General features: G+C 43.3%; 1 protein-coding gene across 2 annotated transcripts; it reads right to left on the bottom strand.

Moving 5' to 3' along the window:
• Positions 1–45,703: 45,703 nt before the first annotated feature.
• On the bottom strand, positions 45,704–70,601 carry LOC109879463 (guanine nucleotide-binding protein G(i) subunit alpha-1). Of its 2 annotated transcripts, none has more exons than XM_031797905.1 (9): positions 69,981–70,601; positions 57,287–57,329; positions 55,208–55,349; positions 54,825–54,982; positions 53,502–53,630; positions 51,732–51,861; positions 49,947–50,100; positions 47,454–47,674; positions 45,704–46,584 (listed from the first exon to the last, which is right to left on the bottom strand). In XM_031797905.1, the coding sequence occupies exons 1-8, from the start codon at positions 70,096–70,098 to the stop codon at positions 47,484–47,486; spliced, it is 1,065 nt and encodes a 354-aa protein (XP_031653765.1). In that variant the 5' UTR covers positions 70,099–70,601; the 3' UTR covers positions 45,704–46,584; positions 47,454–47,483. The 2 variants fall into 2 exon arrangements, with proteins under 2 accessions (XP_031653765.1, XP_031653766.1); XM_031797906.1 differs by lacking the exon at positions 69,981–70,601 and adding an exon at positions 65,720–65,817 and having other exon boundaries at positions 46,288–46,584.
• Positions 70,602–72,089: the final 1,488 nt, after the last annotated feature.

The following is a 72,089-nucleotide window of genomic DNA, read 5'->3' as shown; positions in this document are numbered from 1 at the left end:
TGTTTTTGTCACTGACTGCACTGTAGGGCACAGTGGGGAATGTTGAGCCAAACGGGTAAGTTGAGCCACTCTTGTTTCTAGGAAACCATACACAAAATGTATAATTCGACCAAATATTTAGGAAATGATCATTTAATTGCGTCCGTGAAGGAAGAAACCACATAGAAAAAGTGGTAAGCAAGTTAGGTTCACCAAGTCAAAATAATGTATTGTGTTAGACGTTTCACTATCTAACTGCAAGATTGTTCTATTCATCAGTTGGGGTCTCTGTAAGCTTCAATATGGGGTCCTAAACCTAGCATGAAAGAGCATTCTTGTAGCTGTGTGGGCTAATATAGTCAAAATGTTTGCCTTGCGGTAAGTTGAGCCAATGGCCAAGGGGTACGTTGAGCAAATGGCCAAGGGGTACGTTGAGCCAATGGCCAAGGGGTACGTTGAGCCAATGGCCAAGGGGTACGTTGAGCCAATGGCCAAGGGGTACGTTGAGCCAATGGCCAAGGGGTACGTTGAGCCAATGGCCAAGGGGTACGTTGAGCCAATGGCCAAGGGGTACGTTGAGCCAATGGCCAAGGGGTACGTTGAGCCAATGGCCAAGGGGTACGTTGAGCCAATGGCCAAGGGGTACGTTGAGCCAATGGCCAAGGGGTACGTTGAGTCAATGGCCAAGGGGTACGTTGAGCCAATGGCCAAGGGGTACGTTGAGCCAATGGCCAAGGGGTACGTTGAGTCAATGGCCAAGGGGTACGTTGAGCCAATGGCCAAGGGGTACGTTGAGCCAATGGCCAAGGGGTACGTTGAGCCAATGGCCAAGGGGTACGTTGAGCCAATGGCAAGTTGAGCAAATTGAAGTGTTTTCTTCCCAGGCTTAATGCAAGGCATTCACCAAGGTCAGGGGCCACCGTCTCATTTCTACCCGGTGGTGACAGTATGATATTCTATGTGACTTTACTGATCCTCTCCTGCATGTGTGACCGCTCCATGTGTTTTATGTGGTTGGCCAGAGGTAAAGAATAATCACAGATTCCCTGACGCCAGAAAATAGTTAAGGCTCTCGCGTCAGCCCTAACCGCCAGACACTCAGAGAGGAGCAGCTGCCCTGGGCTTCCAAAGAACTTATACTGAACATCATCCGCCTGTCAAAGGCCTCCTCCTGTCCCACACAGTTGTTACCCACCCACATGCACTACGAGTCAGCCTGTCAACCTCATTTATTCATGAATGCAATGAAAATAACTAACTTATACACAGCCAAAACACTAGGCACTTACCATCACCACTAATATTTATCATCGCGGTATTGGAAGAAGGCTTTTGAAAAGGCTTTTTCAGTGTAAGGCAGTGTGTGTAAAATAGTTTATTAAATGATGTTGATTTAGACAGGCACCAGGAGGTTGTGGGTAGCCCAGAGCAAGAAGGCTTGAGTGCTGGTGTAAGAGGAGGTGCTTATCAGATCTCTCTAGCTCCCTAAAAGCTCCCAAAGAAATTGGGAGAAATTTCTTACAATGAAGGAAAGTGCTTCTGTGTTTGAATAAGATGAAAATAGGGGGAAACCTCGGGTCCATTTCAAATATTTCATAGAAGCGATATGCGACATGGGTTGCTACACTACAGAACACCTAAAGCATAACTGACAGCTCAGTGAGGCAGACTGCTCGTTTACATTCAGGTCAAATCATACCATCAGCTTTCAGACTGAATGAGCTCTAAAGGCCTCTAGCGTTGTCTGAGCCACTGATGTCAACCACTTAAGATTCCGCTCAGACAATAAGGTAAAGATGAAACTTTCTCTACAGGGCCAGATAAAACTAAGCAAACGGATGTCAGACAAGGACATAGGAAAGTGGTCGATACTGTGGCGGTGCCCACAAGCGAGCAAGTTTGAGGATGACTTTCCATGTCACATGCAGGCAGGGGAAAGAGAGAGGGATGACTTGGACAGTCATTACTTTAGTCCCTTCTCCTTCCTCTCAGGTAACCATCGGCTTTCTTATCTGGACGGCCTGATGTGAGGGCCCAGATACCCTCCTCTACCCTCGCCACATAGCCAAAAAATAGCGTCACATAACGTCATTCAGGTTGACAGGTAAGGTTATGGAGTCAGGGAGGTTTGCGTCATTCAGGGTGACAGGTAATGTTATGGAGTCAGGACGGTCAATCTATGTCCTGACTTTGCCCTCTCCTCTGAAACATTTATCACTCTCTATAAACTCAGAAGAGAAGCTGAGTACCTCAGAGGCAGAGGATCCTAAAAGGGAGAGACAGACTGTTGAATAAAATGGCCACCTCAAAAGGTTCACAAACTCACTAGGTTATTAAAGATGAATATCCAGACTATCCATCAATATACAAGTTTTGCATTTTTACTGTGGAAATGTCAAAATTCACTGTAACACAAATTGTATTTCCATTTGGGGAGTCTTTTACTGGGGTGAGCTACAGATGTAGAATCTTAATTTGAACAAGTTTTCTACAGCGGGAAAATAATCCTTCAGCAACAGTAAATGTGAATTATTATGTGGATTCTAATTAATTTATGTAGGGGTTGATACATTTTTTTGCAAGGATTAATCAAATGAAAATGTCAAACTTCATAGGCCTTCTTAAACCTAAAATAAAATGTTCTGCATTGTAGGAAGGTTCTCCTGCAACAGGGTGATCAAATTAAGACCAGACATCTGCAATGGACTGTAATGACCCACAAGTAATGAAACTATAGGACCACTGCTAACAAACCATTTACAGGGTCAGTGCACTTTCTAGATCATGTCACCTGAGCTGACCATAGACAATGCTGCAGTATGAACCTTTTGGGGCATTTCCACCCTCCTGATTTGCCCACTAACAAGCCGGAGCACAGCTTCAGTATTATATGTATTAGTTGCAGAGATAAGAACAGCGGTTGGTTTGTCTCTTATCTCAGGTCGAGACACAGCCGTTCAGAGATAGAGACAAATTGTTTGGGGAAATAAAAAAAGGAATTATGGGTCTGAATGCAGCAGACCCAATCTCTTATCAGAGTAGCCCAGGGCAGTAGGCTTACCTCAGAGACACAGTGTGGGCTGAGGCTGGCCTGGCACTAACTATGCCTAGTTAAAAGTGCCAACCTGGCACTGGAAGAGAGACAGATATTCAGCTCAATAGTAACATCATGTCAGTGCTTTGATTCTACATTCACTACAGAAGATAAGACAGTGATAAGATAGTGTTTTGAAAATCACTTGATTCCTTGTCTTTGAGGCCAGGCTGGATTGCTGCAAGCTAGAGATTGACTGAATAAGCATCTCTGTATAGCTCTCTTTCTCTGTCATTCTGTCTCTTTTTCCCCCCTCTCTCTTTCCCTCCATTTGCTATGACTGTTTTTTCATGTAGGCGTTCCGATCTCTGCTATGGGAGAAATATCCGTCCCTAATACCATGCTGACAGATGGCTTTCTGCTCGGAGAACGATAGCCCTCAAAGCTCCATTGCTAATTCCCCTGACATCACACACGCTCGTGGAAGAACTGCTCCACTTGATTCCCTCTTTCCTCAAAGAGAAAACAACTCTAATATCAGAGGTAAAACCCCAAAGGCTAGTAGCAACGCCCCATCCCAATAACCAGCCTCGTCCAAAAGCAGAGAGGATACCCAAATGAAAGACACATGTTGAACAGAGAGGATGGAGATTATGATGGAGACACACATCACACGCCAAGAACGAGGAAGTCGTGTGAGATTACAGTTGTTGACTGTTAAACTAACCACACATACCCTCAGCAGTACTGAGTAGACTAACATCTATCATTTGTTGATGGATGTGTAGTGTGTCATTTTAGTGCTCATAGCGAGTGCCCACTGGGCACAGACGTCAGTTCGACCTCGAGTTTTGATTTACATTTGGTTCAGTTGTCAACTAACGTGAATTCAACTTGAAATCAACAAAACATTTCACCATGTCCTTGGATTTTGGTTAAACGTTGGCTAAAAAAATACTAAATGCCCTGACGTTGATGACTTTTTGCAAATCCAATCAGTTTTCCACATTGATTCAACGTCATGGCATAGATTTTTACCATTGAAATGACTTAGAAACAACGTTGATTCAACTACTGGGTGTGTTCTCAATGCTATGTGAGAGGCTGAACAGGGAGAATAGACATGAGCAGCTCTCCCCCTATGGGCTTCATTAGATGGTTGGATATATCATTAGGAAAGTGGTCGTCTCTCAGTGCGCTGAGCGGGACTGCACCTTTTATTGAAAAACAGGTAGAATGTAATCACGACAAGGAAGAGACGCAGCGACAGAGAGACAGAGGAAGATCATTTCCATATTGCACTGTAATGATGTGCAGCGCTAGCCCGGTAATACACACAAGCTCACTCACTCACTCACTCACACAAACACACTCAAGGATGCGTTCTTAACTCCGTCTCTTCCACTCCGTTCAGCTCATGCTGTCATTTTGTAAAATGAAGGGGGAGAAATGTGTCAGGGAATGATAGAACTGTGCTTGGCTCATTACAGACCTATTTGAAGTAGCCTATTTGGAGAGAATGCTGTCAGGGAATTTTTTAAATATTTTTTTTATGGGAGTCAGTGGGTAAATGGCATCTGCTATCTGTGCCACCCATTGTCATGCCTTTGGGAATGCCATGGGACAGGGTCAATGATACTGATAGCCATAGGGCGTGGCGTGTATTCATGGATGCCACGGGAAGCCAAGCTTCCCCAAATATTTTACAAATAAATTAAGATTTCTCTTTCGTCTCTCTCTGTGTTTCCATAATCTCCTGTAAATTAGCTTATTCCAAATCAGCATCACAGCCCATGGACTTTGGAGGAGTTCATGTGAAGAATTTGCTAAGATCAGAGTGAAGGTCAGTGCATATGTGCATGCGCACGAACGTACAGGGACACACACTGATGATACGCACTAGAGAGCAGTCGTTCATGGGTGCTTCTTGAATTACGTTGGCATTTGGGCATAGCATTTGCTGAATTTTTCTAGATTGTTTTTATTTAAATGAATTTGAGTACTGTACGTCTACATGACTTTAAATAATTGTTACCATTATGATAACATTGTGCTACCATTAGGAATAGTAACACCAATGATGGTAACACCAATTAGATATTTGAGGTAAATTAGGATTTTCGAAAATGGCCACCACATATGCTCAAATCTAAGGTCATCAACCCTTTCCAAATAATTGAGTTTAAAGTTCTGCCAGGCCATACTTGCGAACATTAGAAAAAGATTAAGTGAAAACTTTCTCTGACGCAAAATGCACATCAGCCAATTAAAATCGTTGATGTAAGTTGCACGTGATCAAACGCTACATGTTAACTGTTTCCATTAGATAAAATGCACATTTAGCCCTATGCTGACCTGCACAGCTGGCCGTGCTTATGTGTAGGTACAAATTCTGTATCAGCCAATTATATTTGTAAAAACAGTTGAACGCGATCCAACACTTGTTCATGAAAGTGTCCTTAACAGAAGTCCAACGGCAAGTTCAAATAGCTTACAGTGTAGAGCGGCTAGTTATTGTCTCAGATTGGGGCAAGGATTGGAATCCCACATGAGTTGCAGCCAACATCTTGAAAATGAAGATTGGGAATATATTGAATGAGGAGTTGCATAATTCTTATGAAAAAAAGACACGTCGTGGCACACACCTTCATTGTCGTGCATTATTTCCATATAACGCATACCACCTCGTTGATAATCCTTCATATATATTACATAGAACTTTGTGATATATGCATTATTTGAATCGAGCATTGAGGACCAGCAGTGCACAGTGTTTTCCTTAACAAAGATGCTTACCTCAAGGGGGGCTCGTGCCCACGGTTAATTTGCACTATCATTTTAGAGTCAACAGCTTTAGCAGTGTGTGCCACCTAGACGCAATGACAATAATGATACATGACGGTTCTTTGCTAAGTCCATAAGGCTCTTCGACTTTTTACAATGTACGATACACTTAAATGTTGTCTAGACCTCTATTATTTTATTTATCGTAAAAGCACATGGATGTGTGTGATATGGATGAGCAAAACGTGGGATTTAGTCATACATGCGAAAATGTGCCTTTTTACTTTAGTCTAATGTGAGCAGCTAGTAAGGATGCATCATGCAATATTGGCACTCTACACGAGACAGACGAATTGGAACAAAAGCAAACCTTAGGAGATTTAAAACATCCCTCTGGTGGCCAAGTTGACCTACTTTAAGAAATGCCTTTGGTTGCTGGATTCAATCTAATATCTTTGATAAGCTGATACAGAATTTGTTACTGGAAATAATCAATGCCACCTGGTCGGGTTAGCGTTGGGATACATGTACCAGGTTACGTAATGGGAACAGCTAACACAAGGAAATAATCAATGCCACCTGGTCGGGTTAGCGTTGGGATACATGTACCAGGTTACGTAATGGGAACAGCTAACACAAGGAAATAATCAGTGCCACCTGGTCGGGTTAGCGTTGGGATACATGTACCAGGTTACGTAATGGGAACAGCTAACACAAGGTGTTTGATCACATGTAACTACCTCAACTATTTGAATTGGCTGCATTTTGAGACAGAGAGAAAATGTAAACTTGTTATCATGTTTGCAAGTATAGCCCCATAGTATCCACGACTTGTACTCACCACCAGATGGTTGAGGGTTAATTTTGATTTGTTGAATGTTTATGTGATATTATGTCCTGAGATATTGAAATGTATTGGCCATTAGTATTTAAACTATTGACAAGGGGGTGTTTATTTGGGAGTGACATGTTAATGGATTAAATACCTGTTTAGGTACATTTTGGATTAGTTGCTACTGTTAGGGTCTGGATCCACTATTTTACACAAACACACGCACACGCACACACACACACGCACGCACGCACAAACACACGCACACACGCACGCACAAACACACGCACACACACACACGCGCACACACACAAGCACACGCACACACACAAGCACACGCGCACGCACACACACACACACACTTTGATATACAGTGCATTTGAATACTTATAACGTATTTCTGTTTCCTTTTTTTTTATACATTTGAAAACATTTCTAAAAACCTGTTATTGCTTTGTCATGGGGGTGTATTGTGTGTAGATTGATGAGGGACATTTTAGAATAAGGCTGTAACTTAACCAAATGTGGAAAAAGTCAAGGGGTCTGAATAGTTTCTGAATGCACTCTTAAGGAATTGTCCGTAGAGCTCCGAGACAGGATTGGGTTGAGGCACAGATCTGAGGAAGGGTACCAAAAAATGTCTGCAGGATTTTTTATTTAACCAGGCAAGTCAGTTAAGAACAAATTCTTATTTTCAATGACGGCCTAGGAACAGTGGGTTAACTGCCTGTTCAGGGGCAGAACGACAGATTTGTACCTTGTCAGCTCGGGGGTTTGAACTTACAACCTTCCGGTTACTAGACCATCGCTCTAACCACTAGGCTACCCTGCCGCCACAGTGACCTATATCATTCTTAAATGGAAGAAGTCTGGAACCACCAAGACTCTTCTTGGAGCTGGCCGTCTGGCCAAAGTGATCAATTGGGGGGGGAGGGCCTTGGTCAGAGAGGTGGCCAAGATCCCGATGGTCACTCTGACAGAGCTCCAGAGTTCCTCTGTGGAGATGGGAGAACCTTCCAGAAGGACAACCCTCTCTGCAGCACTCCACCAATCAGGCCTTTATGGTAGAGTGGTCAGAAGGAAGCCCCTCCTCAGTAAATGGCCTGCTGTCGCTCTCAGACCATGAGAAACAAGATTCTCTGGTCTGATGAAACCAAGATTGAACTCTTTGGCCTGAATGCCAAGTTTCACGTCTGGAGGAAACTTGGCACCATACATACGGTGAAGCATGGTGGTGGCAGCATCATGTTGTGGGGATGTTTTTCAGCGGCAGGGACTGGGAGATTAGTCAGGATCGACGGAAAGATGAATGGAGCAAAGTACAGAGAGATCCTTGATGAAAACCTGCTCCAGAGCGCTCAGGACCTCAGACTAGGGCAAAGGTTCACCTTCCAACAGGATAACAACCCTAAGCACACAGCCTAGACAACACAGGAGTGACTTCGAGACAAGTCTCTGAATGTCCTTGAGTGGTCCAGCCAGAGCCCTGACTTGAACCCAATTGAACATCTCTGGAGACACCTGAAAATAGCTTTAGAGGATCTGCGGAGAAGAATGGGATAAATTCCCCAATACCGGTGTGCCAAGTTTGCAGCGTCATACCCAAGAAGACTCAAGGTTGTAATTGCTGCCAAAGGTGCTTCAACAAAGTACTGAGTAAAGGGTCTGAATATTTATGTGATATTTCAGTTTTTATTTTTAATACATTTTTATTTTTAATAACATTTCTAAAAACCTGTTTTTGCTTTGTCATTATGGGTTATTGTGTGTAGATTGATGTGTAGATTGATTTTAGAATAAGGTTGCAATGTAACAAAATGTGGAATAGGTCAAGGGATCTGAAAACTTTCCTAATGCACTGTAGGCACATCAGTTAAGAACAAATTCTTATTTTCAATGACATCCTAGGAACAGCGGGTTAACTGCCTGTTCAGGGGCAGAACAACAGATTTGTAACTTGTCAGCTCGAGATTTGAACTTGCAACCTTCCAGTTACTAGTCCAAGCTCTAACCACTAGGCTACCCTGCCGCCTCAATAAGGTAAGGACCGTGGGACTAAACACATCCATCTGCAACTGGATCCTGGACTTCCTGACGGGCCGCCCCCAGGTGGTAAGGGTAGGTAATGACACATCAGCCACACTGATCCTCAACACGAGGGCCCCTCAGGGGTGCGTGCTCAGTCCCCTCCTGTACTCCCTGTTCACTCATGACTGCACGGCCAGGCACAACTCCAACACCATCATTAAATTTGCTGGTGACACAACAACGACAATGATGAGACAGCCTATAGGGAGGAGGTCAGAGAGCTGACCATGTGGTGCAAGGACAACAACCTCTCCCTCAACGTGATCAAGAGAAAGGAGATGATTGTAGACTACAGGAAAAGGAGGACAGAGCACGCCCCCATTCTCATCGACGGGGCTGTAGTGTAGGAGGTTGAGAGCTTAAAGTTCATTGGCATCCAACAAATGGACACCAACAAACTAACATGGTCCAAGCACACCAAGACAGTCGTGAAGAGGGCACAACATAACCTATTCCCCCTCAGGAGACTAAAAAGGTTTGGCATGGGTCCTCAGATCCTCAAAAGGTTTTACAGCTGCACCATCGAGAGCATCCTAACGGGTTGTATCACTGCCTGGTACGGTAACTGCTCGGCCTCCGACCACAAGGCACGACAGAGGGTTGTACGTACGGCCCAGTACATCACTGGGGCCAAGCTTCCTGCCATCCAGGACCTCTATACCGGAGCACGAAGTCTAGGTCCAAGAGGCTTCTAAACAGCTTCTACCACCAAGCCAGAAGACTCCTGAACAGCTAATCAAATGGCTAACCAGACTATCTATGCAGTCACTTTAATAACTGTGCATACATTTACATATTACCTCAATTACCTCAATGCCGGTGCCCCCGCACATTGACTCTGTACCGGTAGCCCCTGTATATAGCCCCGCTATTGTTATTTACTGCTGCTCTTTAATTATTTGTTATTCTCATCTCTTGCTTTTTTATGGTTTTCTTAAAGCTGCATTATTGGTTAAGGGCTTGTATGTAAGTAAGCATTTCACCCTAAGGTGTTGTTTTCACCCTAATACCTGTTGTATTCGGCGCATGTGACAAATAACATTTTATTTGATTTGGATGTGATTTTATTCATCTGGTCAGTCTATATCATGGAAGGATTTGATTTGGATGTGATTTTATTCATCTGGTCAGTCTATATCATGGAAGGATTTGATTTGGATGTGATTTTATTCATCTGGTCAGTCTATATCATGGAAGGATTTGATTTGGATGTGATTTTATTCATCTGGTCAGTCTATATCATGGAAGGATTTGATTTGGATGTGATTTTATTCATCTGGTCAGTCTATATCATGGAAGGATTTGATTTGGATGTGATTTTATTTATCTGGTCAGTCTATATCATGGAAGGATTTGATTTGGATGTGATTTTATTCATCTGGTCAGTCTATATCATGGAAGGATTTGATTTGGATGTGATTTTATTCATCTGGTCAGTCTATATCATGGAAGGATTTGATTTGGATGTGATTTTATTCATCTGGTCAGTCTATATCATGGAAGGATTTGATTTGGATGTGATTTTATTCATCTGGTCAGTCTATATCATGGAAGGATTTGATTTGGATGTGATTTTATTCATCTGGTCAGTCTATATCATGGAAGGATTTGATTTGGATGTGATTTTATTCATCTGGTCAGTCTATATCATGGAAGAGCATGTTTTGGATGTGATTTTATTCATCTGGTCAGTCTATATCATGGAAGGATTTGATTTGGATGTGATTTTATTCATCTGGTCAGTCTATATCATGGAAGAGCATGTTTTGGATGTGATTTTATTCATCTGGTCAGTCTATATCATGGAAGAGCATGTTTTGGATGTGATTTTATTCATCTGGTCAGTCTATATCATGGAAGAGCATGTTTTGGATGTGATTTTATTCATCTGGTCAGTCTATATCATGGAAGAGCATGTTTTGGATGTGATTTTATTCATCTGGTCAGTCTATATCATGGAAGAGCATGTTTTGGATGTGATTTTATTCATCTGGTCAGTCTATATCATGGAAGAGCATGTTTTGGATGTGATTTTATTCATCTGGTCAGTCTATATCATGGAAGAGCATGTTTTGGATGTGATTTTTATTCATCTGGTCAGTCTATATCATGGAAGAGCATGTTTTGGATGTGATTTTATTCATCTGGTCAGTCTATATCATGGAAGAGCATGTTTTGGATGTGATTTTATTCATCTGGTCAGTCTATATCATGGAAGAGCATGTTTTGGATGTGATTTTATTCATCTGGTCAGTCTATATCATGGAAGAGCATGTTTTGGATGTGATTTTATTCATCTGGTCAGTCTATATCATGGAAGAGCATGTTTTGGATGTGATTTTATTCATCTGGTCAGTCTATATCATGGAAGAGCATGTTTTGGATGTGATTTTATTCATCTGGTCAGTCTATATCATGGAAGAGCATGTTTTGGATGTGATTTTATTCATCTGGTCAGTCTATATCATGGAAGAGCATGTTTTGGATGTGATTGTAATATTGTAATATTTCATCATGTGGTCCAGTTGGCAAGCAGATCTGCAGACAGTTCCACCCCATCCTCCAGTTTGCAGGCATCTTAAATCATAAACTAACTATTAAACTGCCGGAGACACGTTGAAAAGCAAATATACTGGATAATTGAAATAGCTTCCGACAAAACCCTACAATCTTTAATTAATAACACACTGTGATAACGTTGACAAAGAGGTAAACACTAATCAACACACACAGAGTAATGAGGAGATGGACATGTAATTGGAGGCAAACAGCAGCAGACCTGGGTTCAAATACTGTTTGAAATGCTCTTGGAGCGTGTGCTTTAGCCTGCGTGGAGCGCCAGATGGGTGTGGTCTACACTTATGAGACCATTTTTTCATGGTTCCATTTCACCAGGCAAGCTCAATCAACAAGAGCTTATGTTTTTGAAATGATTTCAAATACTATCTGAACCCAGCTCTGAACAGCATAGGCTTCCAAGAGACCGCCCTAATTTCAGCTACGAAGTGAATTTAAGTATATATAACATAGCAGTGGCTTGAGGTAATAGGGAGAGCCCCCCCACTGTTTGCTTGCAAGAATACAGGAGAGGCAGGCACTCAGTGGTGAAGTGGTTTTCTCTTCAGTCAACAACAACAACTGCAGAGCAGGAATACCAATGAGAAATTCATAACTAGGAATGCTGCCAAAAAAAAGAGCTCTCAAAGTGTTGTCTAAATGGGTTCTGAAGTCCTCTCTCTCTCTGTGTTGTACAAAAGCAGCCAGGATTAAGTGTCGAGCTATGTGGTATTCATTTTGAAAAAAGAATCCTCTTTTTTTTTGTAACCATATACGTCTGGATGTGAGGGTTAAGTACACATTAGTCTGGGATCAAAGGGAAGATGAGGCTGGGAAGTTACTCTAAATGCTAGCAAGCTGTAAATGTGTACGACACTTGTTGTAAATCCAGATGATAGAGTCTGGCTGCTGCAGCAGGGTAGTACAAAACACAGGACATCCAATATCAAGATGGGTGTTCCAATGCATTCAACTGGCCATGCAAGTTCCCTGTCATCTTGTAATCCACACATGAGTCATACTGCCAAGGGGCCTTGTTGAAAAGATGATGGTGTGTATGATGCTGGTGACCCCAGCTGCAGTGAGTCTTCCCACCCTGCGGAGGGCAGTGTCTCAGCGACGGGCTTTTTTCACCACCATAGTGTAACCTTACAATCATGAATCTGTCACAGCCCCTGAATTCTGTTATTTTCCCTTCTTTGTCACAAGCATTATGTTGTGGTGTGTTGACTGTCACAAAGCCAGACATGTGAGTGTTTTAACGTGGAGAACAGCAGCACTTTGCAGGTGAGTCCAGTCGAGCCAGTGAGTATGTGTTAGCTCCAGCTCCAGACGAACAGCACTCAGACAGGGCGTAACTGGCATTTCAGAAGGATAAAGAGAGAGCATGATGGAGACCGAGAGAGGGAGAGCGAGAGGAGGAGAGGGAACGCATGGTATGGGGTACTGAGCAGTGAGCACTCAACTGGCTGCTTCTTACTTGAGTGGAGTTTCATGGCCCCCTCTCTAAGTACCACCACTCTCCCACCTGAGTTCACGCCTCACATATTCCTCTCCCTCTCTCACCTCTCTCTAGCTTGCTGTGTTCGTTCCCACCATTTCTCACATCGCTCTTCTTGCGTTTCTTCCTCCTATTCATTGTGTAGCGGTGTTTATCAGAGAGAGGCTAAGATAAGAACTGACCAGCATGAATGTTTTGGGTTGTTGTCGGTCCTGAGGTATGCTCTCAAAATACTGTTTATGTTTCTGTCCCTGATGAACTCAATTCACCATCATCTGAGCTTATCCCCCTGAACTATTGACAGGAAGAGAGAGGGAGAGAGAGAGCATGTCAAGGGGTTCTGAGCAGTGCACTCGCCTCACCTGCCTCTCACTTGAGTGGCCTTTCATGGGCTCCTCTCTGAGTGCCACCTCTCGCCCACCTGCTTCCATGCCTCAATCTCTCTCTCTCTCTCTATTTCTCTCTCTTCAGAGGTTGTTGTGTTTATCCCCACCATTGATCACGTCTCTCCTCCTCTGTTTCTCCATGAAGAAGGGTAAGAGCAGAGCAGAACGAGTGTTGTGGGTTGCTGTCCTCGCTTTCAGAATAGTATTGATGTTTCTATCTGTGATGAACTCTCGGTCTCTCTCACCTCAGCTGCTATGGATGTGCTTTATATCAATATCCCTAACCTCAGTGAAAGTGATAGCTCCAAATTGCTCAGAAAGAGCTACGGCTATCAGTCTCTTTCTATCGGAAGTGGTTCATTCAAACGGGCCCCCTCGCGAGGCTGATGATGATCTAGCCCCGGCAGAAGGTCAGACTAACAATTTCAGCTCGATGGGTGGAAATGTCATGATATTATCCACACAGCCTGCAAAGGTCACTGGGATCTGTGACTCTAAAACACAGCTGGGAAACACAGAGAAAGAAGAGGAGAGGTTGGTCTATAGGCCGTCTGCTTGAGTGCCTGTCGCCACTTCAGTCCACTTCTAAGAGCTCTCTTAGAGCAAAGTGTGCCATCGCCATAACTTCTCCCTCCTCCGCCCTCATTCAGAGCCATTTCATGCTCATAGACACCAAGGGGCGAGAGTGACGGTCGAGACTGGTCTAGCGCCATGCATAACAAATTTGCTATGAAACAATGTGTGTGGCTGTAACACAGAGAATAATAGAGGCCTCTAGTGGCCAGAAGGCAGTATCAATATGAGCAGTGCCATTGAGGGCTTCCACCATTTCAATGTAGTCAACTGGGTGGGACTTTCACCCTCTTTGAATGATTCCTCCTGCTGACCCTGTTGGAGTCAAGTCCAACCGGGTTATCAGGAGGGATCAGCCAATCGTGAAGAAGAACATTTACTACTTCAAAATAGAGATTGCATCAACTTTGTGTCTGAGAGAGAAGAGAGGACAGCATGGACCGGTGAGGGTAGTCTTTCAGGAGCTTCTGAAGGAAACAGAAGGTAAAGTACAGACAAGGTGAGGAGAGACGAGGTAAAGTAAACCCTGCAGAATGTAGGACCAAAGGCAGTCACACACACAAGGATGACTGTGTGTGTGTGTGTGTGTGTGTGTGTGTGTGTGTGTGTGTGTGTGTGTGTGTGTGTGTGTGTGTGTGTGTGTGTGTGTGTGTGTGTGTGTGTGTGTGTGTGTGTGTGTGTGTGTGTGTGTGTGTGTGTGTGTGTGTGAATGATTATGCATTCCCCGCCCAGCCACAATCCTCATCTCTCAGGCCCACACAGGAGGTGGGAGGGAGGGATGACAGATCTCTCTCCCCTTGAGTGTCAGGGCCCTGGTCCCTGTGTGTGTGCAGATAACACACGCCGGGCTAATTAATTACCCACCGCCGCATACATCGTCCAGCACAAACATTCATAACAGTCACAGAGGCCTTCAGTATTGGGAGAGCCCAACACATGCTGCAGTTGCCTCTCAAGATAAAGTCACCCCACTCGTCCCCTCTGCAACTGGCAGCCTATGTCCCCAAAATGGAGAGGTGCTGAGGTGACATTTCTCTGTTAAATCCTGTTATTTATCAATAGAACAAGCCGATATGAGCCATATAAATTTACTATCTATTTTCACAAGGATAGTGCTTCACAGGGTCGGAATTCTCTCTCCATCCAGACAAGAAAGCACAGTAATGTATAACTTTCAAAGTGTGAATACATTTTTGCGGCTACACTTGTTATTTACCAAGGCTGCTTGGTTGCTATGCTGTGTCAGTTTGATCTCTCTGTGTGATTGTGTTGGCTCAGCCTCTCTTCCCACTCGTCTAGCAGTGAATCTGCACCATTATGTAAACTACCGTTCAAAAGTTTGGCTTCACTCAGAAATGTCCTTGTTTTTGAAAGAAAATCACATTTTTTGTCCATTAAAATAACATCAAAATGGTCAGAAATACAGTGTAGACATTGTTAATGTTGGAAATGACTACTATAGCTAGAAATGGCTGATTTTTAATGGAATATCTACATAGGCCCTCAACTGGCAGCTACAAATATCTACAAGTCCTCAACTAGCAGCATCATTTAATAGTAACCGCAAAACACCAGTCTCAACGTCAACAGTGAAGAGGCGACTCCGGGATGCTGGCCTTCTAGGTAGAGTTGCAAAGAAAAAGACATATCTCAGACTGGCCATTAAACAGAAAAGATTAAGATGGGCAAAAGAACACAGACACTGGACAGAGGAACTCTGTCTAGAAGGCCAGCATCCTGGAGTCGCCTCTTCACTGTTGACGTTGAGACGGGTGTTTTGCAGGTACTATTTAATGAAGCTGCCAGTTGAGGACTTGTGAGGCATCTGTTTCTCAAACTAGACACTTGAATGTACTTGTCCTCTTGCTCAGTTGTGCACCGGGGCCTCCCGCTGCTTTTGCTATTCTGCTTAGAGCCAGTTTGCGCTGTTCTGTGAAGGGAGTTGTGTCTTTGGCTATGCCGGATTAAGTGATATGACATGCTATTCTATAAAATAATTTATCCGTAATTAATATCACCTGATTGATCTAATAATGTAAATGGAATTAACTAGAGTCGGGCACCACAAAATAATATTTATAGAGCTGTTATCTTCCGAATAAACTCTTAAAGACCTAGTAATATTTTACATCAATAGCAGTCAATATCAATCGTCATCTTACTTCAGTCTCATCTGAAAGTTGTAAATTCTTGGTTATCTGCACGAACCCTGGCTAACAATTTGAATCAGCAATACAAAAGTGGGTTTAATTATTTATTTACTAAATACCTAACTAATCACACAGAATTACACATACACATAATTAAATCATAACTTGATTACAAATTACGTCATAAAGGAAAACATCCCTAGCGGGCGGAACAGATATGACAGCTTGTTACACAAAGTAAAAGGGCTGGGTTTGAGTGAAAGACAGGGAAGACTGAGGAACAAAGGCGAAGCTGTGCTATCATAAATACAGTATCTTATGCATTCTAAATTACTGCCCATTTGGAAAAGGAAAATGCAATAAATATTTACTCTGAGCTGCGCTTCGGTAGGTTGGTGGTAGATGGAAGGCCGTGTTGCCAAACCGAGTCCTTTGAAGAATGTCTCTGGTTGTCAATTGGATACGTTGTAGTAACTTCGTTGGGTGATAGACGGGATACTCTGTCTGTTCCTTCCTAACCCTCGTTGCATCTGCTGTTGCTAACTCAATGGCTAGGAGGTATCACTTCTGTAGTGAATAAGAGTTCAAAGTTCATACCATTCGCAACCAAAGCTCACGGTGATGTTGGCTTCATTCTGTAGTTATTATCTGAACCATTCTGACATAGGACCGTCGTCCTCACATCTTCGGAACAGGAAGTTTATTGTCATCAAGGGCTTATATAGGAAGGGAGAGGAGGGTGTGTTTGAAAAGTTTTATAGCCCATGTCCCTTCACAGGGGCGGGCCACTGATTGAGCAGAGCCATATCTTATGAAAACCCAAATCTCACATTTTAGAAGCTAAAATCACATTTCATCCCATCGCGAATAATTTCATATTCAAACATTTAAATTGAACAACAATTCCATGTGAATCCGATAACTCTGATGTGTAGACTTTCCACTGTAGAGTTTGTCATCTTATCATTGATGAGAATGTCTCAGATGACAACCGAACTGACATCATATTCATTAAGTACCACCACATATGTTCAATTCAGATTACCAGAATATAGTTCATTTCCCCCCACCTACTGATGTTCCCAGAATCTCTATGTTAACCAAGGGTTTTGCAAATGTAACCTCAGTAGGGTAGAGAGAGGAAAAAGGGGGGAAGAGGAATTTATGACTGTCATAAACCTACCCCCCAGGCCAACGTCATGACAGAGTAGTACACAGCATTGTACGAGATCTTCAGTTTCTTGGCAATTTCTCCCATGGAATAGCCTTCATTTCTCAGAACAAGAATAGACTGATGCGTTTCAGAAGAAAGTCCTTTGTTTCTGGCCCTTTTGAGCCTGTAATCGAACCCACAAATGCTCATACTCCAGATACTCAACTAGTCTAAAGAAGGACAGTTTTATTGCTTCTTCAATCAGAACAACAGTTTTCAGCTGTGCTAACATAATTGCAAAAGGGTTTTCTAATGATCAATTAGCCTTTTAAAATGATACATTTGGATTAGCTAACACAACGTGCCATTGGAACACAGGAGTGATGGTTGCTGATAATGGGCCTCTGTACACCTATGTAGATATTCCATAAAATATCAGCCATTTCCAGCTACAATAGTCATTTACAACATTAACAATGTCTACACTATATTTCTGATCAATTTGATGTTATTTTAATGGACAATTATAAAAAAAAATCTTTCAAAAACAAGGACATTTCTAAGTGACCCCAAACTTTTGAATGGTAGTTTACCTACTGATGACTGAATTGAGATGAATCCTTACAGACCTGCAGTCCGAGGCTCCAGGCTCAACTTTCCCTTTTCATTATCCAGACAAATAAATAATCAGTGGCTTCCCATTTGTTATGTTTGGAATACTTCGTCCTGTAGATCTTCACAGAATGAGAGAGGCAGATAAGAGGGTGTGTGTGTGTGTTATCTTCTGCATGCAAAAACAGACATAATGACCTGAAATTGATGGTTTATCAAGTTCTACAGTATAGGGAGATCAAACACACATGTAAATGGTAAATGGTTACAGAATGAAAAACACGTTACATTGCTGCTCTGTCCTTGGATATTCAACCTGTTCTCATCAGCTCCACTATATCCTAAAGAACACAGTGTCTCTTGCTAAGCATGGACTCTGACAGCCAGGGCCCTGTTTGGACTGTTCGAGGCCCTTAGCTGTGACATGGCTTTATTCAAGTGCAGGAGTGGGGATCGCTGGGCCGAAAAGCCCTGAGGCTTAGTAGTGGGGAAAAGACAGTGCCTTCAGTCAACGTCTGAATTCAGAAAGAGCCCTGTCAAGGTTGTTCCCTCTCAGGGATGTCTGTCTGCCTCTCCCCTGTGTAGCCTCACTCACAGAGGTAGATAGACAGGGTCCATGACATGCATCCATAACAACATGAGGTGCAGAGAGGCAGAGCTGTCTCAAAGGTGTGTGTTTATGTGTGTGTGTGTGTGCCCACTTGCTACTGGCTTTGCATAGTGATGTGTTATTCAAGTCCTTATTCCCCTCCTGATGCCTGTCTACCTCGATCCTTGACTTTCCTCCTGTGAGAGAGAGAGAAAGACAGAGACAGAGAGAGGTATAGAGATATATATAGAGACAGAGAGAGATAGATAGATATATAGAGACAGAGATATATATATATAGAGAGAGACAGAGGCAGAGAGATATATATATAGAGACAGAGAGATATATAGAGATATATATATTGAGACAGAGAGAGATATAGAGATATATAGAGACAGAGAGACAGAGCGAGAGAGAGACATACAGAGAGCGGCAGAGAGAGAGACAGAGAGGCCGGCAGTCTGAGTCTCAGTGCACTAATCCATTGAGATTAGGAGTGACATAGGGGATCATTAACAGTACAGCCGTACACTGATCCCAGAACACTGACCCCAGAACAGCTCCATTATAACCCACACCAACAGGACAAAACGGTGCCAGAGTTTTTCACTGGCATCCATTTTATTTTTCCTTTCACCTTCCTCCCTCTTAAATCTCTGCCTCTCCTCCAGAACTCTCATCACAGATCTGCATCTGCCTCGTCTGTGCCGCTGCCAACTAACGGATTCTCACTCCACTGAGTTCTACACTGGCAGGCTCTAAGGACTCTCTCTCCCAGACCCACACACACTGCTGTCTCTGTCAAGGAGCTGTGAGGGGTACAGCTGAGGTGTATGTGGGGGTATGCTGGACAGGTAAACCTAGACCTGATTGGTTGAGAGATGGAAGGTGCACTGGGAAAATTCTAGTCTGCACATCTAAAGTGACCAATCGATCTAGGGAGAGACGGAAGAGAAAAGAGGGAGGGTGGGATAGAGAGAAGAATTGAGGCAAAAAGAGAATGGCAGTGAGAGGAAGAGAGCAGAGAGAGGAAGAGAGACGAGAGAGAGGAAGAGAGATGAGAGAGAGCAGAGAGAGATAAAGAGAGCAGAGAGAGGAAGAGAGCAGGGAGAGAGGAAGAGAGCAGGGAGTGAGGAAGAGAGCAGAGAGTGAGAGTGAGAGGAAGAGAGCAGAGAAAGAGGGCAGATAGTGAGAGGAAGAGAGCAGAGAGAGGGAGAGATAGGAAGAGAGCAGAGAGAGGAAGAGAGCAGAGAGAGGAAGAGAGACGAGAGAGAGACAAAGAGAGTAGAGAGTGAGAGAGAGCAGAAGAGAGCAGAGATGGAGAGATAGGAAGAGAGCAGAGAGAGGGAGAGATAGGAAGAGAGCAGAGGGAGAGATAGGAAGAGAGCAGAGAGAGGGAGAGAAAGGAAGAGAGCAGAGAGAGAGGAAGAGAGCAGAGAGAGGGAGAGAAAGGAAGAGAGCAGAGGGAGAGGAAGAGAGCAGAGAGAGTGAGAGGAAGAGAGCAGAGAGAGTGAGCAGAGAGTGAGAGGAAGAGAGCAGAGAGAGAGCAGAGAGTGAGAGGAAGAGAGCAGAGAGAGAGAGAGACCATTAGATATTATTGTATACTTGGAGGTACAAAGGCCATTTAATTGCTGCATACTATGCAAATTGCTTTCAGGGAGTAATCCATACTGTTAACACAAGCTGCTCATATTTAACACCATGTCATTACAGCCCGAGGGAGATGATTAGAAAATGAAGCACTACACAGAAGTAACAGTCAACCACATACAGACAAAGTGCACACACACAACCACATCGATATCAACAAGCCTGCCCTTGTCCCTATAAGTGTGTCAGGCATGGTGTGGGCTCTACTGCTCTTATCCTCTCTGTCTGTGTGTGTGCTCACTACTGAACACAACGCATGTTCCCCTCGTGCTCCACTGATCCATGAAACACGTTGGCCACTAGCAGCCAGACTCCTGGCTAAATCAACAGAAGCAGCTCTCTCTCGCTCGCTCTTTGCAGGCAGAGCGTTTAACCTTTCCTTCTCAGAGACAACCTATGAGAACAGAAAACTCAAACGAAAATCCATCCTCTCCTCTGAAGGACCTCGGGTCTGTGGTGAAATCTCTCTGAATGGGTGGGTGGAGCACCGACTCAGAAAGGAAGACTATAAAGCAGAGGTAGGCTATCAGTTGGGACATCTGGATCATATTCAACCAATGCCTGCTGTTTGTCTGTTAAATGTTTATGGCTCATAATCTGTATTTATCTTCTGCTCAACAGTTACAGTAATCTCATCATGTATATTTGATGGTGTGAAGGAAGGTCTCTATTACAAGTCCTCTCAGTAAGAGGCCAACAGCACACTTGGTGTTGACTGATGCCCAAGCATCACCATCCACATGCAGTCCCTCTCTGGCTGTCACACTGGAAATGTTAGAAGCAAAGCAAATCAGAGCCATTTTCCAGGGATTAGGTTTTCAACTTCTGAAACGTCAATGGAAATTCAAATAGACCTGGCTGAGGGAGTGAAGAGCCCATGCTGCCACCTGGTGGCTGAAATAAGCAGTTAGGCTCTGAAATACTGTGCGCTATATTGTGTGTAATCCTGAAGAACACATCTATGTAACATTGTGACACACCCACGTGCACACACAAAAAATAAAGAACACACACTTGTAAACACGGTATGACACTGAGCGTAAACACGGTATGACACTGAGCGTAAACACGGTATGACGCTGAGCGTTCCCCATACTCCCCCGAGGCAGTGGATGAGTGTATCATCGATTCAGCAGCATCTCCACACCGCCATTACGAAAACAGACTAGAACGTCTCCTATTGATCTGTGTCCCCTGTACAGCCCCAGCCATGTGACTGGCCTATCACCATGTGATTAAAGATACATTTCATAGCCATAATAAGATATTATCACTGCCTAGAGTCAGCCACTGCTTAATCCATGTAATATGCTTTCCTAATTACAGAGAACATTACATCACAATGCTATTTATTTTCAAAATGTGGCCAGCGCACTGAAAAACAACTCACAGGCTGTCCCAAATAGCACCCTACAGTATATCCCTACGGGTCTTGGTCCAAAATAGTGCAGTATACAGGGAATAGGGTACCATTTGGAAGGCATTCATATTCCTTTTTGAGATGTGTTCTGCACACTAAAACAACACATGGTCCATTTCATTCTCAGCCCTGTGTTGCACCTGTGACAGGGTTTTCAATGAGCGTCTGACAGACCAAGGAGGATTTCTCAGAAATGGGATGCTGTTGTGGACTGATTGATAAACAGTAAGACATGATCCCCTTTGTGGGAAACAAGTGGGTATTGTGGAGCTGTAATCAGATCGATAAGGAGGACTGTGTGAGACAATATACAACATCCCACGTACGGATCAATGGCTGTTTACACCGACTGCACACACACACACACACACACCGATCGACCGACGTACCGCACCCTCACACACACCCACCGATCGACCGACCGACGTACCGCACGCTCACACACACACACACACACACCCACCGATCGACCGACGTACCGCACCCTCACACACACGCAGAAAGACACATGCGCACATACTTGATGGGATCAACAGTACACAAACACTAGTCACTTGTTGAAACTACAGGTAAGATGAGAATCAGTGATAAATTATTGATTTGAAAATATTGTGCATTTTATTTTGTTTGCGTAACTGGTGCTGTGTATGCACACAAATTTGATAAACCCTAGAGTGGAGGACAGTCTGTTTGTTGGCTGTTGGTGAGTCTCCCATGCACGTCCTTGGTTGATGTGCCGTTTCCACGGGCAACCAGGGTCCTTACCACATGGAGAGAGGGTTGCTATGCCAGAAAGCCAGAGTGGGCTCAGATAGTTACATTCAAAATATAAAGCAGAGGTAGGCTCAATTGGGTCATCTGGATCATATTCAACCAATTCTTCCTGTTTGTTTGTTTACATGTATTTATGAGCCATGAACATTTATCAACTTCTCAACAGGGACAGTAATCTCATCATGTATATTTGAGGATGTGTAGGAGGGCATCTATTACAAGCCCTAGCATTACCTTCCACATTCAGTCTCTCTCAGACTGGCACACAGGAAATATTAGAAGCAAGGCTAATCAGAGCACATTTCAAGGGATATGTCTTCGATTTCTAAAATGGAATTTCAAAAAGACTTGGCTGAGGGAGTGAAGAGCCCATACTGCCATCTAGTGGCTAAGATATAAGCAGACATGTCCATGAAATACACAGTGTACAAACATTAAGATCACCTTCCAAATATTGAGTTGCACTCCCCTTTTGCCCTCAGAACAACCTCAACTTGTCAGGGCATGGACTCTAGAAGGTGTTGAAAGCGTTCCACAGGGAAGCTGGCCCATGTTGACTCCAATGCTTCCCACAGTTGTGTCAAGTTGGGTGGATGTCTTTGGGTGGTGGACAATTGTTTTTTTGCTTTTTAAATGTAACCCCTTTTTCTCCCCAATTTCGTGATCACGATCTTGTCTCATCGCTGCAGCGCCACAACGGGCTCGGGAGGGGCGAAGGTCGAGTCATGTGTTCTCCGAAACATGACTCACCAAACTGCGCTTCTTAACACCTGCCTGCTTAACCGGGAAGCCAGCTGCACCAATGTGTTGGAGAAAACACAGTTCATGATGACCGGAGTCAGCCTGCAAACACCCGCCCCACCACAAGGAGTCGCTAGAGCACAACGGGCCAAGTAACCCCCCCCTGGCCAAACACTTCCCTAACCCAGACAACACTGGGCCAATTGTGCACCACCCTACCGCAGGCTATAGTGATGCCGCAACACTGATGCAGTGCCTTAGACCACTGTGCCACTGGACCATTTTTAATACACACTGGAAACTGTTGAGTGCAAAAAATCCAGCAGCGTTTCAGTTCTTGACACAAACTGGTGCGCCTGGCACCTACTACCATACCCTGTTCAAAGGCATGCAAATATTTTGTCTTGACCATTCACCATCTGAATGGCAGACATACACCATCCATGTGTCCAGGCTTAAAAATCTTCTTTAGTGTGTCTCCTCCCCTTCATCTACTCTCATTGAAGTAGATTTAACAGGTGACATCAATAAGGAATCATAGCTTTCACCTGGTCATGGAAAGAGCAGGTCTTCCTAATGTTTTGTACACTGTGTCGATCCTCTATGCTGTGCATGTAACCCTGTGAGCAGAATATAGTAGGGGAATATGTTGATTGATAAACAGTAAGACATGATCCCCTTTGTGGGGGTATTGTGGAGCTGTAGTCGATGAAGAGGGCTGTGTGAGAGAAATACAACACTCCACATACGGCTGGCTCTCACACACACACACTGGGATCAACAGTACACAAACAAATAGTCACTTATTGAAACTGCAGGTAAGATGAGAACCACTGATGAATAATGGATTTGAAAACATTGAGTGTTTTTTTTTTGTGGTGCTGCTGATGCACACTGGGTCAAGCAAAGCTTCTGTTGGTTTGGATTGTAGGCTACCACACAATCCATCAAATCCAAGTCTATAGTTGGCATAACATTTTGCCTTGCAGAGATAAACAGATCTTTCAATTTTTTTTCTCAGGTTTTTTCTAAGGGTCTGGTGTGAAGTGTAAACATGAAGTGTAAACTGGTGTACATGACAACCACTGAAACTGTGCTCCTTACCAAGTGAAAAGACATCTGTTCATTTTCTCAACCACTTTCCACCACAATAAACAACCTTGTGAAGAATTCCACTTCTGTCCTTCAGCTGGAAAACATATGGCGAGGAATTGAAATTGTACTGTGGCAAATGGGTGTATGCATTAATACACACTGTAGCAAACCGTAGTAAAGCGTTTAGAAACAGAAACAAGTTTCTATTGGTGAATGAAGGTAGGTCCCAGCCTCTTTCGTCCCGTTTACATAGGTTTGGTTCTCAGTAAATAGACACCTGTTCTCACCGAGAGGCTGCGGTGTCCAGTGGAGGACAGTCCGTTTGTTGGCTCCCATGAACAGCCTTGGTTGATGAGTCCTATGTCAGAATAATTATTATTTTTACACTTGCTATATTGCTGTGAAGGCCTAGATCATAGTTCCGACAAACTGCTGTTCTATTTGCAACAGGCCACCATAGCTTGGGGGGGGGGGGGGTCGCTTGTCTGACTGACATTGGTTTGGTTTCGATTTAACATCCTAAAGCTATTTTTAAAACAAGCGTTTTAGTCATTTCCATTAATTGTATTGAGTCCTTTCCACTCACCACACTGCAGCACTAGAGACTAATTGATGGTTAGGAAGCCCACAGGGTGGACCATTAGTAGATCCTTATTATGCATTAGCATCTCCTTCTCAATTCCCCCTAAAAAGGCTGTTATGTTGTTTGAAGGTTATTTTTGTGTTCAGGATGACAAAAGTTTATAATGAAATCCTATTTGGATGGTGAATCTAAACTTGGATCTGAACCATCGTCTTCCTTTGAAGTCATTATCAATCTAATCTCACACAAGCCCTCTTCTTCAACCCTCACACTGAAAAACAGCAGACTCATCAAGAAATGATGAAGACAGAAAGATGGCTTCCTGTTAACACATGAATAGGTCCTGTGAATAGCAGGAAGCATCTCTGCAAACAGAAAACAATTATTCCAAGGTGGTTACAGAAGGGTGAGAGGGATTTAATATGAGTTTACAGTTCTGATGCGAGTTGGGGTTGGAGGAGACGGCAGTGCAGTCTCAATCACCACGCTCATTAGTCAGAGCACATTATAGAACTATTGAAAAGACACAGGAGCTGATAATAATCATTCAACACTTTTTTTTTACACCTTTATTTAACGAGGCAAGTCAGTTAAGAACAAATTCTTATTTTCAATGACGGCCTAGAAACAGTGGGTTAACTGCCTGTTCAGGGGCAGAACGACAGATTTGTACCTTGTCAGCTCGGGGATTCGAACTTGCAACCTTTCGGTTACTAGTCCAACGCTCTAACCACTAGGCTACCCTGCCGCCCCACTTACTTCACAGACCAGTTGTGTCAGATCCCATTGTTTAAAAAATATATTCTGTTTTTCTTGAATTATACATCTTGTTCACTGAATGAAAAGATTCTAAAAATGCACTATAAAAATGACTTGACAAAAAAATGTAAAAATACATAATTTTTCGGGGGATGACTCAATTATTGGCACTTAATTCTTGGGATTGGTTGAATGCTCCAGTGATAATGCTGGACCCCTGACCCCTCCTGTCTCAGCCTCCAGTATTTATGCTGCAGTAGTTTGTGTCGGGGGGCTGGGGTCAGTTTGTTATATCTGGAGTACTTCTCCTGTCCTATTCGGTGTCCTGTGTGAATCTAAGTGCGCGTTCTCTAATTCTCTCCTTCTCTCTTTCTTTCTCTCTCTCGGAGGACCTGAGCCCTAGGACCATGCCCCAGGACTACCTGACATGATGACTCCTTGCTGTCCCCAGTCCACCTGGCCATGCTGCTGCTCCAGTTTCAACTTCCACCTGACTGTGCTGCTGCTCCAGTTTCAACTGTTCTGCCTTATTATTATTCGACCATGCTGGTCATTTATGAACATTTGAACATCTTGGCCATGTTCTGTTATAATCTCCACCCGGCACAGCCAGAAGAGGACTGGCCACCTCACATAGCCTGGTTCCTCTCTAGGTTTCTTCCTAGGTATTGGCCTTTCTAGGGAGTTTTTCCTAGCCACCGTGCTTCTACACCTGCATTGCTTGCTGTTTGGGGTTTTAGGCTGGGTTTCTGTACAGCACTTTGAGATATCAGCTGATGTACGAAGGGCTATATAAATAAATTTGATTTGATTTGATTTGATTTGCTGATTTGTTATGTTTACAGCAGCATTTATAGGTCAATTCTTTCCTGAGAAAAATCTATGCTGTCATGCTGATGACGATTGCATAGCCGTGCCTTTAATTACATACAGTGAGAGGTTACATCTCTCGACTCCAGGGAGTGCTATAGTAGTCTGACTCCAGGGGGTGCTATAGCCTATGAGTCAGGTGGTCTGCTGTAGAGTCCACAGCCACTGTTCAAGCCTGTCTAAAACTGTAAAACTGTACTGTTTCACAAAAAGTGTGAAAGTTCCAATCTATTTCAATCCATCTCAAACCCTGATTTCAGGCTAAATACTTAGCAATCATTGCACCTCGTTATCAGACTTTATCAGAACAGTACGACTACTGTAAGTTTTACCTTGGAAAGGACCCAAACCCACCATTAGCAGCAGACTGAGTGCTAGACACCCTGAGCACTCAGTGAAAGGTTTACAATAACACCCCAAACCTCTCTCTTTCACTCCCTCCGACCTCTGCTCAGTTCTACAGACACAGCCTGGTCTCATAGCCTAGACGTACCATAGTAAATGTAAAACTGGTCACTCAAATTAGTATGATAAGTTACGTTTGGCATGGTTACTTAAGACAGTGTAACGGCTTTCTTCCTGGGAAGGAGAGGCGGACCAAAACACAGCGTGGTTAGAGTTCATGTTCTTTAATAAGATACACTTAACATTAACTACAAAACAATAAATGTGAAAACCGAACAAAGTCTTCTGGTGCAATAGACACAAATACAAGAAACAATCACCTACAAAACCCAACACAAAACAGGCTACCTAAATATGGTTCCCAATCAGAGACAATGACTAACACCTGCCTCTGATGGGGAACCATATCAGGCCAAACATAGAAATAGACAAACCAGACACACAACATAGAATGCCCACCCAGTTCACGTCCTGACCAACACTAAAGCAAGGAAAACACAAAAGAACTATGGTCAGAACGTGACAGACAGAAGGTTGCAACCCCCCTAGAGTCGACCGACGCACTGGTGCATCAATCTAAGTTACATAACAAAAAATCCCCATCAAAATCAGTCAGTTGAAGCTAGAGATAGCAGTTGTTTTGCATTGCATGCGTCTCAATCCACCTCATCTGCCAGTGTCGTGTTTCTGTATCTGTGGTGAAAGGTGGCAGAGCTGTGTTTTTCAGACAATGACACATCCTGAAAATTGGTCTTCAAATCAAATGCTATTTGTCATATGCGCCGAATACAACAGGTGTAGAACTTCTAGTGAAATGCATACTTACAAGCCCTTAACCAACAATGCAGTTCAAGAAAGAGTTAATAAAATATTTATTAAATAAACAAAACGTTGATCAATGATTACATCACAATTACAAGGCTATATACAATGGGTACCGGTACCGAGTCATTGTGCGGGCATACAGGTTAATCGAGGTCATTTGCAAAGTGACTATGGGGGGGGTTCAATGTAAACAGTCCGGGTGGCCATTTGATGAGTTTAGTTGTTCAGGAGTCTTATGGCTTGGAGTTAGAAGCTGTTAAGGAGCCTTTTGGTCCTAGACTTGGCGCTCCGGTACCGCTTGCCGTGAGGTAGCAGAGAGAACAGTCTATGACTTGGGTGACTGGAGTCTGACAATGTTTTGGGCCTTTCTCTGACACCGCCTAGTATATAGGTCCTGGATGTCAGGAAGCTTGACCCCAGTGATGTACTGGGCCGTGCTCACTATCATCTGTAGCGCCTTCCAGTCAGATGCCGAGCAGTTGAACATACCAGGCGGTAATGCAACCGGTCAGTCTTCTCAAGTAAATGTCTGTAGCGTCTGAACGGTTTGACCTAAAAACTATTATGACCACTGTATGGAAAGAGGTTCTCGTGAGGTGCTCTACGACCTTCACAAGTGTCACGGGACTCGTCTGAAGGTAACCGCTACCGGTTTAAAAAACAAATGGAAGTGTGAAGGTAGTTTTGTGCCTACCCCCAAAAAATATACACTATATATTTCCTGACATTTTGGACAGACACTTAAAAACCTTGTTTCATTTTTTTACTATCCTTTTTGGAGTTCTTGAATGTTATTCAATGCATTTCTATGGGCTTTAGTAGTAAAGGCCAAAATCAATATTTTATGAAATAATAGGTTACGATTTTTTTGCTTCCTAAAGCAGGTCCTAAAATTCTAAATCAAATAGCTAAATTATCCATAGTATGGTCATCTTAAAACAACTCCATATTTCAGCTTAGCACCCTCCCCCCCTCAACATCTTAGACAAATTAAGGAAAAAACAAAAGGTGAGTGGTTGGTCGGGTGTATAATGTGAATGTCTGGCAAACCAAATTTTGCATTTTCAAATCTCATCACGAACAACTTTAGCATTTTAGCTAATTAGTAACTTTTCAAATTAATACGTTTCGCTACATGATCGGCACTCCTTCCCCTAATCCTTTAACCTAACTCCTATACTTAACCCTAACCCTTAGACTAGCTAACGATAGCCAGGTAGCTAAAGTTAGCGTTAACCACCTAGCTAACGTTAGCCACAACCAATTGGAATTTGTAACATATCATACGTTTTCAAATTCGTAATACATTGTACCTTTTGCAAATTTCAAAACGTATCATATGAATTGTAATTCGTATATCTTACGAAATGTATGATGGGCATCCACAAATTAATGCAGACCATAAGAAATGTATGATGGGCATCCACAAATTAATACAGACCATAAGAAATGTATGATGGGCATCCACAAATTAATACAGACCATAAGAAATGTATGATGGGCATCCACAAATTAATACAGACCATAAGAAATGTATGATGGGCATCCACAAATTAATACAGACCATAAGAAATGTATGATGGGCATCCACAAATTAATACAGACCATAAGAAATGTATGATGGGCATCCACAAATTAATACAGACCATAAGAAATGTAACATATCTTAATAAAAGCAGTGTCTTGGATTTACGCACAGAATAATACGAAATGCTCTGACACCAGGTTGACAGACAACACTTTCCGGAAAAAGCACCAAAGAGGCCCGTAAACAATCATGCAATGCCATGAATAATGAAAGTAAATTGCTCCAAACATTAAAATAGATGTGGGAGCTGGACAGAGGGGTTGATAATTACTGTCTCTGTGTTATGTAACAGTAGCCTACTGATTTCTGCTCTGCCTTTTGTAATTAGGCATCAGGTTCCAGTGGCTCTAAATGGCCAATTATCTTCTGAAATATAGATGGGCTCCTCTCTGGCTCCATGCAGCCATTAGGCCCTTTATCTATTCATGATGTATAGACGATTAATATTAATTAAGGATCTACGTGTTGGAACACATCTGGCTGCAGTAGCAATTCCATTATCCTCCTTTACAGTATTGGATGTTTTCAATAATATACTACATTTGTAAAGTTCTTTTCATTACAGAGCAGTCTCAAAGTGCACAAAATGTCAAAGAAACGGAAACCAAATGGAAACAACTAGACAGGGTAACCAACGCAAAGAAGACAGCGGAGGCTACACGGAACAAGGACACCAAGGAGCACGGCTATCAACGGGAAGGCTGTCCTAAAGAGAAAGGTCTTTAGGCCCGTTTTCAAGGAGTCTTCCGGGAGTAGTATTCATTAGGATCCCCAACTAGCAGCTGCTGAGGCAGTGGCTAATCTTCCTGGGGTCCAAACAGGAATCAAACAAATAAAATACTTAGCGCCACATTTACATCACAATTGAGTCATTTAGCAGATGCTCCCATCCAGAGTGACCCCACAGCTAGTGCATTCATCTCAAGACAACCAGGCGAGACAACCACATATCACAGTCGTATCACTAGATAATAAATGACATAATACACAGTGTCTGTCATGTTTTTGAATCTGGTTTTATTGCTCGTTTGAGTTACCTGGGGTGGCAGAGAGTTCCATTTAGTCATGGCTCTATTTAATACTTGCATTTTCCAGCCTCTGCTCTTGACCTGGGGACTGTAAAGACACCTCTGGTTGCATGTCTTGTGTGGTACCAATGAGTGTCTGAATGGTGTGCCAACTGCTTGAACAAACAGTTCTGTACGATCAACACCTCGCACAAGGCCAATAGTGATGTAGTCAATTTCTCCTCAACATCTAAGTGCAGTACCCGCTGCTCTGTTGTGGACCAACTGCAATTTGCATATGTCCTTCTTTGCCACACAACTGGGCAGTAGACTAGGAGCGAAAAAACTAGGGTCTGTGGGACCTGTCTGGTTGATTGAGATGTCAAGAAAGCAGAGCAATGCCTTATGGACAGACCTCTTCCCATTTTAGCAACCATTGAGTCCATACGTTTTGACCATGACAGCTTGCCATCTAGGATTACACCCAGCAGTTTAGTCTCCTCAACTTGCTCAATGACCACATTATTCAATAATAGATCTAGATGAGGTTTAGGTTAGATTTGTCCCAAATATGTTTTTAGTTTGAGCTATTTAGCACCAGCCTATTGTCGTGACTGTCCTGTGAGGATCTGAAGGGGTCAGATGACAATAACCAGACCCTCTCTCACCCACAGAAGAGGGGAGGAGGGAACTGCTGCCGGTTCCACAGCTCACACCCTGTCGTAAATTAAAGGAGAGGGTGTATAGGGTTTTCCCCGCCAGTATTAACCAAAGGAATGTCTTTGTTAACTTCTTGGATATAGGGGGCGCTCTTTTACTTTATGGATAAAAAAAACGTGCCCGTTTTAAGCGCAATATTTTGTCACGAAAAGATGCTCGACTATGCATATAATTGGCAGCTTTGGAAAGAAAACACTCTAAGGTTTCCAAAACTGCAAAGATATTATCTGTGAGTGCCACAGAACTCATGCTACAGGCGAAACCAAGATGAAACTTCAACCAGGAAATGGGCAGAATTTTTGAAGCTCTGTATTCCATTGTCTCCTTATATGGCTGTGAATGCGCCGGGAATGAGCCTGCCCTTTCTATCGTTTCTCCAAGGTGTCTGCAGCATTGTGACGTATTTGTAGGCATATCATTGGAAGATTGGCCATAAGAGACTACATTTACCAGGGGTCTGCCCGGTGTCCTTTGTCTAAATTGGTGCGTAATCTACAAGCTGCACGCAGTCATCCAGTGATTGAGAGGAGAGAGGAGGCTTTCAACGAACGATATATCATGAAGAGATATGTGAAAAACACCTTGAGGATTGATTCTAAACAACGTTTACCATGTTTCAGTCGATATTATGGAGTTAATTTGGAAAAAAGTTCGGCGTTTTGAAGACTGAATTTTCATTTTTTTTGGGTAGCCAAACGTGACGCACCAAACAGAGCAATTTCTCCTAAACAAATAATCTTTCAGGAAAAACTGAGCATTTGCTCAGTGAGTCTCCTCATTGAAAACATCTGAAGTTCTTCAAAGGTAATGATTTTATTTGAATGATTTTCTGGTTTTTGTGAAAATGTTGCCTGCTAATGCTAACTGCTACGCTAGCTGCGCTAGCTGTTACACAAATGCTTGTTTTGCTATGGTTGAGAAGCATATTTTGAAAATCTAAGATGACAGTGTTGTTAACAAAAGGCTAAGCTTGAGAGCTAGCATATTAATTTCATTTCATTTGCGATTTCATGAATAGTTAATGTTGTGTTATGCTAATGAGCTGCGGGGATAATTACACTCCTGGATACAGGTTTTTTTCGTAGCTAAACGTGACGCACCAAACGGAGCGATTTCTCCTAAACAAATAATCTTTCAGGAAAAACTGAGCATTTGCTATCTAACTGAGAGTCTCCTCATTGAAAACATCTGAAGTTCATCAAAGGTAATGATTTTATTTGAATGATTTTCTGTTTGTGAAAATGTTGCCTGCTAATGCTAACGCTAAATGCTACACTAGCTGCCCTAGCTGTTACACAAATGCTTGTTTTGCTATGGTTGAGAAGCATATTTTGAAAATCTGAGATGACAGTGTTGTTAACAAAAAGGCTAAGCTTGAGAGCTAGCATATTAATTTCATTTCATTAGCGATTTTCATGAATAGTTAACGTTGCGTTATGGTAATGAGCTTGAGGCTGTATTCACGGATCCGGGATGGCTCGACGCAAGAAGTTAACAGAGTCTTCCCACCAAAACTCTAACACGTTTTAATGTGAATACTGGAACATTATATATAACATAAGAATGTGGGGAATGGTCAGAAATGATCTATAGAAAACTAATGTCATACTGGTTTTTATTTTGTCATTGAACAGGTTATAAAGGAAATACTGTTAATTGGAAAGTATATCCCCTTTATCTAACAAGTTTCCATCCTTAACATTGTCTATGAAATAGGACACATTATGAAAGTATTTTTGTTAAGATATTAATGTAATTTTAGGAGGTATAAGATAATCGATCTCCTATAAACTGTGCATAGTAAGTAGCCATTTCCCGAGTGAGGTCAGAGAGCGAGTCAGACTGATGGAACCATCCCCTCCAGCCAGGATGCATAAAAGGATTGGTAACAGAAATTAACATTTGACCAGAAAAGCGGGGAGTGTGAAGGAAATAAACTCGCCTCCCAGACTAGAACATCATCAGGCTGCAGCTACAGGTGTAAAGTGGTGCAAACACTATCAACACGAGGTGGAGAGAGGAGAAAACTCCCCGTTCGGACAATCACTGGTACAGCTGATTAGCTGTCATGAGTCACATAACTAGAAAAGAGAATCTAAGTGGGAACATCCTACTACTCTTCAAATCATCCTTCTTTACTACTCTTCTCAAATCACCTTAGTACGCTACTCTCATCACCCTGAGGGAACCATCGACATGGCTAGCTAGCTATCTTCCCAGGAGCATCTTCCAGAGTGAACAGTAGAAGAGACAGGTCCGGACCCTTTCGGACAATCCGAGCCTTACAAGTGTGACGCTGAAAGGCCAACCCACCCCTTCCTAAGGAGGGCTAGTTCCGACAGAAATAAGGCATTCACACGTAAATACATTCATGATTTTTTACTCCAAAAAGGCGGCGTATCGCGTGCAAAGTATGTGATTACTGTGAGAATAGTTCTAAAATGAACCAATGATAAGTGTCCCTTTTTCTCTCTCTCTTTTCCCACCTCTTCATTCTCTGTAACAAGCCGCCATATGTTGTCGGTCAGTTCGGGACCTATTTCTCATGTATTAAGTTAGTATATAAATAATTAAACCAATTTGTGTAGTACTGAACCATGAGTGAGGCTGGAGTGTTTGCAGATGCATGAGGTTACGACTGTTCAGAATGATATGATAAGAGGTAATGATTAATACATTGACTGTTTTATAGATGTGATAGGAAAATACCTTTAGTTTTTAATTTGGGAGATGGTAACGCTTTAAAACAAACGCTCTCGTGGTGCCACAAATCCTAATAAGTTAATTGTTACATGATTAATTTATATCGGGTAACAATTAAACATAGTTGATTAAATAAATAACAGTCATCAGATTAATGAAAGTAAAGTCACAACACTATTGCTGGTTACACATTCTAAAACTGACTGTAGCTCTATGTTAAAGGTGTAGGTAATTTATTTTACTGTTGTAGCTGACGTGTATACTGTTGAGTCGTCAGCGTACATAGACACACAGGTTTTATTCAAGGTCAGTGGAAGGTTATTAGTAAAAACAGAAAACAATGCACCCCGCCCCCCCACCCCTTTGTTTTTACACTGCTGCTACTCGCTGTTTATTATCTATGCATATTCTTTTTACAAATGACCTCAACTAACCGGTACCCTCGCACATCGACTCGGTACCGGTACCCCCTGTATATAGCCTTGTTATTGTTATGTACATTTGTGTTACTTTTTGATTGATTTGATTTCCTTCGTTTATTTAGTAAATATTTGACTAACTATTTCTTGAACTGCATTATTGATTAAGTGCTTGTAAGTAAGCATTTCACTCTAAGTTCTACACCTGTTGTCGGTGAATGTGACAAATACAATTGGATTTTTCTGGCTTCCATAAAACACTGTTCTATTAGATCGGCAACTCATCCATGATGAGACAGAGGATGGAAATCCATAACACCTATGTTTTTTTCATGATCAATGATATCAAAAGCAGCACCGAAGTCTAACAAAACAGCTCCCACAATCTTATACATTTCTTTCAGCCAATCATCAGTCATTTGTTTCAGTGCCAAGCATGTTGATTGCCCTTCCCTTTAAGCATGCTGAAAGTCTTACGTTTTCTTTCTGTACAATATCATTGTATTTGGTCAAACATTATTTTTTCAAAAGCTTGCTAAGCACCGGTAACAGGCTGATTGGTCAAATGTTTGAACCAGGACAAACCACCTATTGCCTACAACTTGGTGAATTACTGAGGTTGGTAGTGGAATACATGAATATGAAGGCTCACATTTGTTTGCTCGTCAACAAGAAAATAAAAGTGGTTGCAATATCAAAGGGCTTTGTAATGAACAAGCCATCTGGGGCGGCAGGGTGGCCTAGTGGTTAGAGCGTTGGACTAGTAACCGGAAGGTTGCCCGAGCTGACAAGGTACAAATCTGTCGTTCTGCCCCTGAACAGGCAGTTAACCCACTGTTCGCAGGCCGTCATTGAAAATAAGAATTTGTTCTTAACTGACTTGCCTGGTTAAATAAAAGGTAAAAAAATAAATAAAATAAAAATAAATAAAAAATCTGCTCAATGAAGGATGACTCTAGCTTTAGTTAGCTTTTTTTGCCTAGAGTTTTATTTAAGGTACTCTAGAGCTTTTTACTATCATTCACCTTTGTTCCATAGTATAGTTTCTTCTTATTTTTGTATAGTTACATGATTTCTCAATTTATAGTATGTTTGCCAATATTGCTGTGTTGCCAAACTTATTTGCTATTCCCTTTGCCTCATCCCTCGCAGCCATGGAGTTTTTCAAATCATTATCTATTCATTGGGATTTGGCAGTTCTAACAGTGCGTTTCTTGATGGGTGCATGACTATTGTCATGACGTGTCCCTTTCTGGGTGTAGATCGTGGCTTCCCCCTCTCTCTCACTCTCTCCTACACCCAGGTTCTGTTATCTCAGGCCATAAATTCCTGGTGGAGACTCTCTCCCCCTTGTCATGCAGAGAGAGACCACAGAGTGAACAAAGGTTGACCTCATGGAGGGCAGGAAACACACAACTCAAATCAAATTTATATGTCACATACACATGGTTAGCAGATGTTAAATGTTAGATGCTAGTTCCGACAATGCAGTAGTAACCAACGAGTAATCTAACCTAACAATTCCAAAACTACTACCTTATACACACAAGTGTAAAGGGATAAAGAATATGCACATAAAGATATGAATGAGTGATGGTACAGAACGGCATAGGCAAGATGCAGTAGATGGTATCGAGTACAGTATATACATATACATATGAGATGAGTAATGTAGATGAGAAGAGTAATGTAGGGTATGTAAACATTATATTAAGTAGCATTGTTTAAAGTGGCTAGTGATATATTTTACATCAATTTCCATCGATTCCCATTATTAAAGTGGCTGGAGTTGAGTCAGTGTGTTGGCTGCAGCCACTCAATGTTAGTGGTGGCTGTTTAACAGTCTGATGGCCTTGAGATAGAAGCTGTTTTTCAGTCTCTCGGTCCCTGCTTTGATGCACCTGTACTGACATCGCCTTCTGGATGATAGTGGGGTGAACAGGCAGTGGCTCGAGTGGTTGTTGTCCTTGATGATCTTTATGGCCTTCCTGTGACATCGGGGGGTGTAGGTGTCCTGGAGGGCAGGTAGTTTGCCCCTGGTGATGAGTTGTGCAGACCTCACTACCCTCTGGAGAGCCTTACGGTTGTGGGCGGAGCAGTTGCCGTACCAGGCGGTGATACAGCCCGCCAGGATTCCCTCGATTGTGCATCTGTAGAAGTTTGTGAGTGCTTTTGGTGACAATCCAAATTTCTTCAGCCTCCTGATGTTGAAGAGGCACTGCTGCTTCTTCACGACACTGTCTGTGTGGGTGGACCAATTCAGTTTGTCCGTGATGTGTACACAGAGGAACTTAAAACTTCCCACCTTCTCCACTACTGTCCCATCGATGTGGATAGGGGGGTGCTCCCTCTGTGGTTTCCTGAAGTCCACGAACATCTCCTTTGTTTTGTTCAAGTGGAGTGTGAGGTTATTTTCCTGACATCACACTGAGGGCCCGCACCTCCTCCCTGTAGGCCGCCTCGTCGTCGTTGGTAATCAAGCCTACCACTGTAGTGTCGTCCTCAAACTTGATGATTGAGTTGGAGGCGTGCATGATCACGCAGTCGTGAGGTGAACAGGGAGTACAGGAGAGGGCTCAGAACGCACCCTTGTGGGGGCCCAGTGTTGAGGATCAGCGGGGTGGAGATGTTGTTACCTACCCTCACCACCTGGGGGCGGCCCGTCAGGAAGTCCAGTACCCAGTTGCACAGGGCGGGGTCGAGACCCAGGGTCTCAAGCTTGATGACAAGTTTGGAGGGTACTATGGTGTTAAATGCTGAGCTGTAGTCGATGAACAACATTCTCACATAGGTATTCCTCTTGTCCAGATGGGTTAGGGCAGTGTGCAGTGTGGTTGCGTCGTCTGTGGACCTATTTGGGCGGTAAGCAAATTGGAGTGGGTCTAGGGTGTCAGGTAGGGTGGAGGTGATATGGTCCTTGACTAGTCTCTCAAAGCACTTCATGATGACGGAAGTGACTGCTACGGGGCGGTAGTCGTTTAGCTCAGTTACCCTTAGCTTTCTTGGGAACAGGGACAATGGTGGCCCTCTTGCAGCATGTGGGAACAGCAGACTGGGATAAGGATTGATTGAATATGTCCGTAAACACATCGGCCAGCTGGTCTGCGCATGCTCTGAGGATGCGGCTGGGGTTGCCGTCTGGGCCTGCTGCCTTGCGATGGTTAACACGTTTAAAAGTTTTACTCACCTCGGCTGCAGTGAAGGAGAGTCCTCAGGTTTTGGTTGCGGGCCGTGTCAGTGGCACTGTATTGTCCTCAAAGCAGGCAAAAAAGTTATTTAGTCTGTCTGTGATCAAGACATCCTGGTCCGCGACGGGGATGGTTTTCTTTTTGTAATCCGTGATTGACTGTAGACCCTGCCACATACCTCTCGTGTCTGAGCCATTGAATTGTGACTCTACTTTGTCTCTATAGTGATGCTTAGCTTGTTTGATTGCCTTGCGGAGGGAATAGCTAAACTGTTTGTATTCGGTCATGTTTCCGGTCACCTTGCCCTGGTTAAAAGCAGTGGTTCGCGCTTTCAGTTTCACGCGAATGCTGCCTTCAATCCACGGTTTCTGGTTTGGGAATGTTTTAATCGTTGCTATGGGTACGCCATCGTCAATGCACTTTCTAATGAACTCACTCACCGAATCAGCGTATTCGTCAATGTTGTTGTGGGTTTTACCAGCTCTGGTTGCGCAATCGATATGCTGATACAATTTAGGGAGTCTTGTTTTCAGATTAGCCTTGTTAAAATCCCCAGCTACAATGAATGCAGCCTCAGGATATGTGGTTTCCAGTTTGCATAGAGTCAAATAAAGTTTGTTCAGGGCCATCGATGTGTCTGCTTGGGTGGGAATATATATGGCTGTGATTATAATCTAAGAGAATTCCCTTAGTAGATAATGCGGTCGACATTTGATTGTGAGGAATTCTAAGTCAGGTGAACAGAAGGACTTGAGTTCCTGTATGTTATGATCACACCATGTCTTGTTAATCATAAGGCATACCCCCCCGCCCCTCTTCTTACCAGAAAGATGCTTGTTTCTGTCGGCGCGATGCGTGAAGAAACCAGCTGGCTGCACCGACTCTGTTAGCGTCTCTCGAGTGAGCCGTGTTTCTGTGAAGCAAAGAACGTTACAGTCTCTGATGTCTCTCTGGAATGCTACCCTTGCTCGGAATTCATCAACTTTGTTGTCAAGAGAGAGACTGGACATTGGCGAGTAGTATGCTAGGGAGTGATACGTGATGTGCCCGCCTCCGGAGCCTGACCAGAAGACCGCTTCTTTTGCCTCTTTTACGACGTCGTTGTTTTGTGTCGACGGCGGGGATCCGATCCGTTGTCCTGGGTGGAAGGCAGAACACAGGATCCGCTTTGCGAAAGTCATATTCCTGGCCGTAATGATGGTGAGTTGACGTTGCTCTTATATTCCTACCGAATGTATGTAATGAAACCTAAGATTACCTGGGGTATCAATGTAAGAAATAACACGTAACAAAACACTGCATAGTTTCCTAGGAACGCGAAGCGAGGCGGACATCTCTGTTGGCGCTGGAAATTCGAAGTTCGCTGTGATACACTGAAACTACAGAACTCTGGTTACTATATCTCTGAATGTGTACATTTCTCAACTATGGGGGTTGCATCTAAGTCTTGTATAAAATGAATGAGTAAAGATGAAACTATTTGTGAAATGATGTGATGTTAACCTTTGAGATAATTGTATTCCCGGTAAAGCTTACCTACTCAGCGGCCACACCCTGTGAGCACAGACATGGACTGCCGTCATGGAACCGCCCTTTTCTATTGTTACGAATAAAACCCACTCCTGAGGAAATTCACATCAGACCATGCAAACTCCGGTGTAAGCTAAGGTTGCAATGGTTGTTGAATACCTAACCATAGGCAATAGCTACACGGGTTGAAATGGTTAGACTCTGAGACTATCGATCCCTACAGAATATGAGCAAATCTTAGATACTAATTACTAGACTGCAGCTAGAAATTATGTAAACCTAGGATGGAATACCAACAACAGCCGAAACATCTATTCTAAGAACAACGCCTGACGTATGCATTACAACAGACACTATCAGGAGCCGCCAATAGATCTACAACAATGAAAGACATTGACTTCTGGGGAAGTATCCAGAGACTCTCTGATGAACTGACTCTACAGCAGACGGACCGACGATTCCAACAGAGAAGACAACATCATATGGGCGTAAATATATTGATTGCAGTTATTCCCGAATGAGCGAGCGTTCATGTGCAAAGGATTAGCATTTCAATTAATATAATTATCTACCGTGTGTAGTGATCCATTTTTGTCTTTCCCACTATCGGTCCACACCCCCTTTTCTTTGTATACCAAGCAGTCATATCTGTTTAGCCCACTAGGGGATCTTCCCTATCTTCCCAATATCTACTGTCTGTTATGCATTTCTGTGATTATTTAGTTAATTAGTAAATAAATGAGTGAGCCAATTGGTGTATGGATGATTCATAGTTTAGGCTGGGTTTGGTCAGATAACCAACAATTTACGACATAATTTATTAATAGAAGACTAATTGATCAGATATTAAAATATCTGACGAGTTAAATTCTGAAAATTATAATTTCGTAATCTGAAGATTTTCCATGGTGCCCCGACTTCCTAGTTAATTAAATTTACACGATTAGTTTAATCACGTAATAATAATTACAGAGAATTGATTTGAGAAAATAGAAGTCTTCACCTATAATGATATGAAAGACATGACATTATCAGTAACTGGAAGAAGCAATTTCAGAAGCAATGTTCCGAGAAAGAATTCCATATATACAGTGGGCTATTAGGCTACTTAGCTTGGCTGAAGTAGGTGCTCTGGTCTGAGTACAACCCATCCCTCTGTCTGGAAGGAGAAACCTGAGTCCAAAGGGCTTTCAGTAGCCTACAGCCTGAGAGTTATGGTTACACTAGCCAGGACCCAAGCCTCCTTACAAAGCAGACAGTTTCTATGAGGATAGTACACAAACAAATACATGACATCACCATTGCCCCCATTTTCCTAAAGTAGGACATAACAAGTACATCAGCCATAATCTTTTGCATAATGAATGATTCATTCACAGGAAATCAGCAGAGGCCCGCCCACAGACAGACAGACAGCGGGAGCTTGAGAGATCCTCAGCAGTGGCCCAGTGAGCAGCCATAGCGGTAGGCCTACCTACACCGCCTGGCTCCGGACTTCATCTTCCATAAGCCTTTGCGAAAGCCTCATGTGCACAAACTCCTGTCTGGAAGTGGGTAACCATTCAACCCTCCATGACCACCACCCTACCCCAGCCAGCTCATGTGACTGGACCCAGGCAGTGGGCACACAGGAATGTTAAGAGTCTACAAAGGCTGTTTAATCCCAGGCAATTCACATCAAGGCACAGAGAGCGCTAACTCTCCCTGCACTATTGTTCAGGCTGCAGAAAGGAGTGGATGGGGTGTTGGAGCTGTAAGAGCTGTAACGGTTCCTAACACATCTGGATCCCTGGGCTCTCCCTGCACCGAGGCCTGTGGAGAAGATGGGTTCTTCACCCCACCCCCCACACACGTTGTGCTATGGATTTGATGTGGTGGTGGCATAGTGTAGTACACACGTGTTACTAGATTTAGGCACACTGCAGTGGAGAAGTGATCAGTGAATCTGTTGATGTGTCTGTGTCAAACTAAATGACGCTATCACAGAGCAGTCAAGGACAGGTAAGAATGAATGAATGAGAGAACTATAAAACAAACTATAAAAAGAACTGGAAAAGAAAAGCAGAATTAAAAAGCTGGAAATGATAGCATTGCTCAATGCAGTTGTGACGATTACCTGAAGCGCTTTTCTTGGCTCAATGCATGCACTCTACTTGAGGAGACTTGTTGTCATTGATAATAAAAATATATATTTTTACTAAATCTTGGGTCGGCGTCATTCTTCAATTGGCCCCGTAGAGTCACATGACCGCCTCGTCACAAAGACCCAATGTCCCATAGGCAGAAAACAGCTTGGTGATGAAAGATGGCGTTTTACGTCCCATCATTGTCTAACACATAGAAACATCAGGAGCTATATATAACGCGTCTCTTCTCCACTGAGCTGAAGGTAATGCCTGTCTAAAGGAATATCTCTGCCTGTTGCCATGGAGCCCAGCGCCGATGACATCACGGGGAGAGGAAGAAGATGAAAGCGAGTCACGGCGACTGAACATGAGCAACAAAGATCAGGTGACGTGTTGTGGGGTTGAGGGGGGGGGGGGGCTGGGGAGAAAAAGATAGAAGCAAGGAGCAAGCACAGGCTGTATAGTTACAGTAGTAGATTGATATGTACACACACACACACACACACACACACACACGTTTGTTTAACAATCCTTGTGGGGACCAAACAATTGATTCCCATTCCCATGATGTCCGAATGAGAGTGACTAACAAAATCTGGAGGTCAGGGCCCCTGGGCACGTGCAGGGCGTGCCTGGACGGAATTCGGCCATGATTACTACAAAAATAGATAGCTGGCTAGGCTAACTTCCCAATCAACATTTATTTTGCTGACATGCCTAATTTATTGACTTTCACGCTAACTATGCCACATCTGTTGAAAAACAAAAATCCGCCAGGGAAACATTGTCACACACACACACACACACACACACGTCAGAGAAAGAGAACATCCATACACAATATCAACAGGTCCTCTGATTGGTAATAACAGGAGAACTGGTAAGACCAGGGTTGGTCAGCTGTGGACAGTTTCAAGGCTTTGGAAAGTGACATTGATCAATCTCTCCTTCTCATATCACAGCTTCAGTGGTGCTCATACCGACACTGATGCTGTGCACTGACTATAGTTTCCAATCAGCTGTGTCCCTTATTGCACGCAGAAGTTTGTGTTGGTGCTCCCTGGGGTTGTAATATAAACAATGTGTGTGCGTGCGTGCGGGGGGGGGGGGGGGGGAAGAGTCCTTCCATGAAGGTGAAGGAGTCTACACCGGCAGACTGAAAGCAAACATTGCAGATTGTTTGTGTGTGTGTGTGTGCGTACGTGCGAGTGAATAGAGCACCCCATGATGACTTGGAGGTGGCAGCCAGACAGACTAAGTGTGGCTGGTTTAACTATGTGGCCGGTCCAACACAGCCACCACCAGGCCCAGATCCCACCGATAAGCCTGTCTTTCTCCCTCCAACGGCTAGCTGCTTCATACAGAGATACCAGACACCGTAAACAAAGAGTAAATGCTGTACAGTTCCAGGCAGAACATGAATAATATGTCCATTGTTCTCCATCACACACACACACCACAACCTCCCTCTGTTCTTCAGCGTTAACCATTCATTAACAGTGTCACTATTGTTTTTCAGTATTTCACACTGCTGCAGCCGAAGCCCGCCACCCCTGCTCTCCAAGTTTTTTTTTGTTCTCATATTTTCGGGGTGCTAAAAATATAACTCCCCCAACCGTGGCGCCCAAGGGAGCCAAATCCCTGAGCCCCGCTTCACATCTTCCTCCCTCCCTCCCTCCGCCCGTCCGTCACACATCTGTCTCTCCCTCCTTCTCTGTCATATTGTAATGACAGCTAAACTATGCAAATGTAGCCTTCCTGCACAGACACGCTGCCACAGGGATGTGCACGCATCTATAGATGCAAATCAGCGTGTCTATCATGTGCGCACATTATGCAAAATATGGTGCCCAACCCAGTCCTTAGAAAGTCCTTAGAATAGAGATCACCGGGTGGAAGACAATTTGGCCAAGGATGGAAGGACGGAGGAAGTAGTAAACGCTCCACAGTGTTGAAGGGTTGTGTGGCTGCTAAGGGGCATCTGTGCCAGTTCAATGCCTCCTCCGCTCCCCTGAGGTGGCCCAGATCTGACTTGGGATATGGGAACTTACAAGTGTGTGTCATAGAAGTGGACAGTAGTGGTCTATTTCTATGGAAAGTGCCAACTCATTTACATTGCAAACAGTGTATCTGGGATAACATCTAAGACCAATACAAATATGTATGTATATATATGTATGAAATGTTGGAAACATTGATTCCACCAGTGAGCCCCCAGTGGGAGGTTACTGAGGAGATTCACCATAGAGAACCTTGTCTCTCATGACTTGCTGTTCTGAGTTGTAAGGTTGTCAAGAACCTGTAAACTCCCTGAAAGGTTGTCAAGAACCTGTAAACTCCCTGAAAGGTTGTCAAGAACCTGTAAACTCCCTGAAAGGTTGTCAAGAACCTGTAAACTCCCTGAAAGGTTGTCAAGAACCTGTAAACTCCCTGAAAGGTTGTCAAGAACCTGTAAACTCCCTGAAAGGTTGTCAAGAACCTGTAAACTCCCTGAAAGGTTGTCAAGAACCTGTAAACTCCCTGAAAGGTTGTCAAGAACCTGTAAACTCCCTGAAAGGTTGTCAAGAACCTGTAAACTCCCTGAAAGGTTGTCAAGAACCTGTAAACTCCCTGAAAGGTTGTCAAGAACCTGTAAACTCCCTGAAAGGTTGTCAAGAACCTGTAAACTCCCTGAAAGGTTGTAAAGAACCTGTAAACTCCCTGAAAGGTTGTAAAGAACCTGTAAACTCCCTGAAAGGTTGTAAAGAACCTGTAAACTCCCTGAAAGGTTGTAAAGAACCTGTAAACTCCCTGAAAGGTTGTAAAGAACCTGTAAACTCCCTGAAAGGTTGTAAAGAACCTGTAAACTCCCTGAAAGGTTGTAAAGAACCTGTAAACTCCCTGAAAGGTTGTAAAGAACCTGTAAACTCCCTGAAAGGTTGTAAAGAACCTGTAAACTCCCTGAAAGGTTGTAAAGAACCTGTAAACTCCCTGAAAGGTTGTAAAGAACCTGTAAACTCCCTGAAAGGTTGTAAAGAACCTGTAAACTCCCTGAAAGGTTGTAAAGAACCTGTAAACTCCCTGAAAGGTTGTAAAGAACCTGTAAACTCCCTGAAAGGTTGTAAAGAACCTGTAAACTCCCTGAAAGGTTGTAAAGAACCTGTAAACTCCCTGAAAGGTTGTAAAGAACCTGTAAACTCCCTGAAAGGTTGTAAAGAACCTGTAAACTCCCTGAAAGCGTTTCATTTCCCCCGAAAACCTAAACCAACAATAGCTCTGCAGGATAATCTGGCTAATGAGATTAGAGAAACAAGATAATGGAATAGTGATTTTTTTTATATCATTATGACCAAACATGTCACCATGGCCACTGACCAGACTCTGCCTCTCCTTAAGTCACCCACAACCCAATAACAACAGGCTGTCAATCATTCAACACCCAACAAACAGCAGTGCCACACAGCAGTGCCACACTCCATACAGCTGTATATTCAAACAGACAGGGAAATGCCACCAGAGGAGAATAATCTAGAGACAAGGAGAATTGTCTCCAGTTTGCCAGTTTCCTTGATCACACACACTATGATGTGATGTGTTTTGTATACGTTTGTGCCAAACACTCAAGAAACACTTGAAATTCAAATATTTAACGCTACGTTAAAGTAACAAAAGTTAAGGAACAAAGACACTGGGAATTAGCATGGTGGGAAAATCACTGCCGTTATTCCACTGTTTCACAGTGAAGTGTGTCATACCTTGTGAAGTAAAACAAAAGTTAAACAGAAGGATACATTTTGGGGTTTTCCCCAGCAAGCTGGACATGGCAGCCAGTCAGCATGTGACATCAGTGTGACATCAACATGGCATAAAGAAACAGGGTGGTAAAACAGAAAAATGATGACGACACAAGGATGAATAGATGAGGGTGACTACATGACACAAGGATGAATAGATGAGGGTGACTACATGACACAAGGATGAATAGATGAGGGTGACTACATGATACATGGATGAATAGATGAGGGTGACTACATGACACAAGGATGAATAGATGAGGGTGACTACATGACACAAGGATGAATAGATGAGGGTGACTACATGACACAAGGACGAATAGATGAGGGTGACTACATGACACAAGGACGAATAGATGAGGGTGACTACATGACACAAGGATGAATAGATGAGGGTGACTACATGACACAGGGATGAATAGATGAGGGTGACTACATGACACAAGGATGAATAGATGAGGGTGACTACATGACACAGGGATGAATAGATGAGGGTGACTACATGACACAGGGACGAATAGATGAGGGTGACTACATGACACAAGGACGAATAGATGAGGGTGACTACATGACACAGGGATGAATAAATGAGGGTGACTACATGACACAGGGATGAATAGATGAGGGTGACTACATGACACAAGGATGAATAGATGAGGGTGACTACATGACACAAGGATGAATAGATGAGGGTGACTACATGACACAGGGATGAATAGATGAGGGTGACTACATGACACAAGGACGAATAGATGAGGGTGACTACATGACACAGGGATGAATAGATGAGGGTGACTACATGACACAAGGATGAATAGATGAGGGTGACTACATGACACAGGGATGAATAGATGAGGGTGACTACATGACACAAGGATGAATAGACGAGGGTGACTACATGACACAGGGATGAATAGACGAGGGTGACTACATGACACAAGGATGAATAGACGAGGGTGACTACATGACACAAGGATGAATAGACGAGGGTGACTACATGACACAAGGATGAATAGACGAGGGTGACTACATGACACAGGGATGAATAGATGAGGGTGACTACATGACACAGGGATGAATAAATGAGGGTGACTACATGACACAGGGATGAATAGATGAGGGTGACTACATGACATAAGGATGAATAGATGAGGGTGACTACATGACATAAAGATGAATAGATGAGGGTGACCAGAGGAAATGCTCAATCTCACCTGCAGTAAGTTGACTCCCTCCCCCTTTTCACCAACTGCAACTCAGGAGAGCACTGAAGACACCAGGTTCACTGAATGGTTTGTAAAGGGTTTTATTAGCAAAATAAGGGAATGAGTGTACAAAGGCTCCCCGTCTGTTGGAGAACACACAAACAGCTGTGGCTGGTTACAGACCATAACCATGTATTTGTTCCCCATCCATTTTTACTTTGCTTTACAACTGTGAGTCTGCAGTGATCGCAGAGACCAAGTCCCCGAAACCTCCTTAAATAAATCTTAAAATATACAGTAAAATATGACTCCGGTTTAGCTGTTCTTTAATTCCACAGCATAACGTAAGCTCCTTGACCTAGCTAGGGTTCATATTGGATACACATTTGATATGGTGTACTGTTAAAAACCACATCCCTTTGTCAGTATGGGACAGCCTGTGGGCGGGGCTGCGTTGGACACCATCGAGACACACACAAACACACCTTTGGACCAAGGGGAATTCCGCCACTAAATTGGTTGGGAATGTGCACACAAGATTGTTAATATCCCTAAGGAAACGTTTCACGTTTTATGTTGGAACAATTTTAGCAGGCAAAAAAATTGCAATTTGGTCAGTGACCGCAGAGAAAAGGACATGCAAAGGCACAGTACCAACAAACTGAGCTCAAATCAAATCCCTTTCCCCTAACAATTGGGGAGGGAGAAAATAAATATTTCCACCAAAAGGCAAGCTTCCTTTTCCAGAGGGCATAAAAAAGGAACTAAATAAAACAAGCTTCTTCCAAAAAAGAAAAGTGTGAAAATGATTTTACAATGACAAACATCAAACACAAATTCAAAATGTTCCAAGATAAAAACAAAGAAATCCATTAAAAGTGGAATACAGTACAGCAATGGTCCATAGTTGATTCTCCTCTCCTGATCTTCTCCCTGAAAATGCACATTATGCTGGCTTTTCACCGCCTAGAGAGAGAAATAGAGGAAGACACACCATTAGATCTTATTGTCTGCCTGGCAGTACAAAAGGCCGTTCCATTCAAATATCCTGAAAATATTGTTTGACCATGCCATGATCATCCCCCAAACATATTAACGAAGCAGAGCATTTAACTAGACTCCCGAATAGACTCTAGAGGGCCTTAATTTCAGATGATTAGATTTAACAAGTAGTTGATAATGAAAGGGTTAAACTGCATCTCAAATGCAGCCTGGGAGCAGAGCAATTCAAACACTTCAATTGATTCTAAAACGTTTTAAGTTGGATGCCAGTCTTCAGAAGGTAGAGATACACACGACAACAAGAGCTCCTGAGGATAACTCTCACCATCTGGGAAAGCTAGCATACTAGTTTAGCACAATGTGGGCAACACGATGCAGCCTGCCTGAAACCGCCCCTGGCTATGACTGCAGCATGCTAGTGTAACGGATCTCAGTGTGCTGCTAACAGTTTGGCTTCCTCCACTCTCCCTGTCCCCATACTGGGCTTGAACCAGTGATCCTCTGCTTCGCAACACACGTGACCTCCCACATACCAACCGTTTGAGCAATCGAACTGGTGGTTGCGACATTTGAAGCTCGCTGTGGGGTGAGCTTACGGTATGTTTGTAAGTCCTCAACACTGGCACTGTGAGCACTCATGGCAGCCACCAGTCAGACATGTGCCCTCAACCATGTAGCGCCAACATCGATCCCCCAGCACTCTACACATACGGACACAGGTTCACAGGTTCGCAGTGCGTAGGCAGGGCTATGTTGCACAAGGAGAAGCGATGAGAATGGAGAGACAGAGGGAAAGACTAATGGAGAAAGGGAACGAAAAAAGGTGGGCTCACCAGAAAACTTCCATCGATTAAATCCAGGACTTAGAAGAGTCCACAGTCCTTCAGGTTGTTCTTGATGATGACGTCAGTGACAGCATCGAAGACAAACTGCACGTTCTTGGTGTCGGTGGCGCAGGTGAAGTGGGTGTAGATCTCTTTGGTGTCCTTCCTCTTGTTCAGGTCCTCAAACTGACACTGGATGTAGGCCGCAGCTTCCTCGTATGTGTTGGAGCCTGGCCGCAAGACAAGAAAACCCCCACATTTCTAATGGTGTTCCTCATAAGGGATGAATCCCAACCTCTGCTTCAGTCATTCTCACTATGTCATGAATTGATGTTAATAGGAGACTAAGTGAGAATTGAAGAGCAAGTTAGAATTCATCCCATAGTTAAGACAGTATATACAGTTGAAGTCGGAAGTTTACATACACTTAGGTTGGAGTCATTAAAACTCAATTTTCAACCACACCACAAATTTCTTGTTAACAAACTATAGTTTTGGCAAGTCGGTTAGGACATCTACTTTGTGCATGACACAAGTCATTTTTCTAACAATTGCTTACAGACAGATTATTTCACTGTATGAGAATTCCAGTGGGTCAGAAGTTTACATACTGTGCCTTTACACAGCTTGGAAAATTTCAGAAAATTATGTCATGGCTTTAGAAGCTTCTGATAGCCTAATTGACATAATTTGAGTCAATTGGAGGTGTACCTGTGGATGTATTTCAAGGCCTACCTTCAAACTCAGTGGCTCTTTGCTTGACATCATGGGAAAATCTAAAGAAATCAGCCAAGACCTCAGAAAGAAATTGTAGACCTCCACAAGTCTGGTTCATTCTTGGGAGCAATTTCCAAACACCTGAAGGTAACACGTTCATCTGTACAAACAATAGTACGCAAGTATAAACACCATGAGACCACGCAGCCATCATACCGCTCAGGAAGGAGTTCTGTCTTCTAGAGATGAATGTACTTTGGTGCGAAAAGTACAAATCAATCCCCAGAACAACAGCAAAGGACCCTGTGAAGATGCTGGAGGAAACAGGTACAAAAATATCTACATCCACAGTAAAACGAGTCCTATATCAACATAACCTGAAAGGCCGCTCAGCAAGGAAGAAGCCACTGCTCCAAAACCGCCATAAAAAAGCCAGACTACGGTTTGCAACTGCACATGGGGACAAAGATCGTTCTTCTTGGAGAAAATGTCCTCTGGTCTGATGAAACAAAAATATAACTTTTTGGCCATAATGACCATTGTTATGTTGGAGGAAAACGGGGAGGCTTGCAAGCTGAAGAACACCATCCCAACCGTGAAGCATGGCTGTGGTAGCATCATGTTGTGGGGGTGCTTTGCTGCAGGAGGGACTGGTGCAATTCACAAAATAGATGGCATCATGAAGCAGGAAAATTATGTGGATATATTGAAGCAACATCTCAAGACATCAGTCAGGAAGTTAAAGCTTGGTCGCAAATGGGTCTTCCAAATGGACAATGACCCCAAGCATACTTCCAAAGTTGTGGTGAAATGCCTTAAGGACAACAAAGTCAAGGTATTGGAGTGGCCATCACAAAGCCCTGACCTCAATCCTATAGAACATTTGTGGGCAGAACTGAAAAAGCATGTGAGCAAGGAGGCCTACAAACCTGACTCAGTTACACCAGCTCTGTCAGGAGGAATGGGACAAAATTCACCCAACTTACTGTGGGAAGCTTATTGAAGGCTACCGAAATGTTTGACCCAAGTTAAACAATTTAAAGGCCATGCTACCAAATACTAATTGAGTGTATGTAAACTTCTGACCCACTGGGAATGTGATGAAAGAAATAAAAGCTAAAATAAAATCACTCTACACTATTATTCTGACATTTCACATTCTTAAAATAAAGTGGTTATCCTAACTGACCTAAGACAGGGATTTTTTTACGAGGATTAAATGTCAGGAATTTGGCTAAGGTGTATGTAAACTTCCGACTTCAACTGTTCACAACAAGCATATGTCATCCATACAAAATAAAATTAGAAACCAACCATGAAACAAAAGATCAACATTTCTTATACTCCCCAGTATAGACAACACAATTAAACAGGAAGTGACCACATGGGAACTGTGTTGAAATGGGATATCCTCCCTGTGGTGTTATGGAGGGACAGGTGATAGAGAAACAATATGTCCTGCCTCCTGGCTTTCCACTATTTGTGTTGTTCTCGTTGGTCTCTTTAAAAAGGTAGAAGTGACTAATGTCTGTTGAACGTGTCCTGTCACAACACTGATGCGGTGGAACATACCATCTGCATATGTTCAGTAACTATATTACCGGCGCTATATGTTTATATGAGATCCTCTTTCCACTCATGGAGACATTCAGTTCTATTTGTTCAGTTGTGCAAATGACAAAGAAATCATAGAAAATGTACAGACAACTCCAGTGATAAGTCAAACACTCATCACCAATCATTCAATAGACAGTCTACCATGGCTGGTTGGCTGTGTTACTGTACCTGCGTATTCTGGGTAACAGATAGTTAGAGGACTCTTCTTGATCTTCTCCTCAAACAGGTCTTTCTTGTTGAGGAAGAGGATGATGGAGGTGTCTGTGAACCACTTGTTGTTGCAGATGGAGTCAAACAGCTTCATGCTCTCGTGCATCCGGTTCTGGGGAGAGAAAACGGCAACATTGGACAATGGTTTTTGTGGGGCTTCGAGCTACAGGCCTTCATTTTATTTATTTTTTTACCTTTATTTAACTAGGCAAGTCCGTTAAGAACAAATTCTTATTTTCAATGACGGCCTAGGAACAGTGGGTTAACTGCCTGTTCAGGGGCAGAACGTCAGATTTGTACCTTGTCAGCTCGGGGTTTGAACTTGCAACATTCCGGTTACTAGTCCAACGCTCTTAACCACTAGACTATCCTGCACTGATGTGGAAAAACGGGACAGGTGAAAGCAAACACCTGCTAGGATGTCCAACATATTGCTTTAATCCTATGTTTTCAGATCAGTGCAGATGAAGGAAAGGAGTTGAGGAGAGAAAGCCTATTTAGACTATCGAGATCTTCTCAGAAACATGTTTGGACTTGTAGAGACAGTTTCACAGACCCAGAATGAAGCTTAGTCCAGCAATAAAATGCATGTTCAAAGTAAATATTATATTGAGAACAATTTATTTGTTCAGGACTTGGCTGGTTTCATACAGATACACAATACCAGTCAAACGTTTGGACATACCTACTCATTCCAGAGTTTTCCTGACAAAATAATAGTGAAGACATCAAAACTATGAAATAACACATATGGAATCACGTAGTAAACAAAACAGTGTTAAACAAATCAAAACATATTTTATATTTGAGATTCTTCAAAGTAGGGACTCTTTGCTTTGATAGCTTTGCACATTCTTGGCATTCTCTCAACCAACTTCATGAGGTGTTCACCTGGAATGCATTTCAATTAACAGGTGTGGCTTGTGAAAAGATAATTTGTGGATTTTCTTTCCTTCTTAATGTGTTTGGACCAATCAGTTGTGTTGTGACAAGGTAGGGGTGGTATACAGAAGATAGCCCTATTTGGTAAAAGACCAAATCCATTATATGGCAAGAACAGCTCAAATAAGCAAAGAGAAACGATAGACCATCGAAAGTTTCTTCAAGTGCAGTCGCAAAAACCATCAAACACTATGATGAAACTGCCACAGGAAAGGAAGGCCCAGAGTTACCTCTGCTGCAGAGGATACGTATATTAGAATTACTAGCCTCAGAAATTGCAGTCCAAATAAATGCTTCACAGAGTTCAAGTAACAGACATCTCAACATCAACTGTTCAGAGGAGACTGAAATCAGGCATTCATGGTCAAATTGCTGCAAAGAAACCACTACTAAAGGACACCAATAAGAAGAGACTTGCTTGGGCCAAGAAACACGAGCAATGGACATTAGACAGGTAGAAATCAGTCCTTTGAGCCAACAAGTGCTCAGCATATGTGGGAACTCCTTAAAGACAGTTGGAAAAGCATTCCAAGTGAAGCTGGTTAAGAGAATGCCAAGAGTGTACAAAGCTGTCATCAAGGCAAAGGGTGGCTACATTGAAGTATCTAAAATATATTTAGATTTGTTTAACTCTTTTTTGGTTACTACATGATTCCATAGTTATGATGTCTTCACTGGTATTCTACAATGTAGAAAATAGTAAAAATAAAGAAACCCTTGAATGAGTAGGTGTTTCCAAACTTTTGACTGGTACTGTACATGTACACTTATTTCATGTCCATTGGTTGGACAGGAACTCACCATCTCCTCATCCTCAGCCAGCACCAGGTCATAGTCGCTGAGCGCCACACAGAAGATGATGGCAGTGACACCCTCGAAGCAGTGGATCCACTTCTTCCTCTCTGACCTCTGACCTCCAACATCAAACATCCTGAGGAGGAAGTGGAGGATAATGCACCAGACAATGTAAACGGAGCATGTTTCCATGCACGTCGCACACAAGACAAACAACTTTATTGGCCATTGGCCACTAGGGAAAACATAGGTTTAAGTGTTAGATGGTTAAACAGGTCACCAGATGGAAATGACAGAGAATACATGCATTTTTATTTTTTTGGAGGCTTTTCTGTGTTGTGGAGAGATGGTACACAGTAGAAATGCTCAACACAGAATAAAATATTTAGAAGGGAGGGTATAATTGTTTAATATTTTTTTGTGGGGTATAAATGTATAAACTTTGTTAAATGTAAGGTTTTTGTATTTTAAATAACATTCTTGTTTATACCCTTAACAATTTGCACTTTGAGCTGTATAACACATTAACGCAACCCAAGGGAACAAGCCCTAATAATGTCACCCGCTTTGTGAGCCAATTTCCACCCATTGGCACACAGACGGCTGTGGGGCTCTACTGTACTTAGATATGGTTTGCATTGGAATGGCTCCACATAGTTCTCTCTGCTGAGTTGCACTGAGTGGCTTGGCTGAACAAACTGTTGAGGAAGAGCATTTTTAAAGGGCTTGCTATCCGATTGGACGTGGAGTGGGGGACAGATGTGAACAAACAACTAAATATGCGGTGTTGGGGAAGCTACTCTGAAAATATAGTTTACCAAGCTACCAATTACTTCACACTGAAAGAAGTAAAGCTACACTAATGCTTCAATTAAGGAAAATATAATTTTCTTAACTAAAGTTACTTTTAATATGTAATTTAGCCTATTTAACACAAAAAAACTGTTTCAAGTGACAATTAGGCAGGTATTATTTTTTCTTTTTGCAAAATAAGTAGTGTGTAGTTCCAGTAGTTAGCTACACCACTACATGGTAAATAAGTAGTGTGTAGTTCCAGTAGTTAGCTACACCGCTACATGGTAAATAAGTATTGTGTAGTTCCAGTAGTTAGCTACACCACTACATGGTAAATAAGTATTGTGTAGTTCCAGTAGTTAGCTACACCACTACATGGTAAAGAAGTAGTGTGTAGTTCCAGTAGTTAGCTACACCACTACATGGTAAAGAAGTAGTGTAGTTCCAGTAGTTAGCTACAAAGCTACATGGTAAATAAGTATTGTGTAGTTCCAGTAGTTAGCTACACGGTAAAGAGGTAGTGTGTAGTTCCAGTAGTTAGCTACACCGCTACATGGTGTAGCTAACTGTAGTTCCAGTAGTTAGCTACACCACTACATAGTAAGACAGTTAACTACAGAAAACAACCTAGATTTGAATTTAGTAGAACTACCACCAAGCTACAGTAAAATGCAGTTCAATTACTAGTTGAACTACATGTAGTTCACTAATCCACAACACTGGAAATATGGGTATGGATCAGTGAGCCAACCGTTCCCCTTTCCTCTCTGGCATCAGCCAATGGAATTCTAGAACATATATGATTCACTGCTGATGTCGTATGGTCAGCTCTGTCATCCAGTCACAATGAAACCACTGGACTAAGGACATTTCTATGGGTTTGAGAGATTCAATAGGCACAGTAGGGAAGTAGATTGAGTTATCCTGTTTAAAGTAGGGAATATGACTACACTTAAAAAGGGATTTGGAGGAAGTGCTCACTTGAAGTGGAGGTCCTTGAAGGTGAAATGTGTCTCCACAATGCCTGTGGTTTTGACTCTGGTCCTCAGGACATCCTGCTGGGTCGGGATATAGGTGGCTTGGGATATCCTGTCCAAATCGTTTAAGTAACTGGAGAATGGGGGGAGGGGGAGAGAGAAAAACTTTAGATGGGAGTCAATGCATCCAATTCACATACATCAATGGAACAATAGGACAATAAGCTATTCAAATAATAAACAAATCTTGTTTGGCCATGAACCATGTCTGCTTCTATATCTTGAACTGGTTAAAACAAGTGACATTTTTACAACTCTCTTCCACACTATCAGTGCCCCCCAGAATGGTCCCTATAAGCCAATCTTTCCAAAAATAGTCCACATAGGGCTCAGTTCTGGACTTGTCGCACACACCTGCCCCCTCCTCAACAGTAAATCTACAGTAGAACCCCCCCACATCAAAAACTCTACCCTGTATTACTCTTCCAAAAGATTATGGCAGCAGTAATTACACACTACTCAGCACAGGTGTTTTAACCCAAACAAACAGCAGAGATCGGGGTCAGCAGCCTCGCTGTGGAGGCCGGTCGGCAGGCTACGTGACGCTGGTCTGTGGGTGTGTGTGTGTGTGTGTGTTAGTCCTGCCCAAAAGGATTCTGGGTATTGATTTGGAAATAGCCAGCAGCTACGGCACTTGAGGCCAGAGAGCCAATCGATGACGTCTGTTCCGTTCCAAAACTAGGTGGAGGGGTTTCTCATGACACCGCAGGGGCCGCCCCTCTGGTGACTACATTGGCTAATGGAAAGGCTGTGGCACAATGCGGACGAAAAAAGAACAACCACTTCAGAAAAAAAACCTGAACCGAGGGAGTTGAGCTCAAACGCTGCCCACTGACAAAGGGATTTGGACATGTTTTCTAGCTCTGCTGTCTGTGGTGTTTTGCTACCAGGGTTTGGTAAACACAACAGCCCTGGCCAATCTGCTGTTAGACAGCTACATGAGATAAATGCTAAGGTTAAGGAATCAGCAGACATGCTGCAACCTGTGTGTTACAGTCCTACTACAGGGGTGACTCCCCCACACAAAACAAATATTGACAGTCTCACTCAAGATTGAAACACCAAGCAGACTGGACTGTAGGCAGTAGAGATATACATGTCTGCCAGAGAGTGGGCGGGCATCTGTAATAAATGGACTGCTCAAGGCCTTTGGTTATTGCAGAGGAATGAGAATTAGGGAGGAAGAGAAACTGCAGGAGCTGTGTGTGTCAGACCAAGCTGAGCAGACTGTGTGAGCAGGACAAGGTGGTGTGTGTGTGTGACCCACTATGCTGCAGAGTCATTGAGCTGGTACTCTCGTGAGCGGCTGAAGCAGGCCTGTACCCCTCCGTCCTTCCACAGGCGTTTGATGACCCCAGCCAGCTCCGCCGTCATGAAGCCTTCCTCTGCTGACCCCGCCAGCACAAACAGCTGTCTCGCATCATCCTGTGAGAGAGCAGTCCGTCAGCACAACCATCACTATTACCATCAAATCGTCACCATCAGTTCCACTGTGAAAATCATTCCTACCATCATAACCATCAATAGCATTAATAATACTGCCATGGCATCATCAGTGTTGGGCATGTGATTGGGTGTGTTTATAATTTTAGTCAGAAGGCTTTGATAAATGCAATCCATCATCATCATCATCATGTCTAGCCCACTCACGGCTCTGGCGGCGTCTCCAAAGTCGATCTTGAGTCGTCCCATGGCTCTGATGACAGCGATGATGGACTGGATGGTGTTGCTGTAGACCACAGCCCTGTACTGTTTACACTCCTCCTCTGAGTAGCCTGCCTCGTGGATGATCCTGACACATGGGACGGAGGACACAACTACAGTCAACCACCATGAAGAACACAACTACAGTCAGTGAGTCACCACGAGGAACACGGAGCAACACAACTACAGTCAGTCAGTGAGTCACCACGAGGAACACGGAGCAACACAACTACAGTCAGTCAGTGAGTCACCACGAGGAACACGGAGCAACACAACTACAGTCAACCACCACGAGGAACACGGAGCAACACAAATACAGTCAACCACCACGAGGAACACGGAGCAACACAAATACAGTCAACCACCACGAGGAACACGGAGCAACACAAATACAGTCAACCACCACGAGGAACACGGAGCAACACAAATACAGTCAACCACCACGAGGAACACGGAGCAACACAACTACAGTCAACCACCACGAGGAACACGGAGCAACACAACTACAGTCAACCACCACGAGGAACACGGAGCAACACAACTACAGTCAACCACCACGAGGAACACGGAGCAACACAACTAGTCAACCACCACGAGGAACACGGAGCAACACAACTACAGTCAACCACCACGAGGAACACGGAGCAACACAACTACAGTCAACCACCACGAGGAACACGGAGCAACACAACTACAGTCAACCACCACGAGGAACACGGAGCAACACAACTACAGTCAACCACCACGAGGAACACGGAGCAACACAACTACAGTCAACCACCACGAGGAACACGGAGCAACACAAATACAGTCAACCACCACGAGGAACACGGAGCAACACAAATACAGTCAACCACCACGAGGAACACGGAGCAACACAAATACAGTCAACCACCACGAGGAACACGGAGCAACACAACTACAGTCAACCACCACGAGGAACACGGAGCAACACAACTAGTCAACCACCACGAGGAACACGGAGCAACACAACTACAGTCAACCACCACGAGGAACACGGAGCAACACAACTACAGTCATCCACCACGAGGAACACGGAGCAACACAACTAGTCATCCACCACGAGGAACACGGAGCAACACAACTACAGTCAACCACCACGTGGAACACGGAGCAACACAACTACAGTCAACCACCACGAGGAACACGGAGCAACACAAATACAGTCAACCACCACGAGGAACACGGAGCAACACAAATACAGTCAACCACCACGAGGAACACGGAGCAACACAACTACAGTCAACCACCACGAGGAACACGGAGCAACACAAATACAGTCAACCACCACGAGGAACACGGAGCAACACAAATACAGTCAACCACCACGAGGAACACGGAGCAACACAAATACAGTCAACCACCACGAGGAACACGGAGCAACACAACTAGTCAACCACCACGAGGAACACGGAGCAACACAACTACAGTCAACCACCACGAGGAACACGGAGCAACACAACTACAGTCATCCACCACGAGGAACACGGAGCAACACAACTACAGTCATCCACCACGAGGAACACGGAGCAACACAACTACAGTCATCCACCACGAGGAACACGGAGCAACACAACTACAGTCAGTCACCATGAGGAACGACACAGTCAGTCAGTCACCATGAGGAACGACACAGTCAGTCAGTCACCATGAGGAACATTGAGCAACAAGAGTCAGTCACAAGGAGAAACATGGAGCAACACTTTCTGTTTGTGAGAACATGTTCATTTTTATTAACAGCAAAAAAATAACACAGAAAAATAGTAGACCAATAACCCCAAACCCCATGGCAACCTTTCCATCATAAAATGACAGGAGAAAAAAACCTGAACATTGATAACACTATCCAGGTAACAATGTTTACAGCATCTGAATTGAATGGGGCACTAGGACAATAACAATGACTCATTTCTGAGAACTGTCCACACAGAAGGGCAAAAACAATGGTTTGTTTTGATGGTGTGGCAGATATGGCATCTGGAAGAATGGAAGGAACATACTCACTTCATCTGCTTGACTATTGTGCTCTTCCCCGACTCACCAGCACCTGAGAGAGAAAACACATTTACCAAACCAGTCAAAGCCTATAATGGAACTAATTGCAATTATGCGATAAGAGCGATGTGTTCCGAATCTGCAGGGGAATTTCAAGCCAACAATGATCATAATGTTGATTGCCTGGTATTTTTTAAATATATTTTTTTCATGGGATTACATGGGATTACACTGACGGACATACTGAGAAAGAAAAGTCAAATTGTAAAGAGCTACTCATTACAGGCCATTATCCAACCCCATTTTAATTGGAGCGTAGTGGAGAACCCCGAGGTGGTCAAACACACTGATCATTTCCCTTCCTGTGTTTCTGTATTGACATCTCTGACCCACAGCGTTGCTCTGCCGCCGTCCGGTTGATACAGACTAGAGGTCGACCAATTATGATTTTTTTCAACGCTGATTCCGATAATTAGAGGACCAAAAAAAGCCGATACCGATTCAAATCTGCCAATTTTTTCAAATGTATGTAATAATGACAATTACAACAATACTGAATTAACTTATTTTAACTTAATATAATATATCAAAATCAATTTAGCCTCAAATAAATAATGAAACGTGTTCAATTTGGTTTAAATAATGCAAAAACAAAGTGTTGGAGAAGAAAGTAAAAGTGCAATATGTGCCATGTAAGAAGGCTAACGTTTAAATTCCTTGCTCAGAACATATGAACATATGAAAGCTTGTGGTTCCTTTTAACATGAGACTTCAATATTCCAAGGTAAGAGGTTTTTAGGTTGTAGTTCATATAGTATTTATAGGACTATTTATCTCTATACCATTTGTATTTAATTTACCTTTGACTATTGGATGTTCTTATAGGCACTTTAGTATTGCCAGTGTAACAGTATAGCTTCCGTCCCTCTCCGCGCCCCTACCTGGGCTCGAACCAGGAACACATCGACAACAGCCACACTCAAATCAGCGTTACCCATCGCTCCACAAAAGCCGCGGAGAGCAAGGGGAATAACTACTCCAAGTCTCAGAGCGAGTGACGATTGAAATGCTATGAGCGCACCCCGCTAACTAGCTAGCCATTTCACATTGGTTACACCAGCCATTAGGCTGATAGGCTTGAAGTCATAAACAGCGCTGTGCTTGCGAAGAGCTGCTGGCAAAACGCACTAAAGTGCTGTTTGAATGAATGCTTACGAGCCTGCTGCTGCCTGCCATCGCTCAGTCAGACTGCTCTGTCAAATCATAGACTTAATTATAAGATAACACATAGAAATACGAGCCATAGGTCATTAATATGGTCGAATCCGTAAACTATAATTTCGAAAACAAAACGTTTATTATTTCAGTGAAATACGGAACCGTTCGGTATTTTAATCTAACGGGTGGTATCCCTAAGTCTAAATATTCCTATTACATTGCACAACCTTCAATGTTGTCATAATTACGTAAAATTCTGGCAAATTAGTTCGCAATGAGCCAGGCAGCCCAAACTGTTGCATATACCCTGACTCTGTGTGCAATGAACGCAAGAGAAGTGACACAATTTCACCTGGTTAATATTGCCTGCTAACCTGGATTTCTTTTAGCTAAATATGCAGGTTTAAAAATATATACTTCTGTGCATTGATTTTAAGAAAGGCATTGGTGTTTATGGTTAGGTACAGTCGTCCAACGATTGTGCTTTTTTTGCAAATGCTCTTTTGTTAAATCATCCCCCAGAGTTGCATAGATTATATGCAACGCAGGACACGCTAGATAAACTAGTAATATCATCAACCATGTGTAGCTAAAACTAGTGATTATGATTGATGGATTGTTTTTTATAAGATAAGTTTATTGCTAGCTAGCAACTTACCTTCTACTGCATTCACGTAACCTTGTGGAGTGCAACGAGAGGCAGGTGGTTATAGAATTGGACTAGTTAACTGTAAAGTTGCAAGATTGGATCCCCCGAGCTGACAATGTGAAAATCTGTCGTTCAGCCCCAGAACGAGGCAGTTAACCCACCGTTCCTCGGCCGTCATTGAAAATAAGAATGTGTTCTTAACCGACTTGCCTAGTTAAATAAAGGTATACATAAAAAAATAATGGTCACTATCGGCGCCCAAAAATACCGATTTCCAATTGTTTTGAAAACTTGAAATCTTTACAATTAATCGGTCGACCTCTAATACAGACCCTCCCCACCGCTCCCTTTATGAGCACATTTTGACAGCAGCGCTAACTACCTACTGCAGCAGGAACCAACGACACATCCCAGGCAGCATTGCAAGAATCACTGAATGAACAGCACCATAGCAAAACTCCGTAACATTCAGAGAGTGCAGAGTGATGAGTGAGAGAGTGTGTGTGTGAGTGAGTGCGGTGGGAGTACAGTGAAGGGACAGAGGTGAATACAGTATCCTCAGTATTATTGCAAAGGCCAAATCACAGGCAGTACAGTCATCATCTACATTAACCGCAGTGAAGCATGCAGCCTGCAGAAGTTCCCAGCAACCACGAACACACTATCAACACAACGCTGCTATCAACCAGTTAATAATCGGGTCATTGGGTCTTTGTACATTAAATGAGTTAGTTGTCAGCTCTGCTATACCACCAGAAAGACAACGATCCCTAGTTGTAACCAGTTTGCCTTAAAGGGCCTATGAGCACATATTGTGTTACTTCAAGATGGTACAAGCCTTCTATATTGAAATGACACATTACTGACTGATAGGCTGTGTAAACCACTCACACAGGGACAAGAGACAAGCTAGCAGCCAATGAGTGAGAGGTGGAGAGGTGATTGGCAATACTCCTATGAGAAAGGCCGGGAACACAGAACAAGCGTTGCTTGGACCTGGCTGCTGCTAGGGGCTCCGTGCCTCCGTCACACTGCCATGGCAACCGGGTCCGGTACCAAAGCGCTCGCCACACGGTCACCTGAGGAGGGTTGGTGGCGGTTGTGTAGCGATGGCTCATCTCCATAGCCAGGGCATGTATTATTGATAGGAAAATGTCCCCAAAATGACGCATAAGTAGAGGATGTGTCATGGAGATTGACTAAGGCAGGCCCCTCCTCCTTGACATAAAAGGACGTTTCCACTCGGGGAGAGTCAGACCACTGGGAAATATGGGTTGACCCTGTAAACAAACTCATGATGTTTTCACTTGTTTCGTGGGCTTGCTAAGTCCCCCTTCCCATAGGGGTTGCTCAGCATGGACACAAACACAGTCAGAAAAAAGGGGAACTGTAGCCATGTCAGTCTAAACTTTACTCATTAGTATTACTTTTTAATTCTATAGAAGTTCAGTAGTGGAATAAGAAAGTCCCAACTCATGTTGTGTAATTACAAACGCCATTACCAAAGTAGTATATCACATTTTAATACAATGTTGTTGCTAATAGTGTGATTAAAGTTCTTTACTGTTTATTCAGAACTGTTCCAACACCCATCTGAGTTGCCAGGAGGAAGCTATTTCTGTAACACCTAACCTTCCCATCTCACAAGAACCAGCTAGTATTGCAATACAGCAAGACAATGAGCACATGCACGCCGCACCACACACACACTACGTCAGGGCTTCTCGTTGTGGCAAGTGAAACTTAGGGGCCTGGAACTTTCCCTAACGAAGAAGAGAACAGGAAACCAACATGTAGAAGTGAATTCCTGTGGACAAGCCTTTCTCCAGAGCCTTAGAGCATGCTGATACAGAGTGTGTGTGAGAATGTGTGTGTTTTAACAGTGTGCAAGCCAGGCAAGTACCTCCTACTGTTCAGCCTAATGGAATGGCTTTCACCGGAGGACAAATTGTTTTAATTACATGTCACTGCTGTGGTCCTGGCCCCAGAGAGGAGAGGACTAACATGTCTCATTGCTCAGGAGCCAAAAACTAAGAACCCCAGAGGGACTACGAGACAGCAGACACACGTGCACTGTAACACACATAAAAACAAACGTGCGCGCACACAGACACACAGCATTGGCAGCAGGTAAAGTCACCTCCCTCCTTCTGCTAAGGGCCTCGGTGCCAAGGCAGCGTCACAACACAGCATTTAACTCCCTACCACACTGTCTGGCTGCCTCTCAATCTAGAATAAACATACCCTCTTTACAGGCCGTTGTGTGTTCACTGAACCCTCCCTCTAGATATGTTTTACTGTCTGACCGACACACTTGATTTCTCAATATGGAACACAAAACCCTGCATAGGGTCAACAAAATGTATGCTAGCAAGTCATAGGAATAATTATTGGATGATATCGCCAAGGTACTGTTCGCTTATGACATTTCTTTAAGTCAGTCCAGACTGGAACGTTTGTTTGCCTAACTGACCTTGCCCTATCCTTCAACTCTAGTGATGTCATAGGGGTGTGGCCCCACCCCAGTAACTTTAAAGTCTGATTTGAGCCATATGGGCCATTAGAGAAAGTAGAGACAGAAAAGTGGACCTCATGGGCTGGGATAGACAGAGTCATGTTACCCACCCACAATTTGATACACCCATGAAAGAGCCAGACCAAAACCACAGTGAGGCAGCTGCTTTCTGGCGGTTGGGAAACGACTGAAGAAATTTAAGAAATTGTTGAGGCCTGCAAACAAAATGGACGTTTATAGAACAGTACTTCTAAAGCCCACCAACCATCCAACCCATCTCTCCTAGAAATTGCCCCACGGTGGTTTTCCACAGAGTGAAAAGAGGACATGAATGGAATGCATGTCAACAATGAAGGAACGTTTTTCAAAGTGCTGTGGTGGGATTGGCTACAATCAGGTCTTCATTCCAAATGACAGCTCTGTTGTATTTTAATCTTAAATTATGATTTAGTTGGAGCATTTATATAACACTAGGGTGGGGATAATAGCTTTTGGAGTTCCTCCCACTCTCTCTCTCTCTCGCTCTCTCTGCCTGTCACGGAGTTGAGGAGGGCTTTCAATTGAGCCGAGGGGTCATCTGTCTGGGTCACTAGAAGAAACCAGGGCCTGTCCTGCCTGGGTTTCAGTTAGGCTGGCCAGGGCATACAGTCCTCTGGCCAGGCTGTCCTGGTAAACAGGGAGCGAGGGACACGGCTGAGAGGGAGCGAGGGACATGGCTGAGAGGGAGCGAGGGACACGGCTGAGAGGGAGCGAGGGACACGGCTGAGAGGGAGCGAGGGACACGGCTGAGAGGGAGCGAGGGACACGGCTGAGAGGGAGCGAGGGACACGGCTGAGAGGGAGCGAGGGACACGGCTGAGAGGGAGCGAGGGACACGGCTGAGAGGGAGCGAGGGACACGGCTGAGAGGGAGCGAGGGACACGGCTGAGAGACAGGGGACAGAGCTGAACGGGCTTACGGCTGGGCCTGGCTCACTCTCCAGGAACCACATTAGCGGCACCACATTAGCGACTTGAGTTGGCACCATCCCCCTCTCTTTTCCTCGTTACCATCGGGAGCTGTTGAGCCTCTGAGTGACTCACAAGGGAACCCAGGAAGTTACAGTAGCATTAATTAACCAATCAGGGATTCATGTAGCTAAATCAGCTGGATTCATCTGCCCACATCCAGACCAATGGATAATAGAATGTTTCCTCAAACTCTATGGAGTCCGATACTTTACTGGAAGAGACCAGTAACAGTGGTAGATCTAACGGGACAGTGCTGGAGAAGTGGAAGCTATTGAATTCCTCATAATTCATAAGCACTTCAGTTTACAGTAGGCCTACATAAATCACCAGATGTGATGAATGGTAACAGGTAATTAACCACCATGTGTTGAACTATTTGAAGTACAAGAAAGACAGTTTCCTATCAAACATCCAGGAAATACAAGTGGAAGCATTAGTACTGTAAAATAAAGGCCTACCCGTAATGCTTTACATAAAATGTTACATAGAACACCTACAGAATTCTCTCGACACCAATGTGGTTGGGTTTAGTCAGCCTAATATAGACAAGATGTTGCTTGTACAGACTTGACAGCATACACCCAAACATTCATAGCACTCCTCATACAAATGATTGTTCCTCTGACAGCAGGATGTTGGTATACTCTGCTGACAGAGTGCTCATTATGCTGTGTGTGTGTGTGTGTGTTATTAGCCGCATGTACAGGATACACATGGTATACACTGGCCAATTAAATGCTTACATGCATCTGGACAACGCAACAATTGTTTTATGCGTGCGTGCATCCTACCGTATGCCACCCCCCATGAAGTCCACAGCACAGACATAGTCAGGCCATCAACGCCACACAATGTAAAACACGGACGTTTGATGGTTGGTGTCCTTGAAGTGATTTAGTAGTCAATATTCACCACCGTTTCTGGAGGCGCTGCCTGTACAGATGTATGCACCATCAGCATCACTGATATGGCTGTGACCTCTTGACCAGGATGTAATTAAACAAAGTAAGTTTAGTGGGGCGGCTAGGAGGCAGATGAGAGGAATTTAGACTTTTGTGATAGGATAGTAACTGAAGAGACTAATATGTAATCAAACAGCAACCAAACATATTTTTCCTCTCCATGAGTACACCTTCTAAATTCATAATGAGTGTTAGGGTTTAGACCTGATCTAGAACATTCCTTCCTGTTGCTCCTCTATTAGCATATCTCACGGTCATCTGACAAGGCTGCGTGTGTTACCTGGTTACCAACCTGAATGGCTGACACAGGAAGCAGGTCAGGGTGCCAACGTGCAAACAAGTTTCAATGTCACGCGCACAAGTACAGTGAAATGCCCTTCTTGCAAACTCTAACAAGCTGACCTTGCGTTTCAAAATAAATTGACACGTACATATGAACTTAGTTAGATTTTTGACATGCTGCATGTCCCACCTCTCCCATATCCTCATTGGTTTTTAGGAGCATATAGCCATGTGGGTGATTGAAAGAGGAACTGCAGTCCGCACTCCAGTCAGTGGTGGTAATACACCTTAAAGTTTGTTGGAAACTGACAAAGTGCCAAGATCATATTACTAATAGGAATAAGGTGACAAGGCATCAGGAGATATGATTTTTTTTTAAGTAGCAGCAGCATAAATGATGATTGTATGCAAGTGTGTTTGCGCGTGTGTAGTCCATATAAATGTGTCTGCGTTGGAGTGTTAGTGTGCGTGCAGAGTCCTATGAGTGTGCATAGACAGGGTCAACTCATTTAGTCTGTCTATCCATTCTGTTAACCATTTAGCAGTCTTATGGCTTGGGGATAGAAACTCTTCAGGAGCCTGTTGGTGTCAGACTCGATGCACCGGCACCGCTTGCCTTGCGGAAGCAGAGAAAACAGTCTATGGCTTGGGTGGCTGGAGTAATGATTTTCCGGGCCTTCGAGTCACACCGCCTGCTATAGAGATTCTGGATGGCAGGGAGCTCTGCCTTTTTGATGTACTGGGCTGTCCGCACCACCCTCTGTAGCACCAAGCAATCGAGGGCGGTGCTATTGCCATAGCAAGCAGTGACACAGTCAGTCACAATGCTCTCAATTAGAGGTCGACCGATTATGATTTTTCAATGACGATACCGATTATTGGAGGACCAAGAAAGCCGATACCGATTTATCGGCCGGTTTTTTTTAATTATTTATTTGTAATAATGACAATTACAACAATACTGAATGAACACTTATTTTAACTTAATATAATACATCAATAAAATCAATTTAGCCTCAAAATAAATAATGAAACGTGTTCAATTTGGTTTAAATAATGCAAAAACAAAGTGTTGGAGAAGAAAGTAAAAGTGCAATATGTGCCATGTAAGAAAGCTAACGTTTAAATTCCTTGCTCAGAACATGAGAACATATGAAAGCTGGTGGTTCCTTTTAACATGAGTCTTCAATATTCCCAGGTAAGAAGTTTTAGGTTGTAGTTATTATAGGAATTATAGGATTATTTCTCTCTATACCATTTGTATTTCATGTATACCTTTGACTATTGGATGTTCTTATAGGCACTTTAGTATTGCCAGTGTAACAGTATAGCTTCCGTCCCTCTCCTCGCTCCTCCCTGGGCTCGAACCAGGAACACAACGACAACAGCCACCCTCGAAGCAGCGTTACCCATGCAGAGCAAGGGAAACAACCACTCCAAGGCTCAGACCGGGTGACGTTTGAAACGCTATTAGCGCGTGCTAACTAGCTAGCCATTTCACATCGGTTACACCAGCCTCATCTCGGGAGTTGATAGGCTTGAAGTCATAAACAGCGCAACGCTTGAAGCACAACGAAGAGCTGCTGGCAAAATGCCCGAAAGTGCTGTTTGAATTGAATGCTTACTCGCCTGCTTCTGCCTACCACCGCTCAGTCAGATACTCAGATACTTGTATGCTTAGTCAGATTATATGCAACGCAGGACACGCTAGATAATATCTAGTAATATCATCAACCATGTGTATTTAACTAGTGATTATGATTGATTGTTTTTTATAAGACAAGTTTAATGCTAGCTAGCAACGTACCTTGGCTTACGGCATTTGCATAACAGGCAGTCTCCTTGTGGAGTACAACGAGAGAGAGAGGCAGGTCGTTATTGCGTTGGACTAGTTAACTATAAGGTTGCAAGATGGGATCCCCCGAGCTGACAAGGTGAAAATCTGTCGCTCTGCCCCTGAACGAGGCAGTTAACCCACCGTTCCTAGGCCGTCATTGAAAATAAGAATGTGTTCTTAACTGACTTGCCTATTTAAATAAAGATTAAATAAAAAGGTGTAAAAAAATGTATATATATTTCAACAGAAAAAAGAAAAAAAAATCGGGTGTCCAAAAATACTGATTTCCGATTGTTATGAAAACTTGAAATCGGCCCTAATTAAATCGGCCATTCCAATTAATCGATCGACATCTACTCTCAATGGTGCAGCTGTAGAACTTTGAGGGCCTATGCCAAAACTTTTCAACTTCGTGATGTTGAGGGAGAGGTTGTTATCCTTGCACCACACTGCCAGGTCACTGACCTCCTACCTGTAGGCTGTCTCCTCATCGCCGGTGATCAGGCCTACCACAGTCATGTCATCTGCAAACTTGGTGTTGGAGTCGTGAGTGGTCATGCAGTCGTGGGTGAACAGGGACTACAGGAGGGGACTATAAACAGGCCCCTGCGGGGCCCACATATTGAGGGTGAGCGTGGCAGCCCGGGGTCAGTCCGTCAGGAAGTCCAGGATCCAGTTACAGAGGGAGGTGTTTAGTCCCAGGGTCTTAAGCTTGGTGATGAGCTTTGAGGGGAAAATGGCATCGAACGCTGAGCTGTAGTAAATGAACAGCATTCTTACATAGGCATTCCTCTTATCTAGGTGGGTGAGGGCAGTATGGTGTGCAATTATGATAGCATCTTCTACTGATCTATTTGAGTGGTGTGCAAATTGGAGTGGGTCTAGGGTGTCTGGAATGATGGAGTTGATGTGTGCCATAACCAGCCTTTCAAAGCACTTCATGAATACAGAATGATGGAAGTCATCTTAAAATGTGGGGATTACAGACTGGGACGAGGAGAAGTTGAAAATAATGCCTGCCAGCTGAATATGGGAATATGCCTGCCAGCTGATTTGGACATTCCCTGAAAATGAGCCCTGGAATACTCTCCGGACTCTCCGTTTACCTGATTAAAGACCTTACTCGTGTCGGCCTCGGAGAGCGTGATCATCAATGAAGCAACAACATGTACGTAGCACCTATTTGTATTGCTTTGTATGATATTGGGAGAGACCATTTCTTTTTCTTATTAATACATTGAACAAAAATAGAAATGCAACAATTTCTAAGATTTCACTGAGTTACAGTTAATAGGAGGAAATCAGTCAATTTAAATAAATAAATTAGGCCCTAATCTATGGATTTCACGACTGGGAATACAGATATGTATCTGTTGGTCACAGATACCTTAAAAAAAAGGTAAGGGCGTGGATCAGAAAACCAGTCAGTATCTGGTGTGACCACCATTGGCCTCACACAATGCAACACATCTCCTAAGCATAGAGTTGATCAGGCTGTTGATTGTGGCCTGTGGAATGTTGTCCCACTGCTCTGTGTGAAGTTGCTGGATATTGTCGTAACTGGAACACGCGGTCGTCCGTACGCGATCCAGTGCATCCCAAACATGCTCAATGGATGATATGTCCGGTGAGTATGCAGTCCATGGTAAAACTGGGACATTTTCAGCTTCCAGGAATTGTGTACAGATCCTTGCCACATGGGTCTGTGTATTATCATGTGGAAACATGAGGTCATGGTGGCAGATGAATGACACAACAATGGGCCTCAGGATCTCGTCACAGTTTCTCTGTGCATTCAAATTGTCATTGATAAAAGGTAATTGTGTTCGTTGTCCGTAAGCTTATGCCTGCCCATACCATAACCCCACCATTGGGGCCCTCTGTTCACAACATTGCCATCGCAAACCGCTCACCCACACAATGCTATACACGCTGTCTGCCATCTGCCCGGAACAGTTGAAACTGGGATTCATCCATGAAGAGCACACTTCTCCAGCATGCCAGTGGCCATGAAAGGTGAGCATCTGCCCACTGAAGTCAGTTACAAGGCCAAACTGCAGTAAGGTAAAGTGGTGAGGATGACGAGCATGCAGGGGAGCTTCCCTGAGACGGTTTCTGACAGTTTGGTCAGAAATGATTGTGTTGTACAAACCCACCGTTTCATCAGCTGTCCAGATGGCTGGTCTCAGACTACCCCGCAGGTGAAGAAGCCAGATGTGGAGGGCCTGGGCTGCCATGGTTACACATGGCCTGCGGTTATGAGGCCGGTTGGATGTACTGCCAAATTATCTAAAACTGTTGGAGGCAGCTTATGGTAGAGAAATTAACATTAAATTCTCTGGCAACAGCTCTGGTGGACATTCCTGCAGTCAAGCATGCCAATTGCACACTCCCTCAAAAGTTGAGACATCTGTGAGATTGTGTTGTGTGACAAAACTGTACATTTTAGAGTGTCCTTTTATTGTCCCCTGCACAAGGTGTACCTGTGTAGTGATCATGTTGTTTAATACAGCTTATTGATATGCCACACCTGTCAGATGGATGGATTGTCTTGACAAAGGAGAAATGCTCACTAATAGGGATTTAGTTTTAGAGAAACATTTTAGAGAAAAGCTTTTTGTGCGTATGGAAAATGTCACTTTACATGTTGTGTTTATATTTTTGTTCTGTATATGATACTGGGAGAGACCATTTTCAAAATATTGGATGTCACAGGTCTGGAATTGACTATACACAAACTTTATAATTTCACTCAGAGGAATATTTGGAGACCTAAGTCGCGGCCTGCAGCCATAGTACTTGACCCGACTTGCTTCAAATCAGTTTCATCATTCATAGCAAGACAGATGAATGTAGCCTAGGCTCTCAACAACAAGGAAGAGGTTTATACCATATAACCATACAAACCTCCGAAGTGCCTTATTGCTATTATAAACTTTCCAATGTAATTAGAACAGTAAAAATAAATGTTTTGTCATACCCGTGGTCAGCCAATCAGCATTCAGTGGTCTAACCACCCAGTTTATAAATGGTAAATATCAACATGTAAAACCAGAAGAAAATAGCAGAAAAACAGAACAGGGACAATGTCCTCGCCAAAAGCTTTCATAGCCATCTACTGACAGGCCTACAGTTATACAGGCATTTTAAGGACAGCCGTTCTCGCTCATGGCATCAGTGAAGAATACCCGTATTAATAGAGATGGCACATCCAGTCCTTGTGACCAATATTCAACATGAAAATATGATATGACATGCGTGTCAACTCTAGAGCTCTCTTCCCCAATGGAATGGATGGTAGAGCAGTATTTCAAAAACAATCACTAGTTTCTGTCCAGGGAATGGGCTCGTTTGTTTGTCAATGGAATGTCCACGGTTTTAATTGATTTTAGGCTAAACATATTGTGCAGTAGGCTACGCTCAGGGATAAGTCCATCCACTATTCCACCAACCAATGAGGGTAGCGGTAAGAAAGAACCTCAAGTTTAATTTAGACCCCTTTATCTAAGCAATGGTGGAATCATAAACAGCCTACATCTATGCCTGAAGTAGCAAAAAAGGTGATTAAGTCTCAAACAAAAATGTTTTGAACATAGTATAGTACTTGCAATTCTTTATTCCAACAGTTTCTGGGCTAATTACCAAATTGATAACATCATATGCACTCAGCTGGACTTAGCATTCAAACACAATGCTGCTGACAGGCGACAAGGTGTCAAATACTGGGAGGATTAAGCCAATGCATATGGCCCATAGAAACCATTTGTGTTGCTGGATAAGCGTAACAAAAGGGGTACTTTGTTGCAACTGCCTGCATGGGTGGTCACACACCGAAGGCTGGAACTGATGAGCCAGCGTGGACCACAACATTTGTTCTGCCTATATGCTAAATCGGAAATGACTCTTCAACTTTTGTTAATTAGGCAATCCACTGTAGCCAATGTGCTTTGTGATTTCAAGGTAGCCTATGCAAAAGTTGACAATGTTTTGATGACGACAGCTTGTCTGCTATGCGGAATTGTATGAAATCGTGCAATAATTCTCAATTCAAATTGTTGCCATTATATGTATGCAGACCAATTGTATATCACTGTAAATAGTGCGTTTGACATTTAGTTACAATGTCGCAATCGCATATAATATTGCAGTCATTGAAGTTCACGGATAACCATTGTTTCGTCCCACAATGTATCACGTTGCGGGACGAAGCAAGGACAACCACTTCCCTTACCGAGGAGCAGTAGCTTGACCTCTCTTGCGGCTTTCTCCCCGTCGTCCCGCAAATTCCTGTCGATCATTTTACTGCGCTCCACCGCCGCCTTATCGTCCGTGCTCAGGGTGCACCCCATCCTCAAGCAAATCCTCCGGATCCAAGTGATGCAAAAATATCAAATATATACAGTAACAACATGCAAGGGATAAAAAGCGACCCAGTGCTCCCGAGACCCACACACGCCCTTGTGTGAAAGCTATCGGGTCGCTTGGATTTACACTTTTATTAAAGATTTTTTTAAAGGACCAGGAGTGTGCTTCTCCAGTCCACTATATTCCTATACTTTCAGTCAGTGTAAGCTATTTCTCTCGTCGTGGCATAAATAGTTTTAATTGAAAACAGTTCCACCGCGAATTTCTCTGTCTCAGGGCGTCCGTCCTTCACTGCCACATTGAGCTCTGCTCATTCAACTACAATTACCACCAGCTGGCTACACGAATACTTCCTGTTTTTTTTCTGTCAAAATACCAGACTGACCTTGAGTCAATATATTGTGGTCTTTGGCCTAATACTGTAAGTGACACTTGATATCCCCTGAGAAAACGATGTACTGTACTGTACTGTATTACTGTTTTCTTTTCTGTGTAGAAAATATTATAGGGTACACTGGGGCCATCCCACTTCTGACACAGATATAGCTAAACCAAGGCAAACACGCTATTCACCCCCAAGAGAGACCTCAAGAGATATAGCATACGGTTATTATTAGGCTACTAGGGTGTTATAATATAGTTTCATCATCAAGCCATGAGGGTTACAGAACAAATATAATGAATGAAAACGTTTTTAATTCCCAGAATAAAACAATATCAAAAGGGTATGCAACACCTGAGTTGTAGTTGTATTTCTGCCACCTGGTGGTTTTATAGAGAAAAGACATCTCCATGGACAGACCCCATCTCCACCTTCTCATAGAGATACCATATGAATAGTATATGCATCACAGGAGACTGCTGAGGGGAGGATGACTCATAACAACGGCGGGAATGGAGTGAGTGTAATACACGTTTGATACCATTCCATTTCTTTCTTTCCAGCCAGGCATGCTGGGAACATTTCCAGCATGCCTTTTACATAACATTTTATTTCAAATGGGGATGTTTAGGAGGACATGCAAAATAATGGTTTCCTATAAACAGATTTCCCTTTGTGACCACAGATACAGGCCAGGTGCTGAGGAGAGTAGAAGAGGTAGATACAGAAATGTAATGTGGTATGAGACAGCTCCAAACAGCACTACAGCTTGGCTAATGGAAAGCCACAGGACCCATTTTTCAACTAATCTGTTCTGGGTGATACTTTCTTCGTTCTCGAATATCCATGCCCAGTTGGAGGTGGTTCTCCACCTGTGGTCTGTCTGTCTGTCTTACAGAAAAGCTAGGAAGATGTGAAGGAGATGGTGAGCCTGGCCAGAGAGACCATCGAACCAGTGGCTGCTTTCAGGAAGGTGCTGATTGTCAGACGACTCCCCAAGACCAGCTCTGGGAAGATCCCCGTGCCAACCTCGTCAACGGCAAGCCATACTGTAACTCCCCAGCCATTCACCTAAACTACATTTAGGATGAATTCAACATGCCCATTGAATCATATAAAAAAAAGTGAGACATTCAGGCACAGTTTGAGGGATGGTTGCATAGAAATTAATAATGGTTGTTTCAGGACAACAAAGGGGGAATTATTGGGGCGGCAGGGTAGCCTAGTGGTTAGAGCGTTGGACTAGTAACCGGAAGGTTGCAAGTTCAAACCCCTGAGCTGACACGGTACAAATCTGTCGTTCTGCCCCTGAACAGGCAGTTAACCCACTGTTCCCAGGCCGTCATTGAAAATAAGAATTTGTTCTTAACTGACTTGCCTGGTTAAATAAAGGTAAAATGAAAAAAAATTCAGTAAGATTCCTGTACAGCTGCCAATTCAGTTTTCTGGTGAGCCAGTTGTTGGATAAATTGAATTCACACAAACAAATTGGATACAAGTTTGAGGATCATATCAAATATAATTCAATTTAAACTGATTTAATATATAAAAAAGGCTGCTGTGGAAGCCTCTGTCTCCACAGATCACTCCTAC

Source organism: Oncorhynchus kisutch, linkage group LG19 (assembly GCF_002021735.2).
Source record: "Oncorhynchus kisutch isolate 150728-3 linkage group LG19, Okis_V2, whole genome shotgun sequence".
NCBI lineage: Eukaryota > Metazoa > Chordata > Actinopteri > Salmoniformes > Salmonidae > Oncorhynchus > Oncorhynchus kisutch.
Note: the sequence above shows the minus strand (reverse complement) of the source record. Positions and strands in the feature narration are given on the sequence as shown.

Excerpts from the sequence above, each read along its gene's own strand:
- LOC109879463 (XM_031797905.1), bottom strand. The coding sequence starts at position 70,098 with ATGGGGTGCACCCTGAGCACGGACGATAAGGCGGCGGTGGAGCGCAGT. Across the intron at positions 50,101-51,731 it reads TGGCTGAGGATGAGGAGATG|AACCGGATGCACGAGAGCAT; the intron begins GTGAGTTCCTGT and ends TTCTCTCCCCAG. Across the intron at positions 47,675-49,946 it reads CTGTTACCCAGAATACGCAG|GCTCCAACACATACGAGGAA; the intron begins GTACAGTAACAC and ends TCTTGCGGCCAG.